The 71,845-nt window shown below is 40.9% G+C and overlaps 4 protein-coding genes across 5 annotated transcripts; 2 read left to right on the plus strand and 2 right to left on the minus strand.

Annotated features, from left to right (window-relative positions):
* Positions 1–3,853: 3,853 nt before the first annotated feature.
* Positions 3,854–5,820, plus strand: LOC131335788 (protein BIG GRAIN 1-like A). The gene has a single exon (XM_058371292.1). The coding sequence runs from the start codon at positions 4,393–4,395 to the stop codon at positions 5,701–5,703; it is 1,311 nt and encodes a 436-aa protein (XP_058227275.1). The 5' UTR covers positions 3,854–4,392; the 3' UTR covers positions 5,704–5,820.
* A 13,717-nt stretch (positions 5,821–19,537) lies between these two features.
* Positions 19,538–24,004, minus strand: LOC131335789 (omega-amidase, chloroplastic-like). 2 transcript variants are annotated; one of them, XM_058371294.1, is made up of 10 exons: positions 23,750–24,004; positions 22,845–22,961; positions 22,476–22,697; positions 22,300–22,393; positions 21,113–21,187; positions 20,931–21,009; positions 20,329–20,344; positions 20,164–20,244; positions 19,977–20,059; positions 19,538–19,895 (listed from the first exon to the last, which is right to left on the minus strand). In XM_058371294.1, exons 1-10 carry the CDS (start codon positions 23,831–23,833, stop codon positions 19,820–19,822), a joined length of 927 nt encoding a protein of 308 aa, XP_058227277.1. In that variant the 5' UTR covers positions 23,834–24,004; the 3' UTR covers positions 19,538–19,819. The 2 variants fall into 2 exon arrangements, with proteins under 2 accessions (XP_058227277.1, XP_058227278.1); XM_058371295.1 differs by lacking the exon at positions 20,164–20,244.
* A 1,313-nt stretch (positions 24,005–25,317) lies between these two features.
* LOC131298800 (uncharacterized) lies at positions 25,318–40,532 on the plus strand. The gene is made up of 9 exons (XM_058324268.1): positions 25,318–25,549; positions 37,548–37,634; positions 37,735–37,793; positions 38,103–38,198; positions 38,336–38,413; positions 38,645–38,707; positions 38,792–38,965; positions 39,715–39,810; positions 40,196–40,532. The coding sequence occupies exons 1-9, from the start codon at positions 25,318–25,320 to the stop codon at positions 40,277–40,279; spliced, it is 969 nt and encodes a 322-aa protein (XP_058180251.1). The 3' UTR covers positions 40,280–40,532.
* Positions 40,533–42,076: 1,544 nt separating this feature from the next.
* Positions 42,077–44,086, minus strand: LOC131335790 (protein ELF4-LIKE 4-like). Its single transcript, XM_058371296.1, has 2 exons — positions 43,867–44,086; positions 42,077–42,675 (listed from the first exon to the last, which is right to left on the minus strand). The coding sequence occupies exon 2, from the start codon at positions 42,656–42,658 to the stop codon at positions 42,293–42,295; it is 366 nt and encodes a 121-aa protein (XP_058227279.1). The 5' UTR covers positions 42,659–42,675; positions 43,867–44,086; the 3' UTR covers positions 42,077–42,292.
* Between the last annotated feature and the right edge of the window lie 27,759 nt (positions 44,087–71,845).

Consider the following 71,845-nt stretch of genomic DNA (forward strand, 5'->3'; position numbering starts at 1 on the left):
AGAGAGAATTTATTGGAGACCGGGAGATTTTAAAGTATAATGAGTCGAGATAGAGAGAAAATTTATTGGAAATCGTGCGTAGAGGTTTTGACTTCGTTTACGAGTCCTGCATGACTTTTTTAATTGGAAATAAATGTCTACTAATAATAAAGTTTGGAAGGTCAACTTTCAATCATTAACCGGCAAAACTAGTTCAAAAACAAGATGTTGCATAGGGAGTAATAATTAGGTGGAGGTTGGACTTGCATAACGTTTCTTAATTATTGAATTTTTCACTGTTAGTTACTTTGTAGCTTCTGATTAAATTTTCAAATTTGTCACGACGAAAGAAATTGAAAAAAAAATAAAGAAGAACCGATTACGAAAAAGTTCAAACAAGATCAACACAGCCCAAAAAATATGTTCGTTTTGAAATATTTTTTGGCTTTGGTAGGAGTAAATTTTAAAATTAGAAAGAAGATAAAACAAATAACTTCCTTGGGGTTGGGGTCAGGGTTCGCTCGGTCGTTAACTTTAGAGTCCCAAAATTAATTGAAGTGGGGCATGCAAGTTGGCCCGATCATCCAATCATGAAAACAATAAAGATGTAAATCAAATTACTTTAGCCCAATGGAACTTGGGATACTTTTCATCATACACAAAAAGGATGAGGAGCCGGAGCCACGAGTGCAATCATAATTTACTAGGCGTCTGCCCACCATATGCAGTTTCTCTCCCTCCCCCTTATAACTCACAAAAATTATTTAAATGCACATTAAATAAAAAAAGGTTTGCACATAAATAATTTTTTTTTTTGCCAGACGACAAACATTAGTAGGGATTAGCGGGGTGTTAATATATTAGTCAAAACCGATATCATTTCATGCCTTTTTTTCCCAAGAGAGATAAGAATTGATATTTGTTTTCAAAACTGGATGGCCGGGCGCACCTCGTCTAATTCCTTCTGGCACCTTGAAATTAAAGACTTGACAAATCTTCCAATGGCTCGAATGTTTGGTTTCCGTTACATTCGAACATGCGACCTCATAAAGAATAATTATTGGAGTCTCGCCCAAAGTCCTCGGGAGTTTTTAGAGATAAAGAATTGTTATCTAATTGTTAATCTAACTTATATCTATAAATTAAACTGTTGTACGGGAAGATTCCACCACCAATGCGGGCGTACACACCAAGAAGTGTAATACTACTTTTTAGGTCATCAAGCTTTCTAAAGTATTTATTTGTTTTGAGTTTAGTAAAGTAAAGAATGGTGTTTTTTTTTGTTTTGTTTTGGTACTTCGGAATATTTGTTATCAATTCAGATGCATATGAATTTTTTATTTGAGAAGTACAGACTATCAATAAAAAAACTGGAAGGATAACATCTTGTGATGTAGGAACCAGTAGGAAGTAAGACGAACCGGATTAAAGAAAAAGGATGATAACTCAGGCCCGTTATAGAAATCTTCTTAAAAAATAAGCAGCTTATTTCACATTTTCAAACTCAAAAATAATGTAAATGAAAAATAATTTTTCAATTTTTTTTGCATCATATAAAAGATCTCAATGAGATATTTCAAATAAGATCCATATTGCATATTTTTAGATTTCAACAAGCCCATAATTTTTAAGTTTGAAATTACTTTCTTAAAAAATAAGAGTTTTTTTTTCTGTTCTGGAATGGGACTGAGTGATGTTTCTTTCAATGAACTCAATATTGCGGATCAAAAAAATTATAAAAAAAAACTCGGTTAAATCTGCGAGCTTAGAAAAATAAGTCCCTTACCTGGTGTTATGCTTTCGCTCAATTAACGAATTGCTTAGGTTTGAAAGAAAGCGAATGATCGACTTACTACTTAGGTTTGAAAGAAAGAGTATTTATCAAACCCCTTTTGCCAGATTGTTACCGATGTAATCATAAAAAGCTAATTTTTCATAAATTTTAAACCAAGCTTCTGATAAACTTTTATTATCAAATGAATGCTAATTCATAGGCGTAAAACTTCTCCTTCGGAAAATAGAAAGACAGTATAAGGCTTTGTTTGGAACTTAAGGAAAGGAAAGTGGAAAAAAAAGAAGTAAAATTTTTTCCCTCCTATTGTTTGGTTAGAACAGAAAGAGAGAAGAAAATAACAATTTTAAGTTTTGTAAATAATAATTTTTTTCTCTCATTTTCTTTTCTTTTCATTTTCTTTCTTTTTTTTAGGTTCCAAACAAAGCCTAAATCTCTTCGAGAAGAAGAAGGAGAGTGCAAATATTCCGGCACTTCTGTTCAAAAATGTGAAGGTAGGCAGGTGTAGGGACTAACGACTCGTTACTGAGATGGTTAGATTTTTTGGTTTTTTTTGAACGACAAAAAAGTTTTATTAATATTTGAAAGATTACAAAAACTAAAAGGGCTAGGAGAAAGACAACAAGTGTCTATCCGAAACCCAAACTCTTGATTGACAATATGCCAACCAAAGAGAAATTAAACCCCCAAGGGCGTCACAGAGATGTACGGTTAATAATTAATACTATACCAACAAGTATTTACTTGAACGAATAATATTCGGATATAATTGTTCAATGTTTGTATTCAAAATTTTAACCGTTTGGTGGGGGTAATCATATTCTTCAGCGTTGCAGGTGATGGGATCTTAATTTGGATGCTGATCGATAAGGTGCGATGAAATTCCTTGTAAATACTACTAGTAATTATTCAATATTGAGAGCAATATTTCTAACAGAAATTTACTTTACTTCAACATCCTAAACAGGTATATGATCGTTTGGGTAACTAAAACGCACCAAAAGTCCTTTTTGCGAATCTTTTTTTTGACATATATATCCACAATTTCAAATATTTATAACTTAGGAAATTAGTTACCATAATAACAATGTCTAGACCTAGATTGGTTCTTATGTACCGGCGATTTCGCCGGGCCTGCTTCTGCAGTAGGTGCCTGAGATCGAAGTTTAGGTAGCTTTGGTTCTTTCCTGTACCTTTTCTGAAAGCTGTATTGCCCGATAGATTGTTGATGAATGAATGACCTCTTAAAAAAAAAAAAAACAATTACCCTTATAAATTGCGATCCTTATAGGGAAACACCAAAAAATTCAATCAAGAGCGAATCCAAAATGAAAGGATCCTGGGGAGTTTTACAACACAATTCATAAGGGTAAAACATAGAGAAATTCCTAAATTTGTCATGCTATTGATTGAAACAATCAAAAAATTGTCATTCTCGATTTTGAGAACTTCTCGCAATTAAGTAGTTTGAAACTTAAATATCTTTCTTCCTTTGCTCGATTGGCAAGGAATATATTGTTTCTCACCTACGATTTGATGAGGTTGAAACCTCGATTATTTTTTTTCCCGATCAATTTTATGATTTCATCGATTGCGATTTGCATATGTAACAGCATGTGGAAGATACAACCAAGGAGGAATTTTTTAAAATACTTCCTAATTTTGTGGGATTGAATGGAGTAAGAAAATGCCAAAACTTACCTAAAAAGGATAAAATTAGGCAAAACAATTCACTGAGGCCCCGTTCCGTTAAAGAAAATTAAATAAGTATTTATTTTTTTAATTAAAGATAATGTATTATGAGAGAAGCGAAAAATAAGTACTTACAAAATGAGAACATTAACGGAACGGAACCTGAAAGACTTTTTGGGTAACGAAGGATGAACGGAAAATCTCACTATTTCTAAATACTATACTACAGTACTACTACCATTTGAAAGTAGCCTATTTTTAAATGTCATTTTTAATTTCTAGTAGGTAAAAAAGGAAGAGTAATTAACTCGCCACATCATCATTGCCAACCTGGCAATGTCCCTCCAGCTATCCAACAAAAATCCCAAAAATCCCTTATAAAAGCAACTGAAACAGTCACACGGAGTTCTCCCCTCATCATCTCCCCCCTTTCTCTCTCTCCTCCACCTTCCTTCAGGCGTCAGGCGTGGCCTCTCCCTTTTTCCATTCTCTCTCTCTCTCTCTCTCTCTCTCTCTCTACAACTCTCTATCACTCTCTCACAGTTACACATCCCAATTCCAAACAAACATCAATAATACTGTGTCTCCCCCCTTTGTTCCCTTTCTCCATTCCCACGCTCTCTTTTACCATCATATACCCAACACCAACAGCAGAGCTACAGAGCACCTACCCTCCTCCCTGCTTAATTATTCCCCATTCCAATTGTCTCTACTCTCTTCATTTTTTGTTCCACATGACTACACTGTTTGCCAAAATCATTGCTGTTCTTGTTGTTTCCTCCCTCCCTCTAGAGCCCTCTTTTTGCAGCTTTTGACACTCTCCAAACAGACAACAAAGAACAGAGCAACAGGGTATTAGTATTATTCCCTCTAGCTCCTCGATCTTCGCTCACTGTCAGGTTCGTTTGTTGTTTTGTAGTATAAAAAGCATGGATAGATCGATGAGGGAAGATCGATATTCTAATCGGCGGCAGAGAGAGAATCCGTCTTTCTCGTCGACGCTTCTCGACGCGATCTACCGCTCCATCGACGAGGGAGAAGACGAGCTGGTTCTTTACAGAGAGACAATGAGGAAGACACGCAGTAATGGGGCCGCCGCCGTGCACGGCGGCGGCGTGGAAAACGACGAAGAGATGGCGAATCTCCGGCGCGCTTGCCTGATCGAAAAGTGGATGGAGAAGAAGGTGAGCGAGAAGGTCGTCGTCCGCCGGAAATCCACGGCGGATCTAGAGAGGAAGTCGCGCGGTGGTCACTCCCAGTTTCCGAACTCGAGCTCGACGTCTGTGTTTCTGAACTCGAGCTCGAGTTCGTCGGACTCCAGCTCCGGGGGAGGGTTTTCTTCCTCCGAAGCAGAGTCGACTGTGTTTGCTAACCACAAGCCGAAGCCGATTCGGACCAGCGTTTGGGCTGAGCCGAAGAAACTCATCAACCTTAACGGAATGGATCATGACATCCACATGTTTGATACATTCCCTGACGTAAATGAACAAAAGCCGAAACAGCAAAACGGCTTCGTGAAGACGAAGTCGAAGGCGATGAAGATCTACGGCGACCTTAAGAAGGTGAAGCAGCCGATCTCCCCCGGCGGCCGCCTCGCCAGTTTCCTCAACTCTCTCTTCACCGCAGGGAATCCGAAGAAAGCGAAGATTTCATCGTCTACGGGAGGATACACCGAGAAGAATTCCGATCAAAGCAGTAGGTACTCAAAGTCGACGGCGTATACGTCCACGTGCTCATCGGCTTCTTCGTTTTCACGTTCGTGCCTGAGCAAAACGCCGTCGTCACGTGGAAAATCAAGCAATGGCGTTAAGAGATCGGTCAGGTTCGGTCCGGTTAGCGTTGTCGTCGGCGAAGATTTACAGCCGTGTGGACAGAAGTCGTTGTATAAAGATGATCTCAAATCGGAGAAGAATCGGAATTTAATCAGAGATTCAATCGACGGAGAGCTTAAGTTGCTTATCATGGAGAAAAATCGGCGAGTTGAGGAAGTAGCCAGAGATTTGCTCAAGAATTATCAGAAGAAGGTTGAAAGTGAGTTCAATACGAGGAATGTAGAGGAATTTGGGATCTACGACGAGGATGAGGACGACGACGATGGTGCGAGTTGTGCTAGCTCTGATCTCTTCGAACTCGACAATCTATCGGCCATTGGCATCGAGCGGTACCGAGAAGAGTTGCCCGTATACGAGACGACTCATTTCGATACCAATCGAGCCATTGCTAAGGGCTTGATTTGTTGATTTCCTAAGATAAAAAAAAATAAAAAAAAATGAGATCATTTTGTTTTTATTATGTTTTAGTTAATTGGTTTGGGGTCTACATCAATCAAGAGAAATAAAAATTCTCTTTTTATTTCAGTTTGGGTGTCTTGAATTCCTTTATATCTTTTCTTTAATCTCTTTTTTGATCATCTTACTTTAATTTTGTCTTCGAACTTTCTAATTTGTTCTCAAAAGAAATAAAAGATCAAAGGAGGGAGAGAGAGATCTTCGAGATTAATGTCTAGAAGAGAGAGAAAGTGGAGACGAAGAAAATGAAAATTGCGTGTGAACGCGATGATTATGAGCTAAAGCAAAACAAAGCAAAGGCAGATCTTCTTCTTTAAAATTAGAGAATTGAATTTCACACTTTTTTTTTTTTTTTTAGATATCGGTACTTCTTCTTTATTTGATTTTTTAGCGTTGAAAGTGTATATATATTTATTTTTTGCTAAAAGACAAAAAAAGAAAGAAAGAGTGTGAATACAAAAAAAGAAAGTGTGAAAATCAATTTCAGGTCGCGTTTCGGGGCTGCTGAAGTATTATTCGGTCATTAATTTCTTAGTTCTTTTCTTTTTTTGGTTTTACGGTCAAGGGTGTTTGGGTCAATTTATGCGCACCTCAATAAACTTCTTTTTCACTCCAATCAAAAGTAGATCACTCCTAGACTAGAGAATTTCAGAGTTTTGTAATTAATTGAATGCACCACACCTAATACGGTGTAGAATAAAGGAAAATGAAAATAATTTTGGCACTCTACTTTTTGATGATCACATTCTAACATTTGTCCTTTTAATGTTCAAAATACGTATCACACAATTTTCAAAGCCCGCTAATAGACGAATTTTAAAATGTCATTATCAAAAAGTAGAGTGTCAAAATTATTTTACAGTATTAAGAGTGGATTTTGATTGAAAGGTGGAATAATTACTTATTTTGTCTTTATTTGAAAAAAATTGACATTTTTTAGTTTGGCGTCAAACTTTTGTGACTTATTTATTAGTCTCGGTGAAAGGAATTGGAAAAGTATAAAATTTTGATGAAAACTCATTTTTTTTAAAAAGACAAATAGGTAAAAAAAAAGTTGTCTTTTTGACTTATTTTTGTTTTTATTTAAAAAATTATGAGTTTCGATCAAAAATTGTTACTTTTTCGATTTCTATCGTCGAGACGAATCAATAAGTCACGAAAGTTTGACACAAAGCAAACAAATGCAAAAAAAAATTAAATAAAGAAAAAAAATTGGGTAACTTTTCAATCCAAACGAGGCCTAAAGCAAATTTTTTTTTTTATGCAATTCTCTCTCTTTCATTAATGAGGAGAGAGAGAGTACTCAAAGTAGAAGCTTTGCTTCTTTTCCTTGCTTGGTGGGAGCCATCTCTTGCTTCAACACACCGCTAGCATCGCCATGAGTTCACCAGTCAAAAGTAGCCATGCTGTATGATAATCCTAGAGATTTTTCTTTGTGATTGAATGTTCAGTTTGCTCGCATCTTAATTATTTTTGAGACCTTGAACTCAACGATTAAGCAAATTTTAATGTTTGGAATGTTTGACCTCCGTAAAATTCAAACGTGCAACTTCACAAAGGACAAATACCTTTTTTGTTGTCCCATATCCACCTGACTAAAGGCTCATTCGGCTACATAAGCCAAATGACTTATTTTTTTGTCCTTATTCAAAAAAAAATCGCATTTCTTAGTTTTTTGTCGATTTTTTGAGGATTATTGCTTTAGCATGACGAGAGGAATCTAAAAAGTAAAAAATTACGATCGAAATCCAATTTTTTTAATAAAGACGAAAATAAGCCTCTTTATTAAAAAAGATTTTGATCGTAATTTTTTACTTTTTAGATTTCTCTCGTCATGTCAAAACAAGAATTCTTAAAAAATCGACGAAAAACTAACAAGTATGAATTTGTTTTTAAATAAGAACAAAAAAAAAAAGTCAAATGACTTATTTAGTCGAAGGAGCTCTTAAACCCCTTGAAGTTATAATGAATCAGAGATTTGGGGGGCTTTAACTCAATTATATCAATCACATTTGTTTATGTTTTGATGGAATAGTTTATTAATTTACCAGCACTGTAGGTGCTTTAACTGGAGGTAAAGGAAGGTGAATTAATACAGGGGTTATATGTGGAAGGCAAAAAGAGAAGATCAAAGTTGGATTGTGGTCTCCAAAAGTTCAGGACACAGGATCTAATGTTGGATTTCTCTGTTTGAGTGGACGAGTTTTAGTCTTTCAATAAGTAAATTAACCGGAGGGGAAATGATGAATTTTCCATTTTTTGAAGTTCAAAATACTGGGCCAGAGTTTTTAGTGTGAGAAAATTGGGTTGGCTCCTCCGGTTTGCAATCATTTACTAACACAAAATATAACGTTAGAGATCGAGGAGACACATGTGCGCGGGGAGAGCGTGATAGATGAAAAAACTCTAGACAAACGTATATGCACTCCCTCCGTCACACATTCCAGTTCACTATTTCACTTTCGAATATCCCACAATTCGTGTTCGCTTTGACGAATCAATGCATTTTCAAAGGTTGGTTATTTTTCTGTGATGTAATATGAAACAAGCTGCTAAAAAATCAAAATCAAACCACCGTATTGGACCGGCTAGAGCTAGATTCATGAATTGATAAGAGTTTTTTGCTAACCCCTAACTGCAAATAGCAAAATGCTGACTAAAATGTAAGTGAACAGTAGTATTACGAGTAAATTGCCGTTAAAAAAAAAGAAAGTATTATGTGTAAATGGCTCACGAAGATTGCTTTGTATTATTTTTTCTTAGGGGGTCCACCAACCTATAACTTGTGGACTTCAACTTTTGGATTTTCTTCTTATTCAATTTTTTTTTTTCGTGTTTGCTAGTTTTACGCTAAACTTTTTATGTTAAATTGGTTTGTCTCAACGAGAAGAATCGGACAAATTAAAAATTCTGACTTTTACACAAATGTTTTTGAAAATATTCAAGAAAAAAGTCTAAAAACTCACTTTTTGAACTTTTTAGTGAATATTTCCTAAAATACTTCTGAAAAAGTCATAATCTTTTACCTTTTCAGTCCTCTAGTCGAGACGAACCAATATTATATAAAAATTTGGTATAAAACTAACAAATGCGAATTTTTTTGAATAAGGACATAACCAAAAAAATGTACATGGTCTGCAACTTATTGGTTAGTGAAATAACAAAAATCTTTCTTATCATTTTTTTTTCCAAAAAAATAAATAAATAAGGACTTATATTGTACTTTATATGCTTTATTCTCCAATAGGGAAAAAAGTATACATATTTTATATGCATGTATTTATCTGCATATCCCATAGATGATCTCATGCAACTATTTGCCCAATCTCAACTAGTAAAGTATTTAAGCACTAACCCCGGCGACTGCGACTGTATTACTTAATTTTGAAGATTTCTTATCCCCAAATATTCTTTTCCCAATTTTTAATTTCTTTTAAATAAGTTATCGTAGTTAACATTTCTCTTTCTATTTAACTATTTGAGAAAGTGTGACTTCAAAGGAAGCTTCATTGGGAGGACCACCAAATCATAACAGCTTGATATGCCAATTGAGTTTAATAATATATAAAAGTGTATTTTTAAATTTTAATGTTTTGTACTTTGGAAAAATAAATTTTTTTTTTGTGTGTTTGGAAGCATGAACTAAAGGGAAAGAAAAGGCTATATATATTCCTATGGTCAAAAGTGGTATAGGCTTTAAAATGGCCTACAGATACGGAAAATGATAAAACATTATTAGGACCCAGTAGTTAGTTAAGTTTACATAGTTTTAGTGGTCCCTATGATTAGCAGCTACTATATTAATCATTAATGGAGATTTCTAAGGCCTTTATTAATCCAAAGGAATAAATCTTTGAAAAAATGGAACACATGCAATCCTGATAAAAGAAGATGTAGAAATTGTTTTTTCAAGAAACATTCCATCTTGTTATTTCCCATATACTACTAGGTAGCTAGAATTTCTGTTCAGGTAAGACCATTCACTATTTTTTGAAGTTCAATCGATCTCTCCCCCCGAATGAACCATGTAGCCAGGAGAAATTATGTAACGTAATTGTTCAATAATAACATTAGGAGTACTATTTTATCTATGAAGTTCTTCTTTATTGTCAAATAAAAATAATAACATTAAGACAGCTACAGATATTGAACGTTAATACCTTCCGTGTGAAAGATCCGTTTCACGTAGCATGGCAAGGAAATTTTAAATTGTGGGTTAGCAGGTAGATTTTTCGAGCGATTTTAATTGAAACGATGAAAAATCAAATTTGAGTAAAATTTTTCCTTAAGGTATACAAGGCGTATGAACAACTTACCAAGTCAAATTCGGCGGCTGATCTCAGAGAAAATGATAAAAAAAATAATTAATTTATTCAAGTTTGATTTGTTTAGTAATCACTTAATTTTAAACTACATGTGTAACAAGCCCAACACCTTGGATTCGGCCGCAAACGAAAGTAGGACATTAAGGACTTTAGTTCCACAAAAATAAGTATAAAATTTTATTAGTTTATTTGACGAAATTAAAAAAATTTATTTGAAGTGATGAAATACAAAGTACATGACAATGATGCACAATTTCATTAGTTTAGGCATGCCTGTTTAGTAGGACCTACTATTTCGTGCTGGGTTTTGCCGTCTAGTTTCAATCCATAATTTCAATGATTAGCCCTTTTAACTCCAACCGACTGGCTCGGTGGTCAAAGTCTAGGACGGAATTTGTTTCCTTTTAACATTCAAGTTCGACACTTCCCTAGCGTTATTAGTTCTTTTTGGGGTCACTGAACGTTTACCCAATCGTTAGCCTCACGAACTAGGAATTAGTCGAGGTACAAACACGCTGGCTTGGAGTTATCAAAAAAGCCCTTTTCGCAAAACTTTTGAGAGACCCTTCCTAGTGAAGTTGGTTGTCTCACCCTCCCTCCACAGTGGAGGCGGAGGTTAGAGCTCCACGGAAGGCGAATTTGGGGTTCAAGGCTATGGAGAGGATATAAATCCCCTATTCACTAACATACTAAAACACGCTGATGTATACAATAATATTGGGAAAAAAATAAAAGAAAAAAAATTAATTTGAACTGATAGATAGTAATAAAAGTTGCGAATCTCACTTTTGATTGCAGTTTATTAATTGGTTAGCGTTCTGTTTGGTTGGTGGAGTGGGGAACTTTAAAACAATGATGAGAAACAATTGTAATTAGTGGGTGAGAGGCCACCTACAAATTAATGGGTCTTCTAAGCTCAAAGGGGTGACTATTCCATTTTTCAACACATTGCTAATTACTATTAATTACCTCTAAAAAGGAAACACATTCCTAATAATGGACATAATCTTCTCCTTAATTATAAAGTTTTGACGCGCTTGCTGGTGAGGTTGTTTTATGAGTAATCATGCAGTTGGTATGCGTGTATGCTAGAATCTGTAAACCAGTACGGGCGTGGTTACGTCACATAATTCTTCAACAGGGTATCCTCGATCTCCTCTCGCTCCATGCTCCTGTTTTTTATTTTTGCTCTCGCCCTCTTGATCACACACACGCTACCTGACTTAATTCAGGTGTAAAACTAAAAGTAATTAGGGTGTGTACGTTCAACTAGCAAACGAAAATTAGTACTTATTTTTTGAATTAAATATGAGATATATATTATGAGAGAATGAACTGTTTCATAAAGCGAAAAATAATTACTTACAAATACGAACCTCAGCGGAATGGGACATTAATCTACTTTGATTCTGTGAACAAGGTTTTCACTTATGGGTACAAGTTTTTCACCTCGAACTATAGATTTTTTTATCAGAAAAAGAATATATGGTTTAGTGTCTTTAGTGTTACTCATCCACAGAGTTTAATTGAAAGTATTGAATAAATGTGTAACCATTAAAACTCATCTCTTTAATTAATTAAACTCTCGAGCTTGTAGCTTTCTCCAGATGGTGGCCACCCCTAACTCTATCAATTCTCTGTCCCATAATAATGCATCACAAACTTGGGTGTGGGTCTCTATATGTTGGGTACCTCCACGAGCTATTGCATCAAACCACGAATGGGTTCTATCAATATTGTTCACATCATATGCTTCTTCTTCTTTTTTATTTTTTTATCATTACTACTATTTTTTATAATCGAATGTCCGGACTAACTTATATGCACCTCGAATAATTCCAGAACTCTGAAGTTAATCACCGAACAAATCCTCTAGTGGCTCTAATTAAGGTTTGAAATATTTAATCTACATGGGATCCGAACATACGATTTCAGGAAGGACAAACAGTACTTGTTAGCTTTCTTATGCTCATTTGGCCACTCGACCACTCGGCCAAGGAGTTAACATCAGAGGCTATAATAGTGGGCAAACCTTAGCTAGGCAAGTTACGCACCAACCATGCACACATGTCTGGCAGATAGGTTATAGCATTAATACCAAGGGTGCAACAATTATCTGGTTATTTGGGCTAATCCTTTGTAGGACCCAATCCCATTTAACTCGTATCCTATACCACAAATGACTTCTTTCTCTGTTGTCCTCACCGAAGGGTGCACTCTGTGTCACCCTACCCTACAAAAATTTATGCCTACAAGTATAATCCCTCAACTAAGAGAGAGAAACTCACATAGGGTTAGAGAGTGGGAACATGACAGCAAATAAAGAATTTACTCTCTCGAGTTCGCAAGATGATCAATTTGTACCGTCGACAACAAAATATCTAGGGTAACTGAAAATTTAGCCGATCATTAACTTCAGAGTCTCAAGATTAGTCGATAATCTTGTTTTCCTCCTCTATTTCTCTCCTTTTCCTCTTCTATTTCTCACCTCAGGGATGACCATTGCAATTATTTTGGGAATGGAAAGATATCCTGATTTTTGAGTTGTCCTATTCTGATGATTTTGGTCATGGATGGGATAGAGGCCGTTTAGAACGAATTATCGCGCGCACGTGAATGCATGACGTGTTGTACAGTGTAGTTAGTTGGTGATGATAGTTCAAGCTTGGAATCCAATAGTTTTTTATAATTCATGTTCGAGCCGGCTTACACATACTTCGATTGATTTTAAGACCCACTTCAACCAGCCACTGGCGGAGAATTAACCCAATTAAAATCGGAGCAAAGTTCCATATGAACTAACTTTAATGGTGTTGATAGCATCTAAGAGGTTTTCAACGTAAGATCCAAAGACGGAACAAACTCTTAAGTCTCAGACCCAGCCAACGCTCGAGGTTCTTTGAATCTATAATAAGTGTTGTAACAAACATCATCACTTATGTCTGCTTCAACACGATCAGTCGATTTCTGACCTCACTACAGCTTTCTTACAGCTAAAATTTTCCAATAACGCATGTCAAAGGGGTCAGGACAGGACATTAAACTATGAATGGTTTGGCAAGACAGGGCCACCCAAGAACTTTGTTGACATTATTCAAAATGGGACTCACCCACCGTTATATTTTCATGGTGGTATTGATATGTAAATTATCAGTGTAAAAAATCAGGTTATAAAAGCTACAAATCAGTATAAAATCGGTTCAAGTATGAGTTGTGTAGCAAGAGGAGAAATATTCTCTAGTCCGGATGGACGTAAAGGATGTAATCTACGTAGGAGTCTCCCGATGGACATATTGGGAAGTGATTTGTAGGCTTCTCGCGATGAACCAACCAGGAAGTGATCTGCAGGAGTCTCTTGATGGACCTATCGGGAAGTGATTTACATACGTAATAGTGAATATACAAGTAGTAATGGGCGGTTTCTTTTTTATTTTTGTAACCAAGGTGTTACGTACAGATGGTCAAATTCGATTATAATATATCATCGAAGTTTTGTACTTGAAATATTGGACTACTATTGCCTTTGCGCGCCCATTGGACTCGGGTCTCGGGGCCATGTTTGACACTAAATTGTTACAAGCAGGCGATTAGATTGTTATAATTCCTGTAGGCTTCTCAACTGTGACTGGTTCAATTAATCAGAGAACCTACGAAGAATGTGTTATTAATTGTTAGTCCAATATGCATAGACTGCTCAGTTTCATCCCGACGAATACAGAAAAAATATTTATCGATATCCGTTAGAGCTGATTTTTTACAGGGCTTATAAGAGATTATTTTAAAATTTATGAGTATTTTTTTGTATTGTTGTAGGACCCGGAATAGGCCTACACGTGTGCGGTATAAATGTGCAGTATGAAAAATGCTACTCCACATAAAAGCCCAATGAGCTGTCACTAATGCAAGAAAAAGAAAAAGAAATGGTTTCCTACCAGTTAAATTGTCGTGTAAAGTGTTGAAAGTATATCAAATATTTTTATTTTTTTATTTCTTCTTGCCTTATTGACAATCCATTGCGCTCTCGACAACATAACTGTTTTATTATTCCCTTCATCCCCATTTTTTACTACCTCCGTCCCAAAAAAATATTTGTCCGGTCCACAAAACAAAGACTAAAAAATAATGCATTTCTTTCAAGAAAAAAATTCAAACTTTTTTCATAAATTAAAAGAACTCATCGACATTAAATTAAATTTTTCTTGCAAAAATTGTATTATTTTTATCTCTTCGTTTTGCAGACCGGACAAATATTATGAGACAGAGAAAGTAGTTTCTTTTGGGGATTCCAACTATACAAGAGAATATAATCATTGCATATCTAATCACCACATTTTTTCCATTCTACCCTCCAAATCATTGCTTTTTAAAGTTTTATTCAGTATCATTGAGTTAAAAGTAGAAGGGTAAAATAAAGCTTTCATTAACTAAAACCCCTTTTGGTTTAAAAATCGGACAATATTTCTGCAACAAATTTTTTTTGCTAAATTGAGACTAAAAATGCTACTACTACTATATTATCACTTTTCATTATCGATATCTCAATTTTGTACAAATCTCCTGTGTGTGGTCCCCCCACCCACCCACTCGCACTTTGATCAGCGAAAGCATGTGACTCTCATCAACTTGGACGTGTACGGTGGCGGAGTTGGAAGGGAAGGCCAAGCGTGTGCGCGAGTGCGACTTTAGTATCGAAGCGCACGTGACGTCCTACCCAACATGTCCCAGACCTGTCGCGCATGCACACGTGTGACTCATCTTTCACAGATACCCCCCCTAATTAACTTTCGGTCTCTAACGCTAAATACCACATGTGGACTTCACAAATCGACTAAACTTTGACATCGGAGGGGTATTGGCCGACGCCATGCCGTGTCTAGTTCTTGTTTGCTGGTAATTTATCGAGTGAGTCGGATGGCGATTTATCAACCGTACAAATGTGTGACGGGAATGGTAATTTTGGCCTTGCCACGCAGTTTGTTTAATAAGAGCGAATTGAGAATTTTTATGTTGAATTTGGGAAGAGTTTCCTATTTTGAATTTTTCGAACTTATTCTTTCTCAATCTAACCTCTCCCACCGCCTCATCTTAGATAATTCAGTGCTTTTTCATTTGGGAATTTCAAAAGTTTACGATTTTTAATAAATTTTCTCTATTTCTCTCTCCACTAATTAGTCATTATTTTAAAAAATCTCCCTTAAAATTCAAATTAAACAGAGTCTGATCAATGTTCCAAAAACATTCAAGAAAGTTGGGGCACTCTACGTCACACATGGAGTTCACATATTCTGTGGCGAGGCATACACTGACGTGCGATGGAAAAGACCGCTAGACACCAGGAGCACTGAATAACTTTTCTCAACCTCATCACCCATAGATTCTTTGCCACGTACACACGTAGTGCTGCCAGGTGTGCCAAAATCACTTTCTTTTCCCCCCGCAATTTACCAACATAACCTTGGAACATGCTGGTGATATTCTGGGTATCGGTGGGAAATGAAAAAGAAGAGAGGGAGAGACGGGGCAAGGCAGCTTTGTTGAAAGTAAAAGCAGAGGTTTTGTTGGGAGTGAGAAAAAGAAAAAGTAAGAGAATTTTCATTTTTTGGTGATCCCAAGAAGATTGTCACGTAACTATGAGATGAGAAGTGGTAGCTTTTCTTTTTTCCTATCTCGGAAAAGAGAGGTGTGGTGTGCATTATTTGAACCCATTCTCTCTTCTGTACACATTGACCCATTTTAGTTTCCTACCCATATTTGAATTCCAATCGCCCATAAGATAATTGATGTGGACTGGTTAGCCATTATTTTCACGTCACCATGGATCTTAAAATCATGAGAGGTTATTTGTTGAAAATCATTGCAGACAGTATTGATGCAGTCAAAGTATGTAGTATAATGTAAATAAGATCTCTCGAGATTTAGATTGTGCAGTTGGATTCAATAGTGGCTTGGTTGCAGGATTGTTCCTTGGTTACCAAAAAAAAAAAAGATATTGAATTCCAAACTTCATCATTCTCGATGAATCGTCTCATTTTGGAGAGGCACGATACACGATCGATGACTCCCAAAATTTTGCTGGATTCAACTCTCCTTAGCGGCAAACTAAAGCAAGGTTAATTCTAGCGTTCCGCATCAAAGTACTTTTGCTATGCACACATGACACACACTTGCATGGGAGAGAGAAATGGGTTTGCATAAAAATCAACCTCTTAAAAAGAATATGGTTACTACAGTAGTAAAAAGGTCTTGGGGCGGCTGGGAAAATATGTGAAAATGGGGTGGGTTAATGAGATAGTGACTAGCAAGGGGATGGCGCCATAGTTTTCAGCAAAGTTTGATGTTAGCCTAAGCTAAGCTGGAGGTACCACATGGCTAGTTAGCTATAGCATGATTATTATAAGATGTTTCAAAACTTAAAAGAAAAGCTGCCACTAACGACTTGCATGGTCTTCTCCACCGTTCATGTTGCCTACTGCCTAGCCCTATTGATAGATAGTGTCTTGTACTTGTGTTTTCTAATCGTCAACATGGGAAGAGATGGATTGAGACGACGGGTGAGGCGGAGCTAGGATTTTAATTCAATCGGGCCAACAAAGAGACAAGTGGTGTGACTGGGAACAGATCGTTAGGAGAAGATTAGGGGCCCACGTCCAAAATATTTGTTGATTGTCGATCACAAGTTTTCTGGTTTTTACTCAAAAATCTTGATTTGAAAATGGAACCGAACACAGTAAGGGGTGTTCGGACAAATAAGCCATTTTGGCTTATTTTTTGTCCTTATTCAAATTTTTTTCGTATCGCTTGGCTTATTGTCATTTTTTTGGGGATTATTGCATCCTCACGACAAGAGGAATCTAAAAAGTTAAAAATTTTGATCGAAATCCAAATTTTTTTGAATAAAGACGAAAACAAATCAATAAGCCAATTTTTTCGTCTTTATTCAAAAAAAATTGGATTTCGGTCAAAAATTTTAACCTTTTACATTCCTCTTGTAGTGAGGATGCAATAATCCTCAAAAAAATGTCAATAAGCCAAGTGATACGAAAAAAATTTGAATGAGGACAAAAAATAAGCCACTGTGACTTATTTGTCCGAACGGGCCCTAAATATAATTAATGCATCTTTTTGACCTAATGCAAGCATAAGTATGTAAATTTATTTTGTTTTTTCTTCGAGTACCTAAAAATACACATGGACTTGCTACTTGTTTATGAAAGTAATTGAGAAGATTTCATGGGTTGATGTGAAATTATTTGAATTTAACCTAGATTAAGCCGTAGATTAAAATATACAAATACAATCACACATAAAAAAAATACTCAAACCCTAGCCGTCCATTGAAAAAGTAGGTGGCGTCCCATGGAATGGGAGGGGCTGTAGTGCATCTGTTGCACTATACCATGTAGTGCGGCCGATCCGACCGTCCATCTCGGTGTGAACAGCTTGAATTTAATCCGAGCTCCTACAAATCCTAGTCGTCCATTGCCGAGATGGACGGCCGGATTGACCGCTCTACGGGGTGCACTACAGCAACCCCGATCCGGGGTCCCACAGTCCCCTAGGTATATTCGTCTGAAAAAAATTTATACAAAAAAGTGCAAAGAAAAGAGCATCGGAAAAATTTTAATGGGTAGAATTTAGATTTAAATCTGGCTGGAAAAGTACGCAGAAAAATTAATGTATGGTCTGATTCAAATCTAGATCTAGAAATAGACTACAAAAATTAGGAGAGTCACATATACTATATTGTTTCCATTTAAGATCCGACCTATGCACGATTTGGTACAACTTGATAAGGGATCAAGGAATAATGTCTAATTAAGATGGCGAATTCTATAGGGAATCTTTTCATTTCTTTTTTTGTCTAGAGGAAGGGAATATATAGCAACCTGATTCTTATTGTGTTTGCTTAAAATTGTTGCTCCAAAATTCTAAGCAAACACGATAAGAAAATATTCGTTAGACTCATGAGTCATGATTAGGTGGTCGGAGATCCTCTGTCACGAAAACTCATGTGCTTTTGTGCAGAGGGATTTTTCGGCCGTTGAATTGTGTGATTTTTTTTTTCTTTTATGTTTTAAATTCAACCGCCGGAAAATCCCTCGGCACAGAGGCATGGGGGATTTTCGGCACATAGAATCCATCATTAGTGGTTTGACGTCATTGCTCGAACTGCCATCATTTTTCATCACAAACATTATGATATTTTTGTGCCAGCCTTGCTCTCAACACCCTCATTGGTCTCCAACTGATATAGATATCCAATTTAATGAATCACCCAATGACAAAATTTGAATTATTTAAGTTTGCTCGGGGCACCCTGTATTATTAAAAAAATTAGAATTATTTGCAAAGCGTAGAAAAATCAAGTCGCTAGTTTCGGTCACCTTTTATTTCACTGTCATGGCTACGAGTACACAGAGAAATTTAACAAGTCCAACTTTAGATCCGTGACTTCAATATGTTTCTATGCTTGTCAAAGTTCGGTCGGACTCGACCGTTTGCTAAAATTTTCACTTGATTTTTTTTTTCGGTAAAAGTTTGCTTAGTTGTTAATTTTATGATCCTGAATTTAGATAAGGTGCATGAAAGTTGTCAAAGACATTTTGGCTACTAAAAAAATTTAATCGAGATGTACATAAGCTATCCAGTTATAAAGAAACACTTGGCATGAGATCATCTAGTGCATTATGCATCTAGACATTATATGCGTCTTGTGATAAATAGATCAATTACGTTCGTCTCGCAAGGGTTGGGGGAGCTGCCTGCTGTCTCGGCCAAGGGGGCCGTGCTCCGGTCTCGCTCCAATGATCGGAAACGTTCACTTCGTAGAGCTCGTCGAGTTTAACAAGTATGTAAAAAATCATCTCGATCGGATATCATTAAGTGCCTAATCGAAACCTTTTGTCTTGAAAAGAATGGATCCGAAACACTGGATCAAATCTACTAGAACCCATTATTGGCAAGTTATATGTGTTCCGACGAGGCATTTAATGATATCCGATCAAACTGATTTTTTGCATACATGTTCAACTCGACAAGCTCTACGAAATGAACGTTTTCGATCATCGAAACAAGACGGAGCAGGGCCCCCTCGGCCAGGACAGCACGCTGCTGTCCCCCCAGTCCGCCCATCAGCCCGTGGTGGGTGCCCCACCGAGCTGTAAGACTCGGCCCTTGCGAGAAGGCTGTGTTTGGATCTGTGCAAAACGGAAGGTCCGAGGGCCTGCGCGAGAGACAAGTTGGGTCAAACGTGGTGATTGATTAGTTGGGTCAAATGACTCAACTTTGGTGTTGATTTTACTGGGCCAGAGTGGAAATCCCATAAGGAATAAGCTTGTTTATATTGGGCTTCAGCCCACTGGAGCTTCACTCCATCTGCACTGGAAATATAGGAAAAATATGACACTGGAGGAAAAACGAATCTGCATGCTAAAAGCACCAATTTGGTCACAAGGCAAGGGTCAGAAAATACTGCTAAATCAGGCCTTCTAGAGAACTAGTTCACATTTTTTTAGGAATTAATGGGGGTTGCGAAACGAATCGCGGCTACTTGAGTTCAGCTTGTTCATTTGAGTCGATCTTTGTTATGAAACAAGACGAGCTAATAGACATGTTCAAACGTGTTTATTTTCTGAGCTCAACTCGATCTTGTACAATAACAGAAGATAAAGCTTCTTGAGCTCGGCTCGAACTTTAAACCAGCCAACCTTCAACACATTCGTAAGTATCAAAATTCTTGTACTTCAAGGCTTCTGCTGATGCACATCAACTAACCGGTACACATCTCCCCTCCTTTGTTTCTCTAGTGGCAGAGCCTCCCTGTAAGTGTATGGAACTTCTATCAAGAAATGTAAGCAGTTTCTTGTATACATATCCACAGCTACAGAAATAGGTAATCACCTTAGCTGTCGAGTTTTGGAATAATCAACCTCAGCAATCACTATTGTCTCTTCGTGCCCCGAGGTGGCGACTATTTTGCTAGACTGCTCAGCCAAAAAAGAGAACCATAATTTGTGATCCAAATGTTTTGCTCGTGTTGTTAAGTTCAAATAGTTAGAGTGGAATAACTAAAGTTCAATTTTGTTACCGGTCCAACAACAGTAGAATGTCCCCATATCATGTAGCTACCGACGGATTCTCGAGATGGTGAGCAAGTAGCAACGTACAACTACCACCACAACACAAATCTACGCTGAATTCTGCTTTTGAGCTGTGAAAAACTTTATACGTGAAAACAAGAGCGTAGAAGTACCTGGTTATCAGCTGCCCTGGATTTTGGAAGTAAAAAATTAGTACATAGAGATTAGCAGATAAACATAAGACACTCCGAAGTCTTCTCATTTGACAACACTAGAAAGGTGAAACTACAAATACGGATCAGAAAATTTTGAGGAACTAAAGACCAGATGACCACAAGATACAGACCAATGCCCTAACATTCAAGTTGATCACAAATTACGACGACACTGTGTATTTTCTGATTTCTCATCTATAAGCATTTTAGACTTCAACTTGATGGTGCTATGGAGCTGCTCTCTCATTTCATGCAGATTTCCGCGCAAACAAATAATAAAGAAAAGAGAGAAAGTACTTCATTGTTCTATTCTGGTCACTTGCACAGAAATTCTCTTATGGTCTTGCCCATCTCTAACTTATTTCATCAAGTACCTAAAGAACTCAGTTAGCTAAATTGAGTTATATCAAGTTCAATACTTGAATAGCCCCAAACCGGAACTAAATTTTAGCTTCAACTTTAATGTATTATGTTGTAACAATGTGGACCCTGGCAATGGCATGTTCATGCATTGAGTAATTTGTTGCTCACACAAGGTTTTCACAGATAAATGTACTTGCCTTGCTCTTTGCTCCAGCTCCCACAGCAATTCCCCCGTACTCATGTTAAACGCCCCCGGATAGCATATCAAGTGTGCTCCTAGTTTTGTCAAATACACACCAAATCTGAGTGATGCACTCATATAAGTACCACTTGCAGAATTCCACAATTCCCCTACAACTATGCAGAAAAAAATGAATACCTCTCGCTTGGTATAGCGTTGCAAGTTCAGGGAAACGTAGGTCATGGCAAATTCCAATTCCAATTCGACCCACATCTGCATTCAAATGTAAGTAATAAACCATTACTTCTGAACTTGAGCATGCAAAAGAAAACTACGTACAAAATAGACTTGTTAAAATCTGAACGAAGCGTAAGGAAAATTGTTCAAGTGTATGATGTCCAGAAAAGCTTGTAGGAGAATGTTCTGTTCCTTTGCACTTGAAGAACTTCCAACAGGATTTGGATCAGAAAGTGACAAAAAAAATTACGATCAACAAATGCCATATTCTTGTGGAGAGGATGATACAAATAACAAGATGTCCATAAACATTGCAGCTTGTTGGCACGATAAGTTCCCTTGAAGCTTTTGTATTCTGCAGTTACTTAATTGTGAATGCTTATCTCATAAACTAAATTTTCAGATATTTGGAGCTTTTTTTCGTTAAAAGAGAAGAGCATGCGATAGCAGGCATGCCGGAGTAATGCATATAAAAAATTTCTGAATTTGGCAAATAGTTGGGCTTGTGACAAACTCCTTAAGTTTTTGCAATGTGAATAACTTGGATTATTCGGCAACAAAAGTTTGAGATGAACACTTCGCAAATGAAGAATTCCACTTCCTAGAGAGCAAGAGTCCACCTCCACCAAATATGAAACCAAAACTACTTGTTTCTTTAAGCATTAGGACAATCCATTTAGAAGGTGTCCGATAACTTGAATCCATCAACTAGTCTTATCTGTGGTAAGACAAATATATGACCTCCACCAAAATATCTCCATGTCATCCGCCACGACATCAATTTCAACATCAAAAATGCTACTTGCACAATCGTTGTGTTGGTTGTGTGTGTAATTCTGACCGTCCAGATGTATTTGGACGGTCTAGATTTAAAAAAAACTCTTTCATGGATAAGTTTAACTTTTATGAGGAAGAGTTTGAGCGAATCCTGACCATTCATTACAGCCATGGATGGCTAGAGATTGGTTGTGTGTTGTGTTTTACACAACCGTTGTGTGTGTAGCACTTTTGTTTCAACATAGAATGCTGTGAATAAAGGACTCCATGTCCATGTAATACATCACAATTTCATTTTCAATTTGGAATACTGCATAGAAATGATCTTAAGTGCTTGAGCAAATTTACTTGCCTATGAAATCGATGCATACCTGTGTCGACAATGGTAGGTTGATCTCCTGCTGTGAAGGTGTCTGATTCCTTAAATGAAATATCTCCTGGAAGGTTAATATCAAACAGGTGCATCTATACGACACCACAATTCTTGATTTAGTTTCTATAGCGCTTATATCCTTTTATTTATCTTCTCAAATTCTTGTGTACGTACTTTACTATGCTTGGCCTTGAGGTTTCCATCAGGTCCAAAAACACAGCAGGTGTTATGCAACTGATTTTTTCTCCTTTCTGGCATAGATCCACCAACAATTGTGATCCCATTGCCAAGAGCAACTTCAGATAACATAGCAAACGACGGAGAGCCATCCTTGTCATCAAAATCCTCAGCAAATTCTTCAAAGTAATCGGTCGAATAAGGACAGTTCCACATTTCCTATCAGTAACAAGTAAAACCAACATGAGCCATAGAAATACTAAGTTGCGAAATGAATTTTTTAAATCCAATAACCAGTGGTTTTCATCATTGCCACATTTTGTTCTGGAAAAATAAATAATGTGAAACGAATAGTAGTCAACTCACAGGTAACATAACAAGGCTTGGACCTAGCTTGGCAGCAGCTTCGATTAAGTTTCGAGCATGAGCCACGTTATCATTCTTGTTTGAAGTAACTGTTAACTGACATAGGCCGATCTTGAACTGCCGTATAACAAAACCCCACTAATTTAAAGTCAGCTTCTCCACCCATTAGTACAGGGAATTTTTTTTTGAATGGCGATTAATACAGGGAATTAACCTTCAGAACTTCCATTTTTGAACTGCCGCAAGAAAAATAAAAACTAATTTAAAGTCACCTTTTCCTCCCGTTACTACAGGAAATTAACGTTTAGAACTTTTATTTTTGTTGTAAGAAATGTCGAATTTGATTAGGAAATGACCTGGGAGTGATTGTTTCCAAAATATCAACAGTTGTGGATTATGAGATAAAGGTAGCAAAACCCTTTGCAAACTTTTGGCATTTCCGAAGGGCTCGGAGGAAGTGAAATCCGAACTGTGCGGCAATCACTTTGGAGTGATTGTAGAACTTGAAGTTTGTTTGCAAAATATCAAGAGGAAAAGGGCAAACATAATACTCCACATGAATGAGCATACTTACATATAAACTTGTAGACAAGCAGAGAAATCTATCTAAGAGGATAGAAAAATGAAAGGGAAAGGAACTTAATTTGAAAAATATGAGCAAACCAAACAGAGAAAAAGAACAGAACAAGACTTTTTTCCCCCATAAATACCTATTCATTTTCGTCTCAGCAACCAAAATAGACATTCAGTTTGTTTACCCATTTCTTCTTTTTGTCTGTTTCACCATAAATTGAAGATCCAAACATAACATAGACGATCTTATCTAGCTACAAACAAGTTGAAAAACTAAGGAAAAAACAGTACAATGTCAAGAGTTTGGGATAAAAAGAAATTGACAGCAAAACCTTTGTAATTTTGGGAATTTCAAAGGGCTCAGAGGAAGCTGAAATCTGGGTGTCAACTGTGCTACTTGAAAGCCGGGATGCCATTTGATCAGGGCTGATACCTCTCCAAGGTTTTCCTTGATTCAGTTGAGTTTTATGATCTGTTCCTCTTCCTCCCTTTCAGCCTAGTTACTGGAAGCACAGAGAGAGAGAGAGAGAGAGAGAGAGAGAGAGTCTTGATCCATAACACATGATGTGATAGTCAGTGTGATTAATTTATTACGTATGTCACGTAGAGGACATACCTTAAAAAAAAACTTTGCGCAACGCACAGTTTTTATAACAGGGGATGCCATTTGAGCTATCCGATGCCAATCAAGTTCAACAATAACTAGTCAACAACAGCAAGAGCCTATTCGAGTCTTAGCGTGTAGCAACGGGTTGGTATTATGCTGTGCCACCTAGTTTTTTCATAACGATTGCTTGCTCTTTAAATCCCCTCGAGGAAATGGCTAGCTCTTCCTCCACCCCTTACATTTGCAAAGTGTTTGCATTGGATCCTAGACGATTTTGGTATTTTTTTTGAGGGTCAAAATCATAGGATCACGATTTTATAAGAAAACAAGAAAAACATCAAATAGGGCATTCGTTCCCCTTGAGGAGAGATAGAAGTCAAGACGGAGGGATCTATTCCCAAGTACAAGAACGACGCCCTCGCAAGAGTATTTATTTTGGAGTGTATTTCTATTTTAAGGTAAAAGTGTTCAATTTGCGCACGGTGATTGTTTTCATAAGATACCATGGATTGGGAGTTTGGTGATTGTTTTCGTAAGAGTATTGGTGATTGTTTTCGTAAGATACCATGGATGGGGAGTTTTGAGATGTTACACCATCGAAGTGTTTCCTAGGGGTGCCACCACTCCCACCCTCACTTAATTTTTTCAATCACAAAACATACTAAAAAAATGGATCAAATTGGTCCGGTGCCCAATATACCACCCAATATACCACGCTTAAAAATCGACCAAACAGGTCTTAATTTACGAACGGAGAGTAAATTGAGGAATAAAACGGGTTCGATCACGCGTTAATTTAATGGTTCTTCATGTGACATAAAACAGGTTCAATCACGAGTTAATTTGATGATTCAAACAATTCATTTATAAGTCTCAACTTTTTTGACGTGCTCACAAAAAATCAAGTTCGTTGGTCAACAGTATTTGTTTGAGCGGATTGTATTTGTCAAGGAAAATAGTCATTCAGATAAATATGATATTACATATGCCCGATCAACTTGAATTTTTGCATGAAACTTAAATTTATCAAGATTTGTTAGATGAACGGTTTATATTACTCCGTACTATAAAATAAGATTGTGAATCCATGTTGGATCCCGTTTTGCATCACGCAAGGGAAATCTTGATTCCTCAATCTATACTCCACTCATATGGGGGCCAACTTGATCCATAAAAAGAAGAGAGGGCAAAAAGGGTCTAACTCAGCGCTATCCGAAGGCGGAACGAACGGTTGGATTATCGGGAACGGCAGAAAAGAAGCGTGGGTTACCGAAGGGAGGCTGAATTCGGTCAATGGCGGCTGGTTCTCTTTCTTCAAGCTTCTCTCTCTACAACTCCGGCTACCATACGCCTCGTAATTCACGAGGCGATGGTAATAACAATGCCTCGGTCACGTTCAATTGCAGAAAGCGTTCTCTCATCTGTTTCTCATCCAAGAACAAACCCAGCTTCGTCGACCAAATTCTTGACTACACATCCAAGAACAAACCCAGCTTCATCGACCAAATTCTTGACTACATTGAAGGTTGTTGCCCTTTTACCTTTTTGTGCACTTTTGACCAGTTATTCTTTGTAATCTTTTGTTACTATATATTTATAATTGGTTTTTCTTAGTAGATATTGTGGTTCATCTTTGAAATCTGGCCAAATGATCTTTCCAAAGGTCGGATAAAAAAAAAACTTTCCAAAGGTACTACTAATAAAGTGTAGTCAGCAGCCTCCCTCCAATGCAAAAAAAGAAGTCATCATTTCTTGAGTTTCCTTCCAAAAAATCAAGTCCAAGTGTCCAACATGCATTGGACCATGGTACAGGGTTTTAAATAAGGTCTTTTACGTACCATATCGGCATTTGCGTAAAGGGATTTTGGACCTTTATTTACCCATATATCACGGCCAATACTGTTTGATATCGGCCGATATATGGCCGTTTCACCGATACTGTCATGTTTTACAATACTGTGGTTTAAAACCTTGGAGCACCCAAAAAGTGGATAGTGGCCAAACTTTGGCTTTGGAAGGTTGTTTTGCAGGTTACAGCTCCATTGGACTTGCTCTTAAGAATCGAAAGGGGAAGCAACCAATCGATCCCTTTTGGGGGAAATTCGCTACAAACTCTGTTAAATGGGGATGCTTTGTAGAATATTGTGAATATCTTTCGATATCATTTTGACTCTAACTGTCTTGGTCTCACCATACATTTGATTTCCAGACTTCTACATGAGAGAAAGTGTCGAATCATTCACTCTAGAATCAGAAATATATTCCCGAATTCCAATTGCTCTGAAACTCAATGGAGCATTAATAGTTTATTACTTTATATGCTAGACATCTTTAGTAAACTGATGAACCAAACTAGTTGCAGTATTGATATATTGGCTTATGAATGTTACATTTGTAGGAGGACCAAAGTTAAGGAAATGGTATGGGGCACCTGATGATCGCCTCCCAAAAGATGGGTCTGTTTTGGAAGAAGATGATAAATTTTCAGGTAGTCTGGTATAGCAACTTATGAATTTACGTATTGTTGTTACATCCATATATTGGTTTTAGGCTTTTAGAAAGCATTTTCCTTTGCTTTTGAGGCACAGAAAAAGATGAAGTCTGGGATGCGGTTCTAGTAGCTTATGGAGATAATGACATTGGCCAGGTGTGTTATGCCACAAATTCCCAAGCGTATGCTTTTTGTATTTTTGTGGCCAATGTATAAAGAAAAAAAAGAAATTGCACTGTTGATTTAAATGATACTAGTTATGTTCTGGATTCACGTAATGATTTGAAAAAATTGTTCTGAATCCTTTTTGATCCTGTAAGATTGAAGGAGTAAAATGGTAATGACAAGGCTACCACATCATATCTCATTTATATCATCATTTCCCGTACTCCCAAGTTTCACAAATGGTATTGCTTGAATAGAATATTGCTTTGCTTCCTTATTGTACATGAATGCTAACTTCTGCAGATGATAATATTGTTGTTAATTGTCAAACGAACTCCAGTTAAAGCACTGTTGAAGGATAAACGATCTGCTGTTGAAGCTTTCGGAAGTTACGTTGAGGTGAGTAGGTTGGCAAACCTTCAAACTAACATGACAAGTGAATACTCTTTTTTGGTAGTTGTTTTGCATTGTGTCTTTTGTAGTTCATGCGTTGCTGAGAATATGGATTTTTACATGGTGTTTCTGTTGTATTTAAAGCCAATGGCTGGAGATACAAACGACAGGTCATTCCAGAAGAAGGCTCTAAGAGGTGTTCGTGCAATAATATGCCCAAATGTTCAATTTTTGTTACCGGTCCAACAACAGTAGAATGTCCCCATATCATGTAGCTACCAGATGGTGAGCAAGTAACAACGTACAACTACCACCACAACACAAATCTACACTGAATTCTGCGTTTGAGCTGTGAAAAACTTTACACGCGAAAACAAGAGCGTAGAAGTACCTGGTTATCAACTGTCCTGGATTTTGGAAGTAAACAATTAGTACATGGATAAACATAAGACACTCCGAAGTCTTCTCATTTGACAACACTAGAAAGGTGAAATTACAGATACGGATCAGTGTCGAAGTCTTCTTCTCTCGTAGCATCAGTGTCGAAGTCTTCTTCTCTTGTAGCATCAGTCTCGAAGTCGTAGACCACAATTCTACGAGTCTCTCTCTGGAGCGGAGTCCATGGCAGCCATGGGAATATGGCAGAATTGTCGTCTCTCTGAAACTCGGGTTGGCCCCCGGGCCAACTCTCGAGCAAACCTGGTGTTTCTTCGAATGGAACGGTCGAGGCATGCTCTGCCCATGCATGGTGCATGGGCAGAGCCATGTCCTCATGGCTGTCGCCGCTCATCGTTATAAATCCAATAGATTGGCGTTCGCATGTTATCGAGTCCCAAACGTATAAAGGTACTTTTCCGGCCGTGTCCTCATCGACAACCATGGCTATTTCCCCACCTTCCTCGACCATAGCTTCATACTCGTCCCAATCTTGAAGTACAAAAGTGATTTGGGTTTGCACCTCCTCCATTCCTTCTTCAATCACACGAAAAACTTTTTCTTTAATCTTGTTCATCTGGGTTTCCATAAGGTTCATGATAATCTGTGTTGGAACCAATAGATGACTGAGGGAGAGAGAGAGAGGGAGAGAGTAGTTAGACGAATTAAAGAAGACGAATTAATCAAAGACGAATCGAGAGAGTATGTTGAAAGAGACCTGTTAATTGCGTCGCTCTCGCCCTTCATCCCTTCTTGGTTTCTTGTTGATTCACTAAAGTTCCATTGAAAGAGGGAGAGACAGAGAATCAGACACGAATTCAAAGAGAGCGAGTGTCAAATTCAAGAAGAGAGAGTGTGTGAGAAGTTAGGCTCCGTTCCGAAACAAAAATTAAGTCTTTATTTTTTAAGAAAACAATTTTAAGCTAAAAAATTATGGATTTATTAAAATCTAAAAGTATGCAATATGGATCTTGTTTGGAAGATCTCGATGAGATCTTTTATACGATGCAAAAAAAATTAAAAAATTATTTTTTATTTACTTTATTTTTGAATTTGAAAATGTAAAATAAACTGCTTATTTTTTAAAAAGGTTTCTGGAACGGGGTCTTATTATACCTGTTGTGGCTCCTTGAGAGCATCCGCATTGTAATAAGCAAATGGATGTGAATAAACAAATTTAACAATGCTCAAAAAATACCCCACATTGTAATAACCAAAGTTACAAATTTTTTAGTAAATAACCAAATTCCATCCATTCCATAACCAAACTTAACAACTTTTACCAATAACCAAAACTCAATAACCAAACTCAACAATTAAATTCAAAACTCAATAACTCAAAAACACCTCATATTGGAATCGTCTCATCGAGACGAATAATTTGGTGTGGTCGGGTACGTGATTAAAACTCGTTTGCGATTGGACAAATGTGCATTGTGTATTGTGGGGTTTTTTTTTGTTAGAGATACAAAAATAACCAATGTGGAGATAGATGTTGTTAAGTTTGATTATGAACTAAATGGATAATCAAATGCTGACGTAGCATATTTTGATTATTGATTTTGATTAGTACCATTGCGGATGCTCTGATGCCATTTTCTTGAAAATTGTAATTCTTGGTTGGTTTTTCAAAGAAGAGAGACAGAGAGAGAAAAAGAAGAAGAAGTGGACCTTAGGCTTAAGAAGGCACCACGCGGCGGGAAGACTTTTTAAAAGTTTTTTCGGGGGTAATTCCGTGATATTATGATACTATCGAATTGCTCCGATTAGAATTACTAATTCATAGACCCCTTGCATGTGCATTAAAAACTCTTTCGAATATATATAGGAGAAGATAATTGACGTCACACAATCACACATTAGAGAGATAGAGCGAGGCACCGTTCCGCTTAGATTTTTAGGCTTTTGTCCTTGCTTAAATTTTTTTTACATTTGTTAGTTTTGAATCTAACTTATGTGAATTATTGATTTGACTCGTTAAGAAATTATAAATTTTTTTCAAATATTTTTTAAAATATCCAAAATAAATCCTGCTCGTTGAGTTTTTGGGGCTTTATCTTGAATATTTTCACTCAAGACATAATTTTTTGCTTTTTCGATTCCTCTGATCGAAACGAATTAATAATCTACAAAAAATTGTCATAAAACTAACAAATGCAAAAAAAATTACATAAAGAAAAAAAAAAGTCCCAAAAGCCCAAAAATTGCTTAGCAAATCCTAGCCTAAATAATTTTGATTTTTAAACTCAGGTAATCAAAAAGAAAAATGGAACGCCCGGTAGGGATGGGTAGGTGAATGAGACGGATCACGGAGGAACTTCATTTAATTTTCTCTTTAAAACTAAGTGCACCCTAGCACCATATGAAAGTGTCTAGATTTTCTGGCGAACTTTCTGGCGTCGGCAAATTTTTCAGTGAACTTCCCAGCATAGGCCAATTTTCCGGCGATGATGTGGCGGGAGGGTATAAATATTAAATTGAAATAGAGTGGAATAGAGACTTTATAAAATGTTAAAAATGGACTAGAAACTTTATGAACTTGGGAGGGGACTAGAGACTCTTCAAGTTCCTTATAATAGACCTAAGACTAATCATTTGGAGATTTAGTGATAGATCAACTATAGACATTTCATAAGTCCACAAGTCTACACAACCTTAATCATAGGGTACTTTATGAAAGAACCTAAAACCCTAAATCATATGAAAGTATATAAACCACTAAAACCCTATAATAGAAAAGTGTACCCTAAAACTTTATAAAAATGCCTAAACCATAGGATATCCTACGCTAGGGTAATCTACCCTACCCTATAATAAAAAAGTGCACCCTAAAATCTTATGAAAGCTCCTAAACCCTAAGGCACCCTATCTTACTCTAGGGTGTTCTAAAATGGACTTTAGACCTTTCAAAATTAATAGGTGGACTTTTGAGCTTATGAAGTTTATATAATTGACCACTAATTTTCTATATAATCTACTTGCCACACGCTGCCAAATGCATGCCTTCTTTCGCAAAGGCCCAGCCACTCACTGCCGAACGAGACATTTTTGGTGCTGGGTGGGTATATCCTACGTGATACTCGCTCGGCACAATCAGGCCGTCTAATACACTTTTAGACGGCTCGGATTGAAACATTTTCTCTCCTCTCACCCTAACACTTTCTCTCTCCTTTTTCTTTCTCCAAATTCGAACCGTCTAAAAACGCAATAGACAGCTCGGATGTGCCGAGCGGGCACCACGTAACCACCTGGCACTGAAAAATTTTCCCTGCCAAAAGCGTCTTTTCCAGTGGTTACAATAAAGATGTATTGTAGCTGAATGCCCAAAATTAATTAGAAACAAATATTGTGTTTTGCTTGTTTGTAGGGGCAACAACCTGCCACAAGGAACAAAAGGCCAGAATTTCAGCTTCAACCCCAAGTGCAGAGAGGTTGCGCCCATATTCCTGTTCAATAAGAAGAATATCGATCCAAAAGAAAATTAGAAAAACAAAACCAAAACCCAGAAAAGTTATGTAAAATTAAGAAACTAGTGGGGTACACTATCATTGGTAAGAAAATTCCACCGTTGTCCCAGCCCTGCTTCAAATTGCAAGTCCTCAAACCAATTCATAAAGAGAAGTTTCAGTGCTCATGAGCCAAGTCCAGAAACAGAATCTATGTCGTCTCGATGAATACATCTCATATAACAAAAGCGATATGTTGTGAATATAGAGCGTACCTTGATGAAGACATGGCTCTGACTATGCACCATGTATGGGCAGAGCATGCCTTGACAGTTCCTTACGAAGAAACACCAGAATTCTTCGACAGTTGGCCCGGGGGTCAACCTAAGGAAACACCAGAATTCCTAGACAGTTGGCCTTGACAGTTCCTTATGAGGAAACACCAGAATTCTTCGACAGTTGGCCCAGGGGTCAACCTAAGGAAACACCCGAATTCCTCGACAGTTGGCCCGGGGTTAACCTAATCTATGAAGACATGGCTCTGACTATGCACCATGCATGGGCAGAGCATGCCTTGACATCTCCTTATGAGGAAACACCAGAATTCTTCGACAGTTGGCCCCCCGAGTTGGCCCGGGGGGCCAACCTAAGGAAACACCGGAATTTCTCGACAGTTGGCCCGGGGGTCAACCTAAGTTCGAGAGGGCTGACCAATCTATCATCCACCCGTGGCTGTCATGGACTTTGTAGACTTGAAATTAATTTCACATTCTTCATTGCCAAGGGCGGAACCAGGAATTGATTCTATCTTGAGCTAATCAAAAAAAAAATTTTGGGTGGGCAAATTTTTTTTCAATTGTATAAATCATATCGAATACATATCGCGTATCTTAAAATATGTTTAAGATTTTTGGAAGAAGAGGAAGAATACTAAAGACAAAGAGTGGGGAATGAGAGTGTTTCTATTATATTTGAACTCAATTTTTTTTTGGCTTGGTACAAAATGGTTAAAACCTATCCCTATTTATACTACTTCATGAAAAGCTCTACTACAAAGATATTTTCAGAGATAATTCTAGAGTTACACGTGTGATTAATTTTCACAAAAAACTCTACATACTTCACAAGGATATTCTAGAGCTTCTAAAAACAAGGGGCGAAGTTATGTTAGGGCCCAGGGTCCCGACCTAGAGTTTTAAATTTTTTATATTTTATATACTTGATTTTGAATATTATCGATAATTATTCATGTAGGTACTTATAATCTTAATAATTTTTGTTTGATTTGATAAAAAATCAGTTATTTTACATTCTCAATTTTTTCATAAATGAAAAATAAACACGTGACTGTTGAAATAGTTTAAAGAAAAAAGCAAAATAATTCGTATACTTTAACTATATTAGGTTAAAATTATTTCAATGTACAAATTTGATGTGTTGGAAAGCAAACACTTTATGATATAATAAGTATCCTTCCGATAAAAAAGTTATAACTATTATGCCGGGCCCCTTCAGATCAAAATCGCGACTCCGCAACTTGTAAAAACTAGATATTTATAAATTTTTTTGTTTCTAAAGTGGACCTAGGCTACAGCCCAACCCATGGTGGGTGTACTTTTGCCCTTATTCATGGCAGGGTAGCACAGCACAGGGACGTCTTAGCAAGGAAGGCGCTGCACTTCAACCCCAAGTGCAGAGAGGTTGCGCCCATATTCCTGTTCAATAAGAAGAATATCGATCCAAAAGAAAATCAGAAAAACAAAACCAAAACCCAGAAAAGTTACGTAAAATTAAGAAACTAGTGGGATACACTATCATTGGCAAGAAAATTTCACTGTTATCCCAGCCCTACTTCAAATCGCAAGTCCTCAAACCAATTCATAAAGAGCAAGTCTCAATGTTCATGAGCCAAAGTCCAGAAACAGAATCTATGTCGTCTCGATGAAGACATCTCATATTACAAAAGTCTCAATGTTCATGAGCCAAAGTCCAGAAACAGAATCTATGTCGTCTCGATGAAGACATCTCATATTACAAAAGCGATATGTTGTGAATATAGAGCGTATAATAAACCACTTGGTTCGGAAACAACCAATATTCAACTGTATATGAAAACAAAACAAATGGAAAATAATTACAAAGCTTTACTCCTTAAGAGCATTAATTTCCATCAGCATTGAGGAATTGAAATTGGCCACCATGGGAGCACATAAGGGAAGATTGTATCGTGGATGGAGGCTGTCGGCTCCGCAAGAGAACATAACCACTTCAAACTTCTGCTCCGCATGTTGCACTCAACGATGTCGCGACGGCAATACAGAAACATAACGTCTCCCTCAGTTGGGTGAAAAGCTAGCATCATGATAAAGTCGGAGTTTGGAGTCATGAACGTAGCAAGTCTAGGATCCTCCCGTACCACTATTTCGCTTTGATGAAATTTGTGTACCAAACTCCATTCACCACTGCTGTAATCCTCGAGTTCCCAAACTCTGAAAGTACCTTGATGAAACTCGGCGTACCTGAGATGACCCTGGGACTCCCCAAAGAGAACAATTGCTCCATACCAACGTTCCTTTGGGAGTAGTATGGTTCGGAATTCTTGATAATTAGCTGTTTTGTTAGGATCGTAAGCAAAAATGTGGTTTAGATAGACATGTCTCCAGTGTAGCATACCATTGCAGACAACAGCACTGTCGCGTAAGAAAAAGCAACTAAACACGGGCTCGTGCCAGGAGATTACAAAGTCAGTCCATTCCCCTGTCTCCGAAGAGAAAATCTCCAAACTGAGATCGGTGTAAAGACGGGAACACTTTTCCAACTCTGGAATTCGCATCACCTTAAACCGACTGATGATGCCATTGTCGAAATCTGGAGTGGAGATGAATCCGATGCCAACCCGCTTGTGGCAGGTTGGAGGAGGAGGGAGAGCAACCCAGTGCACTGTGAGGGGGTTACAAACGTAGTAAAGTTTCTGGTTAACTATGGTGGTAGAGCATAGTACCAACCCATTACTCGATGCAAAGAAACGAACAGGGTCTGATGGTTGAGAGGAGGAGGAGGGAGGGAGAAAACTGAGGGAGAAACCAGATGAATTCAAAACTGGGTGATTGTAGCCATTATTTGCTAATTGAATCCCTCTCAGATTAACTGGAACTTCCCATCTATATGTATTCTTGTATTGGAAAAAGAGGGCAAAAGGAGGTGGGAAAGAAAAGCGATGGCGATTGTAGCAGCGAGCAAAATAGGGGCTGGAGATCGAATTGAACCAACGTTTGCATACACACTTACATCGATTGGCGTCTTTTAAAGGAAGCCGTTGCAGAGCTTCAATGACCAGTTCTTCAGTGAGCCTGTCGAAGTGCGGAGGCAGCGAGGTGATTAAACTGCTGCTGCGGCGTCTTACGGAACGAGTACTGCCGAGATCCTCCATCTTCTTCTTTTTTTGCAATAAAAAACAACCACCTCAGACGTTGTATTTATAGTACTAGTGCTACCTCGTGCACGCATTCCGGTTGGAAGGAGATGAGAGTTATGTGATTTAGGTGAAAATCATGTGCACTTAACCGGAAAGTGAGAAGATGCACTACAGCCATTGGATCAAATGAATTTAAGCCGTTCTAACAACTTATCTCCACCCCCTTCTGTTTTATAATAAAGATAGCATTGCTTGGAGGACAACTTGTGTAAGCTTTCCGAGTAATTATTCTATGCCAATGGGGGCATCAAGTGGCCGTGTCCAAAAAATTTCCTACCACATTTTTTTTTTTTTTTATCAGTTCCTACCACACGTTTGTGTGGGATGTTTGCATTTTGTCGTTGAGATCATGCACAAATGTGGGATGTTTGCATTTTGTGGTTGAGATCATGCAAATGCGTGGTAGAAAAAGAGCTCAGGGCACCATGTGGCGTTTCCCAATAACATCGAATAATTTTCCGACCTTTCCTAACAAGTAAGAAACCGCGTTTTACTGATAGCCGGTGCGTCACAACTCAAGTCCAAAATCTGCAAGGATCAGTGCCTACTTTGACTTCTTTTTTTTGGTCTCTTTTGCTTTGTTTTTTCCCCTTAAAATTTGCCTTGAATAATATTTTGGGAATTCCTCTGAAGGCAAGTTCTCCAGTATTTTTTATTTATATTGTTTTTGTCTATTATGAACTCTTATTTTTCCAGATTATATATTTTTATTTTTTGAAAAAGAAGAAAAAAAAAGGTAATTTCAAACGAAAATATAAAGAAAATAAAAAATAATTTTTTGATTTTTTTGGTACCGTTTAAAAGATCTCAATGAGATCTATCAAACAAGATCCATATTGGTAAGAAAATTATTTGCATAAACACATAATTTTTGACTTTGAAATTACCTTTTTTTTTCTTCTTTTTGAAAAAGAAGTTTTAGAAATAAAGCGGAATGAGGCTCAGACAGAACGGAGAGGCGAAATCACTTTTTTCTTTCGTTTACTAAATGACTGAAAAATGAGATTTTTTATTTTTTTTGTGATCAAAATGAGAATTTTTTTTTCAAAGGCAAAGAATTAGATTGTCAAACACACTACCCTATGCAAACATTGAATAATAGTAAATATAGATAGATACGTGCACCAATAGTATTCCCAATCACCATTTTCAAGAGCTGGATGAGAGATGCTACAACCACACCCAGATACACATCCTCTCACAAAACGCAAGGGAAGTGTGTGTGAAACCCTTGTGTTTTGTGAGAGGGTGTGTATTTGGGTGTGTGATTTTGGGTGTGGTTGTAGAATTTTTTATCTATGTTTACTAGTGGTGTAAACGCTTTTAACTATATCGGATTGAGATAAATTTTTTATAAAGGCCCTAACAAAATAAATTTTGAACAAAATGAACAGTTTCAATCATCTTTGTAGGATCAAAAATAGGTTCAAAAGTGATCTATGTACAACTTTTATTGTACGTGTAGCACTTTGAACTATTGAAATGCGTAACATATTTTAGTTATGCCAATTGCCAAATGCGTACGTTAGTTTTTCCTTTGCTTTAATCACGAAGTTGGAAGTACTGCCTCCGTTCCGTATTGAGAGTCTCACTCTCTCTCTCTCTTACCATTTTAATCAAAAAATCAACTACTTTCGTGCATAATTTTTCAAATTTTTTTACAACGTATTAAAGATCTCAATTAGTACTTTAATTTGGTGCGAGAAAATTTAAAAAATTATACACAAAAATAGTTGATTTTTTGATATGAAAAATAGCATGACTTTTTATATATAGTGGACTCTGGAAGTATTATTATTCAAGGCCCCAGGGGAAAGGTGCTCCGCACATTGACGTAGGACCCAATTGATTAATCTCTTTCATGTGCTTCGCTTCGTGTGGAAGAAAATTCATAGGATTGTGTGATTTTGTCTAGCAAATAAACAAAGTTGATTTTTCGCTTGACCAAAAAAAAAAAACAAACAAACTTCACCAATGTGGGCCGTGGGTCCACACCTAGAGCAAAGAAAAACTGGGTCCTAGTTGTTTTTTCTCGGTAAAAATAAGTGGGCTCAAAGTTTGGGAATCAACTCTACAGTACATACCCATGTACCAGATGCACCTTATAACCAAACTATTAACAGGCGTAATTAAATTATTGAGGAATGTAACCAAATCATTGAAAAGCATAACCAAATCAATGAAAGACATAACAATTGAAGGAAGTGTTTGGTTACGCCTCTCAATGATTTGGTTACGTCTTTCAATAGTTTGGTTACGCCCCTTAATAGTTTAGTTACGACTCTCAATGATTTGGTTATACGAGTGCATATGGTACGGGTGTGTGTACTGTAGCATTTCCCCATTCTATAACTCAAATTGAACTCAAATAATTTTTGTTATTAGGTTGTATATCTCATGAACCAGACACTAATTCGTATGAGTCGAAGACTTTTGAGAACCGAACCGAACCGATTCATGAACCATGGTTCGATTCAAGTGTCATAATACAATTTATAGCACCATTAAAATGGACAGAAAATTGAAATTTATTGTTGATCGAATTCCATTGAAAGGAAAAAGAAAAGAAAAAACACTAGTTTTACAGACACCATTTATGCATGAGTTTAGTTTTAAAGGGTATATATAATATCGGTTTTGCTAACACATAATTCCAAACAAGTTCGGAAATTAACGCATATCTCACGGATATTAATACACTTTCACAAATATCAATATACCATTCTCGTATATTAATGCACTTTTTACCTATTATCCTACCCCTTTAGACGGATGTTAGAATAATCCATATAACCGTATAATATATACCCACCTAGGGCTGCAAATGAGCCGAGCCGAGCTTTACTATGTTCAAGCTTGTTTATTAAGCTTTTAACGAATACGAGCTTGAGCTCGAGCTCAGTGAAAACTTAACGAGTCGAGCTCGAGCCAAGCGGGCCTTGGCTTGACTCGAGCTCGAACTTGTTCACGAGCCTCAACGGACCAACGAAAAATGTATATATATATCATCGCATAGGCCTAATACAACCAAAAATATTTTGATTGTGAAGGTATATATCTTTCATTTTCCTATGGAGGGATGGTGTGCAGGTGTGCTTATGGAATGTTACATTTGTAGGAGGGCCAAAGTTAAGGAAATGGTATGGGGCACCTGATCGCCTCCCAAAAGATGGGTCTGTTTTGGAAGAAGATGATAAATTTTCAGGTAGTCTGGTATAGCAACTTATGAAAACACATATTGTTGTTACATCCATATATTGGTTTGAGGCTTTTAGAAAGCATTTTCCTTTGCTTTTGAGGTACAGAAGAAGATGAAGTTAGGGATGCGGTTCTAGTAACTGATGGAGATAACGATATTGGCCAGGTGTGTTATGCCACAAATTCCCAAGTTCGTGCTTCATGTATTTTAGCGGACATTGTAAAAAGAAAATAAATAAATTGCACTATTGATTTAAATGATGGTTATGTTCTGGATTCACGTAATGATTTGAAAAAAATGTTCTGAATCCTTTTTGATCCTGTAAAATTGAAGGAGTAAAATGGTAATGACAAGGCTACCACATCATATCTCATTTATATCATCATTTCCCGTTCTTCCAAGTTTCACAGCTGGTATTGCTTGAATAGAATATTGCTTTGCTTCCTTATTGTACATGAATGCTAACTTCTGCAGATGATAATATTGTCGTTAGTTGTCAAACGAACTCGGGTTAAAGCATTGGTGAAGGATAAACGATCTGCTGTTGAAGCCTTCGGAAGTTACGTTGAGGTGAGTAGGTTGGCAACCTTCAAACTAACTTGACAAGTGTATACTCTTTTTTGGTAGTTGTTTTGCGTTGTGTCTTTTGTAGTTCATGCATTGCTGAGAATATGGATTATTACATGGTCTCTCTGTTGTATTGAAAGCCAATGGCTGGATATACAAATGACAGGTCATTCCAGAAGAAGGCTCTAAGAGGTGTTCGTGCAATAATATGCCCAAATGTATGCATACCTCAGCCTCGTGTCTTTTACCATACCTTCCTTTCACCTTTATCAATGTTGTAGTGAACTGCAATTCATCCGTTACATCCCCACTTGCCTTTCTGCTGTTGGGTTCTATCCCTGCTATGTCATCATCGTTTTACCCCATTTGCCATTGCTGCTTCTGGTTCGCATATTTGCATGAGGATGTAAAATAATGGACTCTTTTTGATCTAACGTCCTTTTCTCAAGGAAGGTTTCTTATCCCAAGTTGAGAGTCTAAAAGGAGTAGAACACGTGATCGTATTATCCCAGGTATTTCCCCTCTTTCTTATGCACGTGTAAGCACACTGTTCCATGATATTTTCTGCTTGATATGGTGAATTAATAAGATTGCAGTTATCTGTCTATAAAGGTACTGGTGGGATTCAAGCGCTTATGAATAGTAAAGCAAGAAAACTGGCAGAGCAAGATGAATCAATTGTAATGGCTTCAGGAGTTCCTTACACCGTTATCAAAGCAGGCTTGTTGCAGAATACTCCTGGCGGGAAGCAAGGTTTTAGTTTTAAACAGGTACTGTTCATTCGCATGAGTTTTCCTTGTTCAACAGACCGGTGAACGAAGACACAGAGTTGCCTTTGGTCTCAGTTACGACATGTTAAGATTTATGCTACCATTCTTGTAGATAGAAAATGGTACACTGCGTTGCAATGAATCAAAGTGGAGTGCCTCTATTCTTATCAGGTAGGAAAAAATACAAGAAGAAGAAGTATAAGTGCAATTGCTTCTGCTCCTTTCCTTTTTTCGCGTAACTAACACATGCTTGAAGTGTTTGCGTGTGATTTGTAGGACAGATAAACTTGTGTCTTTCTTTAGATAAGATGATATGTAAATCTGTTTAGCAATGGACGTTACAATGTATGAACAAGCAATAAAACAGCTAGTTTTGACATTCGGATTATCACAGTTTATTTGCTAGAGAATCATGACAATTGACTTTCTGAACAAAGTGAAGGTATCACGTTTTGCAGTTATTCAGCCTTTTCTTTGATTGTCAAATGGTACTACTTTGTTTGTTATGGTGTTGCAACATGGGAATGAACCATCTGCTTTGGCTGTTGCAGCTATTAATTACATTGCTTGGAAAAAAGTTTGAATGGAAACAGTTGCAATCATCTTCTGCTTTCTCAAAATTGAAATTATGCTAAAGGACCACAAAACTAAAACTACACAGAATCTCTTAAGATTCATTATATGTCCAAGGCCACATTTGCATCGCTTTAGAAAGCCTAGTAGACTTAGTTTCTCATTCTTCATGGCAGGGTAGCGCAACACAGGGACGTCTTAGCAAGGAGGACGCTGCCTTCATATGCATGGAAGTGCTTGATGTGGTCCCACAAAGAGGACTAGTATTTGAGGTTGGTCAAAACAATTCCAGGGAAGGATTACAGTTGGTTTAAGCAGAGCACAATTTATTCTGCTGTTTTTGAAGAAAGTGTGTTGACCTATTTTCGTCGTTGAGTTATGGACACTAGACACGTAACAATTGTCTATGAATTTGTTGAAGGATTTTCCTTAGGTTTTTGTGTATCAGGGGTGTTTGGCTGACCATGGATTTTGGACCGGACAAAACAAAAATGGACCAAGTGAAAGTAATAGAAGTCATCTCAAATATCATAACTACGATATCCCTCAAAGACTTACTATCCCATTTTGCCTGCTATTGATTTGATTCTAATGTTGTTTGTGGTTTGTATCTATTTGGCGGCTGAATCATCAAAACTCCTCTTTGTTTAATAACAGGTGGTTAATGGTGAAGAGAAGGTTTCGGACTGGAAAGAGTGTTTTGCAATGTTGATGGAGAAAGCTGAGCAGAAACTTCAATGAATTTGTGAATGTCAATGAATAAGGGGTACTAGAAGTTAATATTTGTTTTGTTGGTTGCATGTTCATCTATTTTGGGGAGACCGGTGTTCTTTACCCTTGTACAATGCCCATCTTTCCATTGTGACCATCACGTTTTAATTTGTGTATTTACCATTGACCTTAGATTATTGGACCAATGTGACAATACTGATTTGCGATTGTGATTGAAATGTAATTCTCCTTACCCATCTCTTTGTATCCCTATTCCGAATGCGATTGAATTCTAATTATCCGTACCCATCTCTTTGTATCCCTATTCCGGTGTATTTCCGGCCTTTGGATCAAGTAAGCATATTTTTATTCCTTCAAATTCTCAAGCTATCCAACGGCTAAAAATATACCGGAATAGGAGACAGCCATACGGGAGATTCAAGTACGGAGAATTCTACAGGGAGAAAAGCCAACACCATGTATCACTTGCTAACTTGCATTTGTTAGATCTTCATCCGAATGTGAGTGGATCTTAGTCCATATAATCAATACCCATATCACCGACACTTAATCTACGTATATTACAGCAGCAACTATGCGCAGGTCTTCCCATCCACTCAACTCCAAAGAAATAAAACAAAGTCATGAGCATGAGAGAGAGAGAGAGAGAGAGAGCAGCTGAAATCATTCAAACCTTGTGGAAGTATAATTTACGCTAAGGTTGTAAAAGTAACGGACACGAAAGGATCAAAAAATAAAAGAGGATGATACCACTACAGGAAAGGTTCACTGGGCCCGTCACTTGACATTATCATAAACCTCCCAAACGAATTTCCGACGTACCAAAAAAAAAAACCCTCCCAAACTCCATTTTCCTAAAAAAAAAAAAAAATCTCAAATGCTTTTGAATCTCAAATGCTTTTGTCTGCTAAATAAAATTAAAAAAATACTACAAGTTGGGGACAAATCAGTGGTCAAAGGCTAATCATCCACTATATGAGATTCTATTACTGTGGTGGTGCTTTCTTCTCTTTGGGGGTTCGAGTAAAGGTTATAAAAAGCAGTATATTACCAGCCATTCCTTAAAGGTAAAGAGTAAAGACAGTGGAAGGAATATGTTTAGGCAAACATAGTAATAGAATAAAGGAGGGTTGTTGAAAAGTTTCATTCAAAATCAGAGAAAGAAATTTTAAAAACAGATGGATGATGCAACACGATTAAGAAAAGACCCCGTTCTTTTTGACAATCGTTACAACCTATGCTAGCCTATAGGATCACCCCAATATCCTGAATGGGGCGCGATTCATGAGTCCCGCAATAGGGAACTTGTCGCGCCCCATAATCGGGAACTTGGAAGCATATCCTTGCATGTAGCAAGCTTCCAACTCAATACCTCATCCTCAAGGGAAAGGCTGAGATCTCACCACTCGGGCTACCCCCAAGTGGCTAACAAGACCCAATTCAGATTCAAGACTTCTCATAGAACCCAAAGGATGGGAGGCTGAGCTCTCACCACTGGGGTAGCTCTGAGTGGCTCACAGGACCCAATAAAACTCAAAGGATGGGACATGGGAGGCCGAGGTCTCACCACTGGGCTAGTCCTGAGTGGCTAACTAGACCCAATTCAGATCCAAGACTTCTGATAAAACTCAAAGGATGGGACGATGATGGGAAGTTAAAAAGCTCCAAGTGATTTTCCGTAATCAAACTTGGGATCACCAAAAAGCAACTTTATCATCACAGCATTTACCAAAAACCAGTTTTTTTAAGTGCTCAACATGAGACTAATTCAGTAGGAAACTAACATAAGACTTCAAAACAGAACAATGGTCAACAAAGACATGCTCGATTTCATTGAGATAAACAGTTTGAAGAGAATTACAATGGTGGTAGCTATATTGAACTGTATTTCTGTAGCAAAATATGGAGATTAAAGGCGTAATTAAAGGCAAACCTCAGAAACTAAAACTAGAAACGTCTAACCAGGAAATGCTCTTTGTCAACAACAAAAGGCTCATAGATCATTAAAACTAGTTTCATTAGTTACCCAGATCTAATCCTCTTTTGGCCGCCTCTTCCGTCTGATTTTGTAGTCCCAGCTGATTCCACTTCAGACGAAGCTTCAACAGAATTGGCGAACGAGGTTGATAGGTCTGCATATATATCGACCACCCTCCTAATGTTGTTGTTAAGCTCTCTAATTAGACCGGGATTTCGAGATAAATTATCAGGGATCTTAGATTCATGGTTCTGGTTAATCTCATGGATTAGCAACCTGTTCTGGTCCAAAAGGTTTTGTACTTGCCCAAAGCTCTGCTGAAATGTCTGTAATACTTTGCCGTCTACTTGGATACCATGACCAATATCAGAAAACATGTCACCTTCCATTTCAATTACACCTTTGTTCATCTAACACCACTTCAATCCTGTGCCAGCACACATAAGTCCAGTAAGTTATCAACAAAGAAACCCAATTGTAGTACACCAAAAAAGATTAAGATAACATGAAAACAAAGAACTTCACTTTTTCTTGTTTTCTAGCAAACACCCAGTAATCTATTCCTGCATTCTTCAAAATGCACAATCAAACGCAACCAAAGGCCGGGAACTAGGAGTAAGATTCTAGGGCAGCTGATCCCATAAGTTTGAAGGAAAAAAAAAGAGTTAAGTAGATACGTATGATACTTGAGAGTTTTGGGTTTGGAATTCTTATGTGAACCATCGGTGTCGTAGAATGTAAATATAGGATTTTTTTGAGTCTATCTAACCTTTTTCTTCGCCAAAGTCTTAATCTTTTTACATGTCACTTCGAAACCAGTCTAGAACAGAAACAATTTCAAAAGTAGGCTTTAGTTCTTTATTAGTAGAAGCAAAATGAATTGAGTTAAATGAAAACCCTTTTTATTAGTAAAAACTCATCAATGGATGTTAGATTGATGTAATCCAACTCATCATTGAACCCTTTGGATGAAATTCTTGGAGCCGCCGACACAAAAGGCCATGGAATCACTGAAGAATTTTGCAAAGGCATAAGTAACACACAATGTGTGAAGAAGAAATCACAGCTTCCATTATACTTTTACAGATACCACTAATGATAGAACAGACCGAAGAAGAATGACTTGCATAAAAAGGAGGCTCCTTTTACCATAAAGGGAAATCTTTTACATAGTGTTCTCCAAAAAAACAACCAAAGCTCAGGTAATGAGTTTCGAATCTCAGAAATTTTGAGAAATCCACAGACAATGCCCATACAGCAGTTGCAAAGAAAGTTCACCCAAAAGAAACCAAAAGGGAACGGTCTAAACAGTAATTGAAGAGAGCAGCTGAGAACAGATAGAGACAATTGCATCAAGCGGTAGGAGGGGAGATAAAGATCCGATTCTCAGAAAGTGGAAAAACAAAAGCTGTGTTCCTTGGGGGAAAAAAAGTGTTCTTTGAAAGGCATGTGAAAGTAAAACAGAATATACAGAACAGAACATAGAAATAGATATGGACAACCAGACCCATTGAAGAAAACGCAGCGGAATTCTGAAAAGAGAAAACAAATAAGCTTCCAAACGATAAATCAAGATATACCCATCAACGCATTTACTTGGAATTTTCTCTCTGCTTACCTGGAACATATTTGCCGGAAGGAAAAAAAAAGAAGCAATTTTTCCGAGGAAGTACGGGAAAGGTCGGCTGTGGAATCAAATCTCCGAGTCTGGTGGGAATGGAGAGAAAGGCCCTGAAATTACAAACACAGATAGAGAAGCGTATAAAAGGGTCGAGAGATTTGACAGTACAGACGCGAGGACCCAACTGTTGTATATTTGTGTGGATATCTCTCTCTCTCTCTCTCTCTCTCTCTCTCTCTCTCTCTCTCTCACATCGTTTACTTCACCTGCTGCGGGATTCTCCGTTTTGTTTTCTTTCATTTGTGTAGGAAAATGAGTGGGAGGGGAGGGGACCGCGGCCAGGGGGTGGGTTGGTACTGGGTACGACACGGCTGTAGAAATACCTCACTGCAGATGCATGGGACGTCGGTGAGATTTTGATTGGCCAATCGAGACCGTCCATCATATATATGAAAAAAGAGAAAGTTCCTCCCACCGGCAGTGGAACCTATAGGCTTTCCACCACCATCTTTTTGGGTCTCAATTATGCGTTAATTGTCAATTTGAACCATCCATCTTGTAGGACCTGCATAGTAGTATTCTCATTCAAAAAATTAGCTTCATCGGATATCGATAGATTTATCAAGATTTAAATTTTGGTTTATAAAACATGGACAATTTAACGTGATAGGATCAGACCGTCAATTTTATAAACTAAAATTTAACTTTTAATTGATTTATCAATATCCAGTCAAACTGATTCTTTGCATTAATATACTATACTGTGACCTAATCTACAATGGGCAGTGGTGGAAAACCCACCGTTTTGTCCCGCCGGCATAAAAAATTTAATCTCATGGAAAGAAATTTGGTGCCCGGAAGTACCTTGACATGGTGTTTGGGCCCATTCTCTACATTGATGTTTGTGACTTCTACGTATGAGAGTTTTGGAACCGGGTGTCATGCTCCTAACACAACAGGCCTTGTCTTGACGTGGAGCTTGATATGTAGAATAAGTTCGTAACAAAATTAAGTTGATTGCATATTAATAAGTACGTGATCAAATCAAATTATCATACGCTCTACCATACGCTATTAACGCATTTAATTATATGAAAAAGTTGAGAACTACCCCATCTCATTCACATTTTTTTTGGTATTTTTTCTTGAAATATAAGCATGTAGTACACCAATGGTAGCTAAAATACCTAGTTAAAAAGTGTAATTTTTATTTTACCTACCCACTTTTTACTTGCACACTACATCAATCTTCTCTATTACCCTCTCTATCACTATTTAAGAATTATATAAAATAAAGAGATTTTACTGGGTTTGGTTCTTGGAGGAGAGAGAAGGAGAGGCTTGCATCAGAGTTAATATTTGTTTATTTTTTTCTTTGCTACAGTGCCTAGCTTCTTTTGGAGAGCTACAGTGATTTTTTGTAAAATACCTATGTTGATAGCTAGACTGGTGCAGCCTCATTTTTGAGAAATTCCTCTCTATTTAACCTAAAAGTGGGATATAGAGAGATTGGTGTAAATGCTCTAAACAATGTTGGTGATCCACAAACCAAGGAAGCTTGCATCCTCGGACCGCATAAGAAGATAGACTATGCAGATAAATTATTACAGATTTTATGCCACGACGTTTAATTTACATCATGATTTGCATCTAGATTTAATTACTATGTCTTTTTCACGAGCTTAAGTTGAATAGGTTGTATACAACAAGAGGCCAAAAAAAACTTTACATTATTCTCAACCCGATTAGTCCACAGAGTCAAATTTAAAGTTGAATTGACCCTAAATCCGACTAGCCCATAGAGTCAAAAATTGTCAAAAAATCCAATCAACCTGTTGGTTTTGAAGATTGGTGGTTTGGTTGCGGGTTAACAATACTGACATTCCGCAAGGAATAATTTTGTTACAAATATTCATTTTACTCATATACAACCCGACCCATTCACAACTCTAATTCATAATTATACGTTTTCCCGAGATATAATACACGTGGGTTAAAAAAAAAGAAAACGATAAATGATGAGAAAACAAATCTCACTCTCATTTCAATCTGCTTATGACTTGGGGAAAGAAATAAAAAAGAAGGGAAAGTTTTAAAAGTTTTATTTCCATTGTCAGGTTTCCATTGTTTGCGTTTGCACTGGCAGAAAAATGTGCAGAATTTGGAAATCGAAGTTGATGCTTTTGGGCGTGATGGAACTGATCCGTGATCACCATACGACAAACCATCCTTTAGGTAACACTTTTTTTGATTGTAGGTTCCTCGTGAATGAATTAGGCATTTGAAGCGGATGCAAATCATTGTGTGAATGCATTAGTAAATGGGAGGGGGGGGGGCGGCTGGGCCCAGTTTTTGGGTCCACTCCGGTCTCGCTCCGATGATCGGAATCGTTCACTTTGTAGAACTCGTCGAGTAGAACAACCATGCAAAAAATTAGCTTAATTGAATATTGTTAAGTGCCTGATTGGAACCTTTTTATCTTGAAAAGAATGGATCCGAAACACTAGATCAAATCCACTGTAACCCATGGACCGAGAGTTATATGGGCTATGATCAGGCACTTAACGATATCCAATTAAGCTGATATTTTGCATGGTTGTTCTACTCGACGAGCCCTACAAAGTGAACGATTCCGATCATAGGAGCGAGACCAGAGTGGGCCCAGAATCGGGCACAGCAGCACGCTGCTGTCCCCTTGGGGACAGCAGCCCCCCCGCTTCCTAGTAAATGACCCGCCGATTTTCATGTTTATCCTTGAATGCCTAAGGTAAATGATATTGACACTCCAAAAATTGATGCAGGCACTCCAAAAACACAAAGGAAAGTGGCTTTGAAATTACATTGATTTTGGAGTGTCTGCATTAATTTTTGGAGTGCCAATATCATTTATTGCTACTTTATTTTATTCGAATTTGACTAGAGTTGTATACCCCCGGTTCGTAAACTCTTAATTTAAATTTAGGCTCCGTTTGTTTTGACGTAAAATGTTTTACAGTGTAGAATTAGGGATGACAAAGTGAATCAAACCGATGGGTACCCGAATCGTAACCGAAAATTTTTCCCGAACCATAACCGGAAAATTCTCCGTGGGTATGGATATGGTTGAGGTCTTGGATAACTGAACGGGTATCGGTTCGGTTATGGTTCAGCAGATCCCCGAACCGAACTGAACCGAAACCCCTCCCCCCCCACCCACACACGCGCACATTATAAAAGAGACTAGGGGTCAAAGTGCACACTTCTAGAAAATTAAGGACTATCTTGTTGCATGTGTTAAGGTCTAAGGACCTGGACTGTGATAACTCTTAACATAAGTAAATTTAGGTTCTGTTTGGAACTCAGGGAAAAGAAAGGAAAATGAAAGAATTTTTCCTCCTATTGTTTGGTTGTAGAGAAAGAGAGAAGAAAATAAAGATTTTGAGGGTAGTGAATAGTAAATTTTCCCTTCTATTTTCCTCTCATTCTCCTTCTCTTTTATTTTCCTTTCCGTAAGTTCCAAACAGAGCCTTAGGTTTCGGAAGGAATATCTACACACTCCTCTAAGAAAATGCCGATTCACTGCTACGGCTACGAAAACGCTGACCAACCTCTCCTCCGGCGACTGATCTTCCTTCAGCGACGCACTCTCCTTTCGTTTTAGGGTTAGCGCTCTCTTTGTGTCTGTATTAGTCTTTGATTCTCTCTCTCTCTGTGAGCCAATTTATCTTAGATCTATGTTCAAAAATGGTTTTAGCTTGAATCTGTCTGAGAAATGTGCTCGAAAATGTCTCAATCGGTAGTTGTTACCCACTGATTTTGTTACCAAATTCAGTTACCCGTTCGGTTCAGCAATTACCCGAAATCCACTTGGTTCAGATATGGTTACCCAATTCCCTCCCCGTTTGGTTATCGGGGCGGATTCAAGGTGGGTATTTATTTCGGGCATCGGGGACAAAAAATCCCATATCCGCCCCGAATGCCATCTCTATGTAAAATGTTTTCTATGTAAAATATTTTTTCAGAAAACAAACTTCAAATTTTTATTTTTCGGTATTTGGTTGATACTTGAAAAATACTTTCAGAAAATCGACAGAATAGCGTAGAGAGGAGGGGGCTTATACGGTGGAGAGATCCGAGAATGTTAGAATTGAACATGGGTTAGGACTAACGATCAATGAAATTGAGCAGTGAGAATTGTAGTAGAAGGCAGCGGGTTCATTTCGGAAAATAACTTACGGAAAATTTTAAGAGTAAGTCATTTTCATTCAATTGTTTCATCATTTTTTACACAACCAAACACTGAAATATAGTTACTCTTTTGTACGTAGGGTTAGTAACAAGGTTGCTCATGTGTTGGCTAGAAAAGGTGTGAATGGTTCGGGGTCTTGTCTTTGGACTGCATCCCCGCCGTTGTGGTTACTCGATCCTCTTTGTTGGGACGGGTCTTCCGCTTAACGTTCATTATTGGTTTTTATAATACTATCTGTTATCGTTGTGGAAAAAAAAAAAAAAAAACACTGAAATATAGGTAAAATATTTTATTGAAAAACGTTTTATGCCCAAACCAACGAAGCTTAACGCTAATGATATTGGTATCGACGGTACCATCCCAAAATCGTACCGACCGGGCTCGCCGGGCCCATTCCGGCCACCGGACGGTCAATCCGAGCCGTCCAAAAATTCTAAAAAAAAAATCGAGGGGGCTAGTGCGGGAATCAACGGCATCCGACGTATGTAGGGTGTTCGATCTAAACACCCCACTGTGGGCACGCGCCCCCGGAAATTTTATTTGTAAAATTAAAAATCGGGCGCGGCCCCTTTTGTTGGAAGAGCGCGGCGAAACGCCTCGATTCAGAGTCGCCACTCGGGTTTTAGCGGTGAAAGCACCCAAGGAACCGAACTCGAAAACGTTTGCCACGTTCGTTTGATTTTGAAAAGGCTTGTAGACTGGTCCGTCGTCACCTTCGATATCTGAAGTTCGGGAGCCAGGTTACGAGAGGGGAAGGGTTTTATGGCACCCCTCTCGCCCAATCCGGAGATCGGTCTTTACTCGGGCGTTTTGTAAAAGCGCTTGCATTTTTCTCTCATTTGATCATTTTTTTAGCCAGTTAGGGCGGGGGAACAGTTAATGGGGGTTAAAACTTTAACAAGTTGCAATTAGGTGACAAAATGTTTATGGATGATTTTGCTTGCAATGCTAAATATAGATTGAGAACAAGCACTGAGCAGCTTGAATAAACTGAAGTACGCTGCCCTGAAGGAACGTAAGCAGGTTCCGTCAGCATGCACTGGCCGAGCCACTGCATGCTGATTGGACATGCGCACGCCACCTCATAACTGGCGTACTCCACTTGTTAAGCTTCACAGTCCTTATTTGCAATCCTCTGGGCTCTGGAAAGGGACCAGCGCACACCCAGGACAAACCATGCAGTTAAATAAGCAGGATATATACATTTACAGACAGATGAGATGGCTTGAAGCCTTGAAAATAGACAGGAAACCCCCTAAACAATGTGGGGACAGAAAGGAGGCCAGGATTGAACTAAGATGCAAAGGGCCAGCCACTGGATCCTAGCTTTAACTGCCGTACGCCAGTCATGGACTGTCGTACGCACTTTGGACCCTAATCCAGTGCTTGGCTTTTGCATCATCTGGGCTCTGGAGCATGACCAGAAGGATCCCAGGGGCCTTTTAAGCAGATAAGAAGCGAGTATTAACTACTACATCTAAACAGTTCTAAATATACAGAAAGCGGTAAACTGGTTATTTAGCATGCAAGGGTGACTGACAGAAAGATAAAATAAGAGGAATGACAATCCATGATCCCCACGCCAGTAGTGCTCGTTCTACCATGACTGGCGTACGGCATATGGTTACTGGCGTGCGCCATGTATCACCTCATACGTTTGTCGTATTTTGCCAGTTTGAGGCCAGGACTAGTATTACTTACTAGCTTGGGCCTCACTGGTTCCCCTCAGGGGCCAAAAACAGAAAGGGACACAAAGGTGGTATACCTTTTTGTTTGAGGATTGAAGGTGGTATTGAACTTTAAAGCTTGGAGATGGAAGCTTAGATGGTGGCTGGATGTCAGCAGGGTGTGTGGAAGTGGGCTGTTTTCTTTTCTCTTTCAATGGAAGAAAAAGGGATAGAGAGCAAGAAAGGAGGAAGGAGAGAGCTTCTACTTCTTAATGAGGCCAACCCCTTGCAAATGAATGCAAGGGGGGTATTTATAGGGGGGGGAAGACTGAGATCAGTTAGGTGCTAAGGCCTGTTTGGCTGGCTAAGGCAAGGTTGGAGCCTCCCATGCATTAAATGCATGGGACTTGCCTTGATGGGGGGTGTAGGAGAGAGAGGGAACGTCTCTGCCGAAAGTAATCATCAGGGACGCTGTAGCCGACGTCAGGGTGGCACAAAAGTCCCGCCCAAGTTGCTAAATAAAGTTGATTTGACTGGGTTTGACTGGCGTGCGCCACTTGTAAATGGCGTGCGCCAGTAAAAGCTAGGCCACTGGTCGATGACTGACACGTGGCAGATAACTGGCGTACGCCTCCAGGACACTGGCGTATGCCAATTGGGTTTTGCTGGGGCTGTTTGGCTCTGGTTTGAAGGGTTTTGAAAGGTGTTTGAGAGAGGTTCGGGACGCTCAAAGCTCGACCACACCTTTGTCCTTAAACTGTTTTCGACTAAAATCATCATTGGGGAAATATAAGATCGACAAATAACGTTATCTGGACAGTCCAGAATGGGGTGTCTACAGAAGCCCCCCTTTGACGGCACTTGACGCACCATTGACTGAAGACAAGTAACGTCAAAGGTTTTCTAGACACCCTCTTTAAGGCTATCCAGAATGCAAGAAATTTGAAGAACCTGTTTGATTCGACGCTGGGGCGGATAGACCGCCGCTTTGCTGTTTTTGATAGACAGATCACAGAAATGTGGACTCTCCTGGGGAATGATCCCTTTTTTTAGAAGCACCGATTCTGTTGGGGACAGCAGATTGTGGGACGGATAGATCGTCGTTGATTTGAAATTGGACGAGAAGATCGTCGTTGATTTGAAATTGGACGGATAGATCGTCGTTGATTTGAGATTAGACGAGTGGATCGTCGTTGATTTGAAATTGGACGAGTGGATCGTCGTTGATTTGAAATTGGACGGATAGATCGTCGTTGATTTGAAGTTGGACGGATAGATCGTCGTTGATTTGAGATTAGACGAGTGGATCGTCGTTGATTTGAAATTGGACGGATAGATCGTCGTTGATTTGAGATTGGACGAGTGGATCGTCGTTGATTTGAGATTGGACGAGTGGATCGTCGTTGATTTGAAATTGGACGAGTGGATCGTCGTTGATTTGAGATTGGACGAGTGGATCGTCGTTGATTTGAAATTGGACGAGTGGATCGTCGTTGATTTGAGATTGGACGAGTGGATCGTCGTTGATTTGAAATTGGACGGATAGATCGTCGTTGATTTGAGATTGGACGAGGGGATCGTCGTTGATTTGAAATTGGACGAGTGGATCGTCGTTGATTTGAGATTGGACGAGTGGATCGTCGTTGATTTGAAATTGGACGAGTGGATCGTCGTTGATTTGAGATTGGACGAGTGGATCGTCGTTGATTTGAAATTGGACGGATAGATCGTCGTTGATTTGAGATTGGACGAGGGGATCGTCGTTGATTTGAAATCGGACGGACTCTTGCTTGGGGATGGGCCCAAAACTTCTCAGAATAAGTTGGGCTTTCACTTGAGGACGAATTTTCAGTATTGGATATGGATTGGGCCTGAGGCCCACAAATTACTGGCGTACGGTACACCCAATTGGCGTACGCCATCTATCACAGAGATCCGAGCCCAGACCCGAGTCCAGACCCGGCCCAAACGTCCCATACGTCGTATAAACTTCTGAGGCGGTGCAGAAACCGCTCTTCTCTGGTTTTGAACTCTGGAAACTGTCAAGCCTTCTCAAAATCCTTCAATCTCTTCCTCACTCTCCCATTTTTCGCAAAAATCCACACCTCTTCACCCATCTATGGCGGAATCCAATGGTGGTGGCGGCAATGGCAATGCCGGCGAGGAGGGGAATCGGCCACGGGGTAGTGTCGAGACTCCGGAGTCTCGAATCGACGATCAAGCTACTGCCGAACCTTCATCGAGTGTCAGTGTAGCGGTCGCAGGCGGCGGCGGCGACAGTGGTGGCCATGCAGCGGCGGTGGCTGGTGGCGATGAGGGGCGTTCTCTCGCGGGAAGAAGGCGACTGCCGGCTACTGGAGGGTGTGGGAGGTAAGAAACAAAGACTATCATTTACTTACCGCTTTTCCCTTTATTGCATTTGTACTTTGATTTGCATATGAACTGTATCCTGACGCCTTGGTTGTCTTTACCATTTGCAGCTATGGGCTTATGAGGTGCTGAAGATGTACCCTCCGGAGAACAAGTGCCCGAACCTGAGGATGCTCCCCCGTGCCATGATTTGGGGTCCTATGTACAGCGGGAAAAAGAAGTCCAGAGGGAGCCTCCTAGCTTTCCGGACCTACCTCGACGAGCTGTCTGGCACTCAGGTATGCAATTATGTCGAATTTGATCATTATACCCGTAGAATTGCTTTAATGCTGTCGCTGATACCTTACAAACTGTGCCATTGCCTTGCAGGTGGATTGGAACCCTTGGAGCGGCGCTGAGCCTGAGCCTGCGTACCTGGCGGAGAGTAGGGTGGTGACTGCGAGCCGGGTGCTTTTGGAGTCGGCCTTCGGGTGGCGGTGGTACCTGGGTGACCGGGTGACACGGCAGTCACTAGGCGCTCTTGACTTTCAGGTGCCCGGGCCACTGCCTCCTCACGCTTCCCACACGGACAAGTACACCCTGGCTGAGCTGAGGCGGTTCACTGTTCCGACCGGACTGGCCGCTTTTTTGAGGCCTGAGCGTGACTACGCTGTATACCGGAGGCAGCACCTGGCGAGGCCGCTCGGCGTGCTGGAGCATGTCGCCGTGCAGAGTGAGGCGCTTGAGGCTGGCGAGGAGAGGCGGAGCCGGGAGAGTAGGGCAGCCCAGCCGAGAGAGAGGAGTGACTATGCCACAGCGACAGGGCTGCCTCGGCTTTCTTGGACCCTAGCTGTGCGGGACACGGTAGGAGAGGAGGCTATAGTTCGGTTCGAGCCCGCCAGGACAGACCCAGCAGAGATCACAGGGCCGGTAAGACACTCCTTTACCCTTTTGTAGTTCCCGTATTTGTTTTCAGTATGTACACTTGGCTTGCATTCTGATTCTGTCTCGAAATATGTCACAGGCCCCGATAGAATGGGTACGGGAGGCAGCTCGCCTGATGAAGGCCATGGAGAAGGAGTTCCACAGGATAGCCGGCGGCGCCTCTTTGCAATTGGAGTACCCACCACCAGTTCCAGCTCCCGTTGAGCAGCCTCAGGTATAACTTTTCCTTTTACTTTTGATCGGGATTGCTTTTGACATTTCCTGCACTCAGCATTTCAATATATACAATATGCACAATGTATGTTAACTGAATTGAATGACTATGCAGGGATATGCTAGGGCGGCTCCTAGGAGAAAAAGCGTGCGGCCCCCGCCAGCAAAGAAGACAGCTTCGAGCTCCTCCCGGCCAGCGGCAAGGGTGGAACGGGGAGTGCAAATCACTCCGGCCAGCGAGGAGCTCCAGTTCCGCCGGGAGCTGAGGAAGAGGCCTGCAGAGAAGAAGCCTGCCGAGGGACCCTCGCAGAAGAAGAGGAGAGAAGAAGAAGAGGCAGAGGAAGAAGAGGAAGAGGGGACGTCCCTCAGCAGCGGCTCCGACTCAGCGAGCGATCCGAGGTTCCGGATAAACCCTAGAGAGGTAGAGGACAGCGAGGACGATGACGACGAGGAAGACCTTTTTGATGACTGAGGGCTATCACCGAGCCTTAGTCCATTTTGCCGGTACTTGCCACTTTTGGATAGATACTTTGATATTTTGGATGGGGCCTGCGTGCCTTTTGATTTTGCGGGCGAGTGTGCCCTGATACATTTAGCTCTGCCCGGGCCAATGTGTCGTTTGATACCCGATACATTTCCACCAGTAGCTTTGACACAGTAGTATATAATAGATGCATTTTCTGTTTTACTGCTTTCCCGTCACTTTGGTGAGATTCGGTAAAAGGGAAAGTGTAGGGAGGTATTCCCGAGCAGATACATTTAGTTACCAAACACGTGATGTTTGGGAACACGAGGTAAATACGACTGGACTTATCGCCGGGCAGTTCGGTGAACAGCGATATGGACCAGTGATATGAGAAGTCATGGCCATAAATAGACTGTTCGGTTATGATACAGCCGAACAGATGATGTAAAGAACCTAGCATGTGATACGAGTAATCACGGGTTGAAAGCAATACAATCGATATCTGAATAAATGGTACGTGGGACCATAGTTTGAATATAGACAGGACAGTCATCATGCTAAACAAGTGTTCGGCAATATGGACCAGTGACATGAGAAGTCAATAGTCCAGGGAGGTTGTACGGGCTCAAGGACCAGTTACATGTGAGTTAACTGGTCCAAGCCGTCTGTTCGGCTATGAGACGGCCGAACAAAGATGGAACTCCAATCGAGAGTAGGAGCAGAGAGAATACTCTGGAAGATTCCAGAATAGTCATGTCTCATATAGGGATAAAGATCCCAAGAATATAGGATCTGAGAAAGATACCCAACGAGTATGGGATGTTCGGCTCTTAAAGGAAAAGAATCCTAAAAGGACTCTTTTCCATAAACTGATAAAGGAAACGAGACTCCTTGATATCCTGGGTTTCCTATACGAGTTAGGAATCCTATGGCAATAAGGATGCTTGGACAGCAAGCATCCATAAATCTATAAATATGAGGAAAACCTAGAGGTAAAAGGTACGCAATACGTTGCATTATTATTGCTTTCCTACTGATAATTAGGGTTTAACTGCTAGTACGTGATACTAACAAAGGCATCGGAGGGCCTTTGCCACGAGAGGCAAAGGTGCACTCACCCCCTGTCTATTTTGCAGATTAGGGTTCAGACGTCGAGCTAGGGTTCCGGTGAAGAGGCACGAATAAGCCGTTGCAATCCAGTTGATCCGAAGCGTCAATTGTTTTCATCCCCCTACAATTGGCGCCGTCTGTGGGAAACGAAAGAATTCCCTTTTGAAATACGACCATGGTGGAAGTAACTCCAGCAACGCCGCATGAACCAAAAGATGTGTTAGATGAGGGAAGGGACAAATCACCACCTGGGGCTCCGAGAAAGCCCCAGGGTGGGCACAGAAGGAGCACGAGTAAGGACCGACCCCTTACCGTGCATCATAACTCCAAAAATAGAGGAGATGGAGAGACGGCTTCGAGATCCACGAGAAGGAGTAAATCCCATCAAAGGGATGAATCAATCGCGCACTCCAGGAGTGTGCACCATAGTGACGACGTTCTTGATAGGAAGAGGCAAGAAGTCGAGGTGTATGCTCGTCTGATTAAAAAACGAGAGCATGAGATCAGAGAATTGGAAAGAATTAGGGAGCATCCGGAGGATTCTGGCCTGTCTCGAGGAAATTCTAGAGGCAGTAGGTATGCTATGGTACAATACAGAAAGGATCCTTCACGAGGAAGAAGGAGCAGAAGTCCTGTTAGAGGGCGTCACGAAGCTTCTCCACGAAAAAGGGGAAGAAAAAGTAGAAGCCGAACACCGGAGAGAAAGACTTCTTCACGAAAAAGGAGGAGCAGAGACCGGAGTTCTACCCCCGAGGAAGAGGACACGAGAAAGCATCATCGAGACAGGTACGAGAGACCTGATGCTGATTGGGTCAAGGCTTCGGCCCACAAGTCAAAGGAGCAAGAGGATGGGACAGTGACCGCACGAGAAGCAGCACGCAAGGCCCTGAGTAATATTGCAGCCTCTCCCTTTACAAAGAGGCTGCAAGAAGCAAAGTTGCCGAGCAGAGTGAAGCACGGTGCGTTCGTACTTTACGAGACAAATACGGATCCCGTAGCTCACATACAGCATTACCAACAGGCCATGTTTATGCATGAGGGGGATGATTCCATCTTGTGCAAGATGTTTCCCTCCAGTCTTGGCAAGGTGGCTTTATCTTGGTTTCATAAGTTGGCCCCACGATCCATACGAGGATGGAGGCAGTTGGCAGAAGAATTCACTGCTCGGTTCTTAACGAGCAGAAAGGCCCCAAAAACTTTTGAGAGTCTTTCCACCATGAAGCAGGAGGAGAACGAGCAGATCAGGGATTATGCAAAGAAGTACTGGGAAACTTTTAACGAGATTGAAAGTTGCAGTGAAGAGTATGCAATTGCTACGTTCAAAACTGGTTTGCCTGTTCGGGGAGAGCTGCGCCGTTCATTGAATAAACATCCAGTAGCCACCTTGGCTAAATTGATGGAACGGATAGAGCAACATGCCAGAATGGAGGATGACATACTCCGTGAGGATGGCAGGACGGTTGCCGAACAGCAGAAGGCACCTGCCAAAAAGGTGGATAAGCCTGAACCCAAGTCTTACAAAGACAGAAGGGAGTACGGGCAGGCTAAGAAAGAGCCATACAAGGACAAGCAAACTCCTGACCCCAAGTCCTTCTTCTCTATCACAACGGTTTGGAAGGAGCCAATATACAGGATTCTTTATCGAATAAAGAATCAGCCATATTTCAAATGGCCCCCAAGTCTAGGCGGAGACAAAGATGCAAAACGTGCTACGAATCAGCACTGCAGTTATCACAAGGATTGGGGCCATATGACCGAGGATTGTGAGGTATACAAGAGGCACCTTGATGATTTGGTCTCTCGGGGCTATCTCAAGGAGTTTATCCAGGAGGACCCTAAAGAGAAAGGGAAGGCCATGGAACTGGGTTACGAGCAGCACCCTAAAGGCGTGATCCATATGATACATGGACTGGCTGCACCTTATACGAGGAGTGAGGTGAGGCTGTTGCAAAGACAAGTCAAGCATGATCAGCACGTGATGCGGTTGGGAAACAAGAGAGGGCGAGAGACTAATGCATGCAACGAGAGCATGGCATTCAGTGACGATGATTTGGCGGAGGTCCAAATACCCCACAATGATGCGTTGGTCGTAACCCTACGAGTTGGGGAATACGACATCGAAAGAATTCTAGTGGACTCGGGGAGCTGTACAGAGGTGTTGTACTATGATGCATTCAAGAAGCTGGGCCTGGCCCAATCAGACTTAGAACAATCAACAACACCTCTAATTGGGTTCGGTGCAGGAGCAGTTTGGCCCCTAGGAAAGGTGACTTTACCTGTTCGGGCTGGATCTGTGGTGTTAAAGACAGACTTTTTGGTAGTCGATGTCCCATCTTCCTATAACGCGATTATAGGGAGGACATGGTTGCACAAAATGAGAGCAGTCTCCTCGACATATCACCAGATGGTGAAATTTCCAGGATCAAATGGGATTGAAGTCCTTAAAGGAAGCCAGAAGGTAGCACAGCAATGCTTGATTTCCATCATCAAAACAACCCCAAAGGTCCACCATGTTCTCACACTAGAAGTACCAGATCAACCAACCATCGAGGATGTTGGGAGAAGCCCGGCTGAAAAAGTGGTTGAGGGCCTGGAGAAGATTCAGATCAACGAGATTGATCCTGAAAGATATTTTTTGATTGGGAAATCATTATCAGCAAACGAAAAAGCTGAGTCAATAAGATTTCTAAAGGAATATATTGATGTTTTTGCATGGGTGCCAGAGGAAATGCCCGGGGTGGATGCAGACGTGATCTGTCATCATTTAAACATTGACCCTCAACACAAGCCGATCATTCAGAAGAAACGAAGGGCAGCCGTGCAGCATGTAGATGCAGTGATTGAGGAGGTAGATCGTTTGTTGGAAGCCAAAGCAATACGAGAAGTTTATTACCCCGAGTGGTTATCCAACACTGTTGTAGTAAAGAAGAAGAATGGAAAGTGGCGTGTCTGTGTGGACTTCACAGACCTAAACAAAGCGTGTCCTAAGGATAGTTTTCCTTTGCCCAGGATTGACCAGTTGGTTGATGCAACCTCTGGTTACGAGCGAATGAGTTTTCTCGATGCATATCGAGGATATCATCAGATTGCTATGTTTGAACCTGATCAAGAGAAGACTTCCTTCATCACACCTCGAGGATTATACTGCTACAGTGTCATGCCGTTTGGACTGAAGAATGCTGGGGCTACATACCAAAGACTTGCAACCATCATGTTCAAAAATCTCATTAGGAAAACTTTAGAAGTTTACATTGACGATATGGTGGTGAAAAGCCGAGAAAAAGGAGGGCATATCACTGATTTAAGAGAAGTCTTTGACATTTTGAGGAAATACAAGTTGAAACTCAACGCCTCGAAGTGTGCGTTCGGAGTTGGTTCAGGAAAGTTCTTGGGCCATTTGGTAACCATAAGGGGGATAGAGGCAAATCCCGAACAAATTGATGCTTTGCAGAGATTACAGAGTCCCAAAACTACCAAGGAAGTCCAGAGGCTGACAGGAATGGCAGCAGCATTGAACAGATTCATCAGCAGGTCAAGTGACAAGTGCAGACCCTTTTTTCAGTTACTGAAAAAGAGGGAGGGATTTGAATGGGGAGCTGAATGTGAGCAGGCCTTCCAAGACCTGAAAAAGTACTTGGCCGAACCCCCATTATTGTCAACTCCACAGCCAGGTGAGTCCTTAATTCTGTATTTGGCTGTTTCCGAGCACGCAGTTAGTGCAGTCTTATTGAGGGATTTGGGGATCGAGCAAATCCCCATTTATTATGTTAGCAAGACATTATTGGATGAAGAGACGAGATATCTGCCATTAGAAAAACTTGTCCTGGCACTTAGGACAGCAACTAGGAAATTGCCACACTACTTCCAAAGCCATAAGGTTGTGGTTTATACTGAGTATCCATTAAAATCATTGCTTCGAAAGGCGGATTTCTCAGGACGGATCTCGACATGGTCCGTAGAGTTAAGTCAGTATGATCTCGAGTATCAGCCACGCACAGCAATTAAAGGCCAAGTGTTGGCCGATTTTGTGGCAGAGTTTTCCCCCACTGTTGCTCCTTTGCCTCCTACGAGAAAGGAACAGGCAGCTAAGACATCATCCTTGAAGGATCAACCCGTAGCCGAACAGGATCCCAAAGAATGGAAGTTATTCGTTGATGGATCAGCGTGCAATACTGGTTCTGGAATTGGAGTTGTCCTCTTTCCTCCTCAAGGAGTTCTCATTGAACTCTCTGTTCGGCTTGGATTCAGTGCATCGAATAATGTGGCTGAATATGAAGCACTCTTGGCTGGGTTAAGAAGTGCAAAGACCCTTAAAGCAGAACGGGTCAGGGTGTATTGTGATTCCCAGCTTGTTGTGAATCAACTGTCCGGCGAGTACGAGACTCGAAATGAAAAGATGGTAGCCTACGTGCAGGCAGCAAAAGACTTGCTTGATACCTTCGAGAGGGTATATATTGAGCAAATAAGTTCTGGACAGAATGCTCATGCAGATTCTTTAGCTTGGTTGGCTGCAGCAGTACCAACAGAGTTTAAAAGAAGGGTGGCAGTAGAATACCTCAACGAGCCGAGCATTGGGAGGAGTGTAGACTTGGTCTTGGACGTGAACCAAGGACCAAGTTGGATGGACCCAATAATGGAGTTCTTACGAGACGAGATACTCCCTTCTGATAAAAAGGAGGCCCACAAGATAAGAGTCAAATCTGCTAGGTTTTGGCTGTCCCCAGAGGGTAAGTTGTATAGGAAATCCTTTACGGGTCCCTATTTGCTATGTGTACATCCTGAGATGGTACAGAAGTTCCTTCATGAAATCCACGAGGGAACATGTGGGAGCCATGCTGGAGGCAGATCTATTGCCCACCGAGCAATTACTCAAAGCTATTGGTGGCCACACATGCAAGAAGATGCAAAGGTGTATGTAAAGATTTGTGAGAAGTGTCAAAAATTCTCACCAATGATTCGAACACCAGCCGAAGATCTGGTGCCTTTGACAAGTCCCTGGCCTTTTGCTCAATGGGGGATGGATATCGTGGGTCCATTGCACAAAGCAACTGGGAATCGAAAATTCCTGCTTGTTGCAACTGATTATTTTACAAAGTGGATTGAGGCAGAACCACTGGCCAAAATCACTGAGCCTATGATAGAAAGGTTCGTGTGGAAAAACATCATCACTCGTTTTGGGGTCCCTTATTCATTGATTACAGACAATGGATCCCAATTCCAGAAGAAATTCAAGGCTTTTTGTGCCCAATATGGAATAAGAAATTTTTATTCCACCCCAGCCTACCCTCAGAGTAATGGGCAAGCAGAGGCATCTAATAAAACTATCCTAGATGGGATAAAGAAGAGGCTGGACAAAGCTAAGGGAAAGTGGCCTGACGAGTTACCATTGGTCCTGTGGGCTCATCGAACAACGCCTAGGAGGTCTACGGGAGAGACCCCCTATTCGTTGGCATTTGGAACAGAGGCTGTCATACCTCTGGAAGTGGGTCTGCCGACCAACAGGACAGCTTTGGTTGAAAGTGGAGGCAATGATAGGGCCCTTGAAATCGAGCTTGATCTTGCCGAGGAGAAGCGAGAAAAGGCCTTGGTACATCTTGCTTCTTACCAAGAACAGCTGATGAAAAGCTACAACAAACATGTTCATCCTAGAGAATTTGGTGTTGGGGACCTTGTGCTACGAAAAGTGCTCGGCAACACCAAGGTGGCTAACGAGGGCAAACTGGGGGCCAACTGGGAAGGCCCGTATAGAGTAACTGAGATCGTGGGCATCGGAGCCTATCGATTGGCTGATCTGGATGGTGATCCAATTCCGAGGCCTTGGAATGTTCATAATTTACGAAAGTTCTTTGTTTAGAAGTATTAAATTCTGTTTTGGATTTACACTACGTGATTGTGTGGGAATTACGAATATAATTCCTTTGTTCTAGTTTTGATTGTTTTTGCAAAGGGTACGAGTAACGCTCTCTTGCGTTTTACAGATTATGAATACAATCACTTCTTTCGAAAAACTGTTGTGGTATTTAAATACGAACTACGAGTTTGGTTCTCCTTATTCGTATTGGGGAGCAGGGTATACCTTTTGAGTATGTGAAACTTAAAAGCATTATACATTTTTAAGTACGTGACACTTAACGAATACAAGTACGAAACACTTGTATAGAATTTCAAGTATGTGAAACTTGGGTATACATTTAAACACAAGTATGAAAACACTTGTATGTTTTCTTTTAAAAAGTACAAGTACGAAATACTTATATGGTATTTTAAGTACGTGATACTTGAGAAACTATATTGGCTTGACTTATATGTAAGCCACATTTAAGTACGTGAAACTGATGTTCCTAAGTATGTGAAACTTGAGGAAAACCTTTATGTTCAAGTACGAGAAACTTAAAAACATTAAGTACGTGATACTTAAACACAAGTATGAAACACTTGTGTGATTTCCAAACGGTTGAGTACGTGACACTTAAACACAAGTATGAAACACTTGTGTGATTAAGTGCGAGCACACTTATATGCCTTAAAAACCATTCAAGGTGGAACGCTTTTTAGTACGTGAAACTTAGAATTCAGAACAGCAAATCTTGTGTGAAAGATTTGCTAAAAGTACGAAATACTTATGCAATCAAATGATGCTTAAACAGTACGAACTACTTAGATTGAAAATTGCATACGAACAGATGCAGCAAACATGGACGCCGAGCAAAACATAAAAGTTATGCCACGAAGGGCCGAATACCTGTTTTAAAAGTAAAGTATTGATAGTACTGGTACCACGCAGGGTGAAAAAGGCTATGGTCATGCAAGACCAGCCAGATGATTTTTAAAAAAAAACTACCTGTTTACTATCTTAATCCAGGTTCTGAACCTCAGAAGGGACATCAGCCTCAGCAACAGCAGTAGCAGTTTGTACCTCTGGGATAACGATCTCAGTGGTCACTTCCAGAACAGATGATCGCACAACGTCATTTTGTGCTTCAACTTGTATTTCTTCATCAACATCTGCAAAATCATCAATCTGTTGATCAACATCATCTGCTTGAGCTGCAACTTGGCGACTTGGTAGATCATTCTCAACCCATAGGGGAGAGTCCTCAGCAACTCCTGCCTTTGTAAGGCACGCCTCCCAGCAGGCAACCCAGATTTGATCTTGAATATCAGGCATCTGCTCGACGTAACTTGATGTTGTGGCGTCGAAGCCCTTCTGATAACCATCTTCAAAGGATGCCTTTTTGGTACTGTCCATCTCGGCCAAAACTTGATGCAGACTCTCCTCCGTGGTCACAAGCTTGCCCTTTGTCTCAGACAAATCAGCTTTAGCTTTATCTCTCTCTCTCTCTAATCTCGTGACTGTTCGGATCAACCTGGTGTTGTCATTTAAAAGCCTGATCCTCTCGGCTTCAGCTTCCTGGAATTTTTGGCCCAGTACGACCATTTTTTGGATAAACTATAGCAAATACCAGAACGTGAGTAACTTTTTTCTTAAAACTTATAAAGATGAAGCTTTAAAGAAGAGAAGTTTCTATTACCTTGATTCCACTGACGAGACCAGTGGACACAAGCCGATCAGGGGGAGACGAAGACTCTTTCTGTAAGTCAACAGGGAGTAACAATCCTTGGGCCAGAGCAAGTGCTGTTTCAGACGAACTAGCACTGTCCCCGACGTGAACGGGACGGTCTCCTCTAGTGAATAGAGGAGTCCATGTTTGAGGAAGTACTTGGGTAGTTGGTGAAACGGGGTGATGTGTTTCGGTATCTGCTTGAGACGCAGTACCAGTAGGGTCTTCTGATCTAGGCCGTTTGTCTCTGTGAGCATCACTGGCCTCTATGGTAGTCTCCACTTCACGAGATGAAGTGGAGCGGTTCGAACCTCCTCTGTTGCGACGGGGTGCAGGGGGGGCGTTCCCTGTGGAAGCTACCCGACCAGATCCCCGTCCCCGAGAAGAGACGGTGAGGAGGGAGCTGAGGTTTAAAGGCTGACGTGTCATGGTGCTTGAGTTAGGAGAAAATTGAGAATAACCTGAAGAGGATGATTGACTGGTGTCAAGATTCAATACTGGCTGTTCGGGTTGAAGAGGAATGACCTGTCTGGATCTTCGAACTCTAACTCGAGGTAGTGGAACACCTTCGGAAATAGGGATTTCACCCAATTGACCAGCTACAGTTACTCCTGCGTTAGCTCTTGTGCTCCTAAGCTGAGGAGCAGTCGATGTAGAGGCAGCGCTGGTGCTAGGATGAGCGAGCCTCCTGTCGATGACACCTCTGTATGCAGGATCGTATCCCAGAAGTACGTCAACGTCACGACCCCGACCAGCTGTTCGGGTACCAGGCACGCCTTTATATTTCAGAACTTTGTTAATGTCCTCTGTTCGGATGTTGCTTGGTATACGTCTGGGACGATGATTAACGTTTTCAGCTGCAAAATTCAAATTGAAAAACCAAATTTAGTCCATGCGAAAAGCTACGAGAAAGCGGTAAATGAAGAATTGTAAAAGAGGAAAATCAAGAGCATACGTGGATAGCCCCATATGTGGGGGCAATGGAGCCCCAGCACTTGGCCATCTTCCCCTAAAGGCTCGAATGCACCAGTTACATAGAGGAAGTCGATCTCATGGTCACGAGCAGAATCTGGCAGATTGAGCACGAAGCGCTTCTCTGCCCTCCTAACTTTGAAGTAGTAAGTATTGTACTCAGGGTTTAGTACTATACTATACCACCACTGGATGTCCCAGATTCCTAAATTGGTTTCTAGAATCCCATTTAGGGCTATAGTCCCCATTATCAGTCTAAAAACGTTCGTAGAAACTTGCATGGGTGTAAGACGGTACCAGCTTAAAATCTGGCGGAGGAGTGGATGAAGGGGGAAACGGACCCCGCCTTCGACAACGGACACGATTGGGATACACATTCTATCCCACGATCCAGCATCCCTATCCGCTTCTAATGGAGCGAGTTCAAGCCCTACGTTTTCAGGGATATTGTATTTCTCTCTAAATGCCGCCATGGCAGCAGGGGTATCACAAAGTTTCCTAAACTTACTGGGTCTAGGAGGGTTGTCGTCCGCCATGAGTATATTTAGAAAAGAAGAAAAGATGGAAATGGGTACGAATTGAAACCCTAGAAATGACCCACCAAATCTGAGAATGAGATCTCAGATAGAAACCTAAGAAGAAGAAGGGGAATGAGAGCAAGAATCTTACGAGAATATTGTGACGATTCCCTGGAGTGCAATCGAGTTTGCAGGCGGCGGCAATGGCGGAAAGCTTTAAAGAGAAAAACTGAAAGTTTGAATGTTTTGGATGAAAAACCAAAGAGAGCCCTTTCAGGGGTTTAAGGGTAAGAGACGGAGACGAAACGTCTCCTCTCACACCGTTACAGGAAAAAGTAACGGAAAGCAGAAACCGTTCTGACGCCGTTTCATAGAACGTCAGTTCGAAGTTAATGCTAGGCATACGAAAACGTGCCACGTGGAGTCGTTTACCCCGAAATGGTATAATGACATAGGCGCCAAAAGGCATCAATGAAGTATTGAAATCATGACTGCACGGGATCAAAAGAGTTTGGTCTAGATAGAATTCTGTTTCTAAGCGTCATATATTACCCCCGAACAGTGGTAAATACATGAAGCTGGGGAGCAATTGTAGGGAGGTATTCCCGAGCAGATACATTTAGTTACCAAACACGTGATGTTTGGGAACACGAGGTAAATACGACTGGACTTATCGCCGGGCAGTTCGGTGAACAGCGATATGGACCAGTGATATGAGAAGTCATGGCCATAAATAGACTGTTCGGTTATGATACAGCCGAACAGATGATGTAAAGAACCTAGCATGTGATACGAGTAATCACGGGTTGAAAGCAATACAATCGATATCTGAATAAATGGTACGTGGGACCATAGTTTGAATATAGACAGGACAGTCATCATGCTAAACAAGTGTTCGGCAATATGGACCAGTGACATGAGAAGTCAATAGTCCAGGGAGGTTGTACGGGCTCAAGGACCAGTTACATGTGAGTTAACTGGTCCAAGCCGTCTGTTCGGCTATGAGACGGCCGAACAAAGATGGAACTCCAATCGAGAGTAGGAGCAGAGAGAATACTCTGGAAGATTCCAGAATAGTCATGTCTCATATAGGGATAAAGATCCCAAGAATATAGGATCTGAGAAAGATACCCAACGAGTATGGGATGTTCGGCTCTTAAAGGAAAAGAATCCTAAAAGGACTCTTTTCCATAAACTGATAAAGGAAACGAGACTCCTTGATATCCTGGGTTTCCTATACGAGTTAGGAATCCTATGGCAATAAGGATGCTTGGACAGCAAGCATCCATAAATCTATAAATATGAGGAAAACCTAGAGGTAAAAGGTACGCAATACGTTGCATTATTATTGCTTTCCTACTGATAATTAGGGTTTAACTGCTAGTACGTGATACTAACAAAGGCATCGGAGGGCCTTTGCCACGAGAGGCAAAGGTGCACTCACCCCCTGTCTATTTTGCAGATTAGGGTTCAGACGTCGAGCTAGGGTTCCGGTGAAGAGGCACGAATAAGCCGTTGCAATCCAGTTGATCCGAAGCGTCAATTGTTTTCATCCCCCTACAGAAAGAACAAAACATCCGCTAATATCTATCATGCATTGATGAATACTCTGAGTCGACAACAGACACTTGAATATGCACATAATTGACTTAGCTCGAAGAAAAGATGGACAGAAACACCCTAGGACACCACCTGTATCCCAGATACGCGGGGGATACGGGAGTTTTGGGCGCTGGTAGGCAAAGCTCCATCAATTACCCCGGAGAAGGAAACTGACCCTTTTGAAAGGCGACATGGATGCATAATGACTTGTACGAATTATCCAAACCGATAGAAATGTCCCGGTGCAAGGGAAATACCAAGAAAACGCTAAAAATGCCATAAAAACGGGCATAAGACGCCAAAGATGACTCGATATAGTCCCGGACTGAAACCGACACCCCCACACAGTCACATAAGTCCTACGCAACTTGTATGGTATGACAAAACTTGGCAAGAGCCCTGGAAACGAGTTTTGACCATCCGTATCCTTGATTTTGTCTTGACACGGGCCACCGAGGGTCCAAAATCTTCATCGGGCGTGGCTTTTGGAATCCGATGTTTGGCCATAGTCTTAAATGTCTTTTGTGACTTGTAGGACCCAACAAATAGCCAAAGCCAGCCCCGGAATTGAAAACGACCACACGGAGGCAGTAGCTGCTCAAGATTGGTTTCTGGTGAAGCCGACTGGCGTACGCCAGAAGTTGAGGGCAGTACGCCAGTAGTGTGGGGATACGGACACGCCAGTAAATAACTGGCGTACGCCAGGTTCCTGAGTGCCAGATCCACTTGACTGACCCACTGTCCTTTTTCGGGGGCCACCTTGTCTTCACCCCTATACGGTTCGCACACGGTTTCTGGGTGTCTCAGGGGGCAGTGTCCTTTGCATGAACATGATTTGGAGTCTAGCATGAGGCTTTGGATGCCCCATTATTGGCAAGAATTTCAAAGGGCAAAAGCCTATAAAGCAGAGGCCCTGCAAAGGTTTCCCAAGGTGCACTGCTTCCCCTTTCCTCCAGTATACTTCAATATTTGCCATGGATAACCCCCTCCCGACTTTACTTAGGCCCTGGTTGGCGCAATTTCTAAGCGTTGACTGGCTCAACTTTCAATACCACGGCCTCGCTTCGTTCCGCTTTCTTCGACATGTGCCACTCCGCCCAGCGCTCCTGCAGGCTGCTCTCAGATTCTGGGATCCGGACGTCCATGTCTTTCGCTTTGGCGACGACGAGATGTGCCCGACTGTCGAAGAATTCCAGGCGTACCTTCGGACCTTCTCGTCCCCTACGCTTGTAGTTCCGCCATACCAGGCGAGCATGCCCAAATTGCTGGCCAGTTCACTCAACATTTCCCGGGGCTTGGCAAATACCATCCTGGAGGGCGGCCAATTGAATATCATGCGGTTGATCGAAATGTACAGCCCGGAGGGCGATTTGGCTAGTGATGATGCTCAGGCGCGTCGCCGCTTTGCCTTGGTAATCTGCTTGCTGGCCGCCTACTTGCTCGTGCCGGCCGACGGGCAGATTAGCCCTTCACTAGTGAGCGTTGCTGCACAGATGGGGGCGCGAAGGAACGTGGTCCCTTTGGTCCTGGCCGAAACTCTCTTGGGTTTGGATTTGGTGTATACGGGCCAGTCCGCCGTTTTCAGCGGCAGCCCGCTTTTGCTTCAGGTATTCTCACTCAGCTCACCTTTTTCCGGCTTTTCACACGTTCTCATTTTACCTCGACACTCGGCTTAGGCTGTTTCCTAGCTCCTTACTTGTCTTTTCGCTCAGGTTTTATCTAGCCTCTTACTTGTCTTTTCCTCTCATACAGTTGTGGCTGTCAGACAAGTTGAATCTCTTGCATCCTCCGGTAGCGGGCTGGAATCTCTTTCCGAAGAGGATCCATCAAAGGGAGATGCGGTATCCGGACATGGACATAGAAGGCTGGTATGAGTTCATGCAGCAAATGCAGCCTGATGAGATTGCTTGGAGGTGCCCCTGGCTGGACCTTCCGGATATGGCTATTTCCTCCGACGGATTCGACCGGATGGTGATTGCTGGGCTATCGAGTTTCACTTTCTACATTCCCGGCCGTGTTCTTCGACAGTTGGGCGCCTCTCAAGAGAACCACCACACCAACATTGGGGATTTCCGTGTCCCGAACTTCAATGCTCAAACACTCGGCGGTTACCAACGGCGCTGGGGCCTTAGAGCCCTTCAGGCTGAGATGCCGGGTTTTTCAACAGGGCTGAGGAGCCGCTATAGACAGTGGCCGAGAGCAGATGTGAATGCAAGAGAACATATTGACTGACTCCGGGCCACTTTGCTATGCTTAGAATAAACTGCGAGCCGTTAGGCTTCTCAAGCATTTTGTTCTGTTTTTCATGCTTCAACTGTTTTTAAGGCTTTTGTGCTCAGTTTATATATTAGAAATAGTAATTTGCAATAAAGTTGAAAAACAACGGGTTTCCCCTTTCTGATTCGCTTCAGTGCAGCCTTTGACTTGTGCTCGACCCCCTCGAACTGCGCTATTGACCCAAAAGTGTCGAACCTGGATCGAAATTTTGATAGAGTGTGACCGAATCTCAAAGTGAGATTGCCTACGTATCCCTTTTCAGGGAATCAGGTCAGAACGTAGTTCAGGCTAAGGTTCACTCGTGTATTTTACCTCTCCTTTTACGCTCTAACTTTTGCCTAGCACCGCCTTTTCAGGTTTTCGGTCTAGCGAGCTTTCGACTTTTTTGCCCATTTATTTTTGCCTAGAACCGCCTCCTTAGGTTTTCGGTCTAGCAGGCTGCTCTAACTTTTGCTTGGAATCGCCCACCCTTGTGGTTTTCGACCCAACGAGCATCTCTCAGGGATAATAACGTTTGAGCTGATCCAGGTTGACCAGGGTGTTGAATTCATTGCCGTCGAGGTCGATGAGCTTAGCAGCACCCCCGGATAGGATGGTCTTGATGATGTATGGCCCGGATCGCTTCGGCCTGAATTTCCCGCGGGGATCAAACACTGGAGCCCGGATCTCCTTTGTGACCATGTCTCCTTCGACCAAGCCCCTTGACTTCACCTTTTTGTTGAACGCGCGGGCAATTCGACGTTGATACCCCTGGATGTGATATAAGGCCCGGAGTCTTCTCTCATCAAACAACATCAACTCGATAAACCTTCCGCTTAACCAGTCGGATTCCTCAAGACCGCTTTCGACCATGATTCTCAGCGATGGTACCTCGAGCTCGATGGGAAGTACTGCCTCCATCCCATAGACTAAAGAGAAAGGAGTTGCACCAGTTGAAGTACGAATAGATGTCCGGTACCCCCAGAGGGCGAGAGGCAGCTGCTCGTGCCAATCCCTTGCAGACTCGGCAGTCTTCTTGATGATCATCTCGACATTTTTGTTTGCGGCTTCGACCGCCCCATTTGTTTGCGGGCGGTAGGTCGTTGAATGATGGATCTCGATACGAAATTCCTCGAAGAGCTCCAGAACCCTCCCTTTGAAATGACTTCCATTATCGGATACGAATGCCTGAGGAACCCCGTACCGGTAAATGATGTTCTTTCGAATGAACTGAGCAACCTGAACCGTTGTCAGTGTCTTGTAAGATTCAGCCTCGACCCATTTGGTGAAATAGTCTATCGCTACTAGTTTGAACTTGTGGCCGTTTGAAGCAGACGGTCTGATCATCCCGATAACATCGATGCCCCAAACAGAGAACGGCCACGGTGAAGTCATGCCATACAGCTTAGACGGAGGGACATGCTGCAAGTTCGCGTGGATTTGACATTTGTAACAGCGCCGGACGTAGTCGATGCACTGCGTCTCCATTGTAGACCAGTAATAACCCTGCCTGAGGATTTTCCTAGCGAGCATGACGCCGCTCATGTGAGGCCCGCAGACTCCTTCGTGAACCTCCTCCATTATCCTTGTTGCCTCGGCGTTGTTGACACAGAGCTTGTGCATCCCGCAGTGCGACCTTCGATACAGCTTCCCCCCACAGATGATGTACTGAGAAGCCAACCTCTGCAAAGCAATTCGATCCTTTTTCGTGGCCTCAGTAGGAAACTCCCCACGCTCCACAAAGCTCCAAATGTCATGGTACCATGGTAGGCCATCATCGACATCATCAATGGCGTTGATATACTCGTAAGCGGGCAAGTCCCTCTGTTCAATCACGATTGGCCGCAGCTTAACTCCTATTGGAAGTTCGATCATTGAAGCCAAAGTCGCCAAGGCATCGGCGAACTGATTCTTCAAGCGTGGGACATGGGTGAAAGTCACCTTATTGAAGCGAGGAATCAGTTCTTCCAACTCTTGGTGATAAGGCTTCAGCTTTTCTTCGCGAACCTTCCAATCTCCATTGGCTTGGGAAACCACCAAGTTCGAGTCGCCAATTACTTCCAACTTCTCGACTCCTAAAGCGATAGCAGCTTCCATTCCGACGATGCAGGCCTCATACTCGGCTTGATTGTTGGTGACATCGAAATTCAGCTTGAAGGCGAGCGGAATGTGAGCACCGGCGGGTGTGATCAACAACACTCCAATCCCAAACCCCCTCTGGTTAGCAGCCCCATCGAAATAGAGCGTCCATACTTCTTCGACCACTGTTAGAACCTCTTCGTCGGGGAATGTGAAATCCACGTCTTCCGGGCCGTCGATCGGGTGATCAGCTAAGAATTCGGCCACAGCGCGCCCCTTTACAGACTTCCTCGTGACATGTTGGAGTTCGAACTCAGCCAGCAGAAGCAACCAACGTGCTAGCTTATGGGTGAGCGCCGGCTTCTCGAACAGATACTTGATAGGATCCATCCGAGAAATCAGTCTCACCGAATAGGCTAGCATGTAGTGTCTAAGCTTTCTTGTAGCCCAAACTAGCGCCCAACACGTCTTTTCCAGAGGGGTATAGCGCTCCTCAGATCCGACCATCTTCTTGCTCAGGTAGTACACAGCCTTCTCGACCCCATTGCTTCCTTCCTGTGCTAGCAGACACCCCATGGCTGTTGAAGAAACGGACAGATAGAGAATCAAAGGCCGACCCGGTGTTGGCGGCATCAGCATCGGTGGGTTCTGCAAATACCTTCGAATAGACTCGAAAGCGGTCTGGCATTTCTCCGTCCATTCGAAAGGGACCCCCTTTTTGAGCAAATGGAACAACGGCCCGCAGGTTAGAGTTAGCTTGGAGATAAAACGGCTGATGAACTGGACTTTCCCTAGAAAACTTCGCACACCCTTTTCAGACTTGGGTGGTTCCATCTCAAGGATTGCTTTGATTTTGGAAGGATCCACTTCGATTCCCCTCGCGGTGATCAGAAATCCCAACATTTTTCCAGACGTGACCCCAAACGTGCACTTTTGTGGGTTCAGGCGCACATTGTACTTGCGGAGCCTTTCGAGAAATTGCCTGAGTGTCGGGAGATAGTCTTTTTCCTCCTTTGCCTTCACAATCATGTCATCGACGTAGATCTCGACGGTTTTGTGGATAAAATCATGAAACAAGGTCGTTTGAGCCCGTTGGAAAGTGCACCCGGCGTTCTTCAGCCCAAACGGCATCTTTACATAGCAGTAAGTCCCCCATTCCGTGACAAATGTCGTTTTCTCTTGGTCCTCGGGTGCCACAGAGATCTGGTTGTATCCGGAGAATCCGTCGACAAAAGAGAGCAAGGCATGCCCCGCCGTGTTGTCCACAAGCACGCCAATGTGTGGCAAGGGAAAACTGTCTTTGGGGCTTGCCTTGTTTAAGTCCCGAAAGTCGACGCAGACTCGGATCTTTCCATCCTTCTTAGGAACGGGCACAACGTTGGCCACCCATTTGGGGTACTCTGCAACCCTTATGAACCCTGCATCAATCTGTTTGGTAACCTCTTCCTTGATCTTCTGAACCCAATCCGGCCTCATTCTGCGGAGCTTCTGTTTGACGGGGACAGCCCCAGGTTCCAACGGGATTCGATGCTGCACTATTTCAGGATCGATGCCGGGCATATCCTTGTGAGACCACGCGAAAACCTCGGGAAATTCCTTGAGAAGCTCGATAGTTCCGGCATGATTTTCCGGGGATAGATTTGCACCGATTTGCATCATGCGGGGGTCATCCTCGTCTTTCAAATTTATACAAATTACTTCTTCTTTTAGAGGCTGAGCACGCCTTTCGTCTTCCTTTTCGATGAGGGAACGCAACTCAGCCGGGATGTCCCCGTCGAAGTTTGTTCCTTCATCGTCAGGGTCGACACAGTTTATATAGAAGCTAGCAAAGTAGTCAGAAGTAGGATCATGCATTTCATAAAACCCCACGGGGTTGCCAAGTACAACAGACTCGAACTCGAAGTAGAAACTACGACGTGGAGGGCCAAGAGGCTCAAACTCCGACTCTGAGCTAGACTTAGACTCTGTGTCAGACTCAGACTCATCGTCAATGCATGTTAGACGCGGAG

The sequence above is a fragment of the Rhododendron vialii genome, chromosome 8a (genome assembly GCF_030253575.1).
Source record: "Rhododendron vialii isolate Sample 1 chromosome 8a, ASM3025357v1".
NCBI lineage: Eukaryota > Viridiplantae > Streptophyta > Magnoliopsida > Ericales > Ericaceae > Rhododendron > Rhododendron vialii.

Bases quoted from the DNA above. Each gene is read 5' to 3' on its own strand.
- LOC131298800 (XM_058324268.1), top strand. From the start codon at position 25,318: ATGGCGGCTGGTTCTCTTTCTTCAAGCTTCTCTCTCTACAACTCCGGC. The intron at 25,550-37,547 runs GTTGTTGCCCTT...TTACATTTGTAG, and splicing joins AATTCTTGACTACATTGAAG to GAGGGCCAAAGTTAAGGAAA. The intron at 37,635-37,734 runs GTAGTCTGGTAT...TTTGAGGTACAG, and splicing joins AGAAGATGATAAATTTTCAG to AAGAAGATGAAGTTAGGGAT.
- LOC131335790 (XM_058371296.1), bottom strand. From the start codon at position 42,658: ATGAACAAAGGTGTAATTGAAATGGAAGGTGACATGTTTTCTGATATT.
- LOC131335789 (XM_058371294.1), bottom strand. From the start codon at position 23,833: ATGGCATCCCGGCTTTCAAGTAGCACAGTTGACACCCAGATTTCAGCT. The intron at 20,060-20,163 runs GTAACAAAATTG...TTGGCTGAGCAG, and splicing joins ATTCTACTGTTGTTGGACCG to TCTAGCAAAATAGTCGCCAC. The intron at 19,896-19,976 runs GTGATTACCTAT...ATACACTTACAG, and splicing joins TCCAAAACTCGACAGCTAAG to GGAGGCTCTGCCACTAGAGA.
- LOC131335788 (XM_058371292.1), top strand. From the start codon at position 4,393: ATGGATAGATCGATGAGGGAAGATCGATATTCTAATCGGCGGCAGAGA.